Source organism: Leguminivora glycinivorella, chromosome 1, assembly GCF_023078275.1.
Source record: "Leguminivora glycinivorella isolate SPB_JAAS2020 chromosome 1, LegGlyc_1.1, whole genome shotgun sequence".
Lineage (NCBI taxonomy): Eukaryota > Metazoa > Arthropoda > Insecta > Lepidoptera > Tortricidae > Leguminivora > Leguminivora glycinivorella.
In genome coordinates this window covers 7,397,893-7,469,981 of record NC_062971.1, presented here as the reverse complement: position 1 = coordinate 7,469,981, position 72,089 = coordinate 7,397,893, and the positions used below count along the sequence as shown (strand labels likewise).

General features: G+C 38.0%; 3 protein-coding genes across 3 annotated transcripts in view; all 3 read left to right on the top strand.

Annotated features, from left to right (window-relative positions):
• The window catches only part of LOC125230001 (mannose-1-phosphate guanyltransferase beta), a 12,511-nt gene extending 8,867 nt beyond the window's left edge, over positions 1-3,644 (top strand). The window contains exons 5-6 of the mRNA XM_048134911.1: positions 935-1,099; positions 1,861-3,644. Coding sequence (XP_047990868.1) covers positions 935-1,099; positions 1,861-2,096 — 401 coding nt within the window. The 3' untranslated portion in view covers positions 2,097-3,644. The remainder of the gene's footprint in view (positions 1-934; positions 1,100-1,860) is intronic.
• Positions 3,645-6,852: 3,208 nt separating this feature from the next.
• Positions 6,853-39,953, top strand: LOC125230301 (probable DNA mismatch repair protein Msh6). The gene is made up of 20 exons (XM_048135434.1): positions 6,853-7,095; positions 7,263-7,409; positions 8,935-9,067; positions 9,821-10,010; positions 11,151-11,285; positions 12,609-12,744; positions 13,076-13,215; positions 16,253-16,387; positions 17,029-17,218; positions 17,803-17,910; positions 27,675-27,873; positions 28,541-28,696; positions 29,951-30,197; positions 30,933-31,088; positions 32,354-32,488; positions 36,440-36,661; positions 37,582-37,755; positions 38,203-38,380; positions 39,091-39,242; positions 39,399-39,953. The coding sequence occupies exons 1-20, from the start codon at positions 6,942-6,944 to the stop codon at positions 39,675-39,677; spliced, it is 3,366 nt and encodes a 1,121-aa protein (XP_047991391.1). The 5' UTR covers positions 6,853-6,941; the 3' UTR covers positions 39,678-39,953.
• A 7,299-nt stretch (positions 39,954-47,252) lies between these two features.
• LOC125233553 lies at positions 47,253-71,473 on the top strand. Its single transcript, XM_048139611.1, has 19 exons — positions 47,253-47,274; positions 50,539-50,696; positions 52,799-52,892; positions 53,624-53,816; positions 54,607-54,804; positions 55,011-55,230; positions 55,460-55,679; positions 55,995-56,214; positions 56,434-56,699; positions 57,771-57,840; positions 62,636-62,721; positions 66,606-66,766; positions 67,077-67,170; positions 67,517-67,709; positions 68,331-68,528; positions 68,942-69,161; positions 69,412-69,631; positions 70,370-70,589; positions 70,837-71,473. Exons 1-19 carry the CDS (start codon positions 47,268-47,270, stop codon positions 71,108-71,110), a joined length of 3,312 nt encoding a protein of 1,103 aa, XP_047995568.1. The 5' UTR covers positions 47,253-47,267; the 3' UTR covers positions 71,111-71,473.
• The last annotated feature ends 616 nt before the right edge of the window (positions 71,474-72,089 follow it).

Genomic DNA, 72,089 nt, shown 5'->3' with positions numbered 1-72,089 from the left:
TCAGTCAATTGTGTCACTAGGTACAATAGGTACTTATAGTGAAAGTTAAAAAGTGAAAAAAAAATGTTTTGTTAGGGTACCCCCCCTACATATAAAGTGGGGACAGATTTTTTTTTTCATTACAACCCCAACGTGTGATATATTGTTGGATAGGTATTTAAAAATGAATACTTACTAAAATCGTTTTTTGATAATATTAATATTTTTGGAAATAATCGCTCCTAAAGGAAAAAAAAGTGTCCTCCCCCCCTCTAACTTTTGAACCATATGTTTAAAAAAAAAACCGGCCAAGAGCGTGTCGGGCCACGCTCAGTGTAGGATTCCGTAATTTCCGTAGTTTTCCGTATTTTTCTCAAAAACTACTGAACCTATCAAGTTCAAAACAATTTTCCTAGAAAGTCTTTTATTTTTTAAACATATGGTTCAAAAGTTAGAGGGGGGGACGCACTTTTTTTTCCTTTAGGAGCGATTATTTCCGAAAATATTAATATTATCAAAAAACGATCTTAGTAAACCCTTATTCATTTTTAAATACCTATCCAACAATATATCACACGTTGGGGTTGGAATGAAAAAAATATCAGCTCCCACTTTACATTATTGCACTTTGTTGGCGTGATTGATACACATATTGGTACCAAATTTCAGCTTTCTAGTGCTAACGGTTACTGAGATTATCCGCGGACGGACGGACGGACAGACAGACATGGCGAAACTATAAGGGTTCCTAGTTGACTACGGAACCCTAAAAATGAAAAAAATCACAAAAGTAGAACTTTATAAAGACTTTCTAGGAAAATTGTTTTGAACTTGATAGGTTCAGTAGTTTTTGAGAAAACTACGGAACCCTACACTGAGCGTGGTCCGACACGCTCTTGGCCGGTTTTTTCACTGTCATGTTGGATATGTCTCAGTATACTTATATTTTTTCCAGGAATGTGCCTTTACCTAAACAGCTTGCGTCAAAAGGAATCAAACAAGTTGTACGACGGTCCGGGTGTGGTGGGTAACGTGCTGATCGACCCGACGGCGACTATCGGCAAGGGCTGCCGGATTGGACCCAACGTGACTATCGGGCCTGGAGTTGTCATTGAAGATGGTGAGTCTTAATCTTAACCTAATATTGGTGGATTGGTGGGCTAGTGGGTCGATGGACCCAACGGCGACCGTTGGTGAGCGCTGTAGAATTGGACCTGGAATCGTCATTGACGGTGATCAGGATTCGTATACTATCCTCCTGAGTCCCGGGCCAATTTTTCCGATTTTGAATTTGGAACTTTCTTTTATTGATTTAAGAGTTCAAAACTCGAATTTAATTTGTACTTGTACAAGTACGCGGGGACTCAGGAGGCTATATTAACCAATTATTTCCGGAATGGTGGGTCGATCGACCCGACTGCTCGGCTACCGTCGGCAAATGAAAGAAAGAAAAATATTTTTTTTATTTGCAAACACATCAAACAATTCGAAACAAACAATAAAAGAAAATAAAAAACCGACCATGTTTTTTGTCAGCAAAAAGGCTCAATGCTGCCGAATCGGGCTCAATGCCATCATCGAGCCTGGAGACGAATCGGGCTCAATGCCATCATCGAGCCTAGAGACGTTAATGAGGATCAGGCAGGAAGTGTTTAATCATTTTATCATAGGGGTTTCTCAAATAGTGTACCTTTTTTAATAGTAGTAAAATTCTTAACAAGTTGTTTGTGATGTGGTAGGCTGATCAACCCGACAGCAAGCATAGGCCTTTCGGCAATCTCAACGACACCATCGGTCTTTCGTATTAGTCATATTGGCGTGTGCCCAACGTTCCGAGTACCTATTGACAATTGATACCTAAAAGAACCATTTTGTTTCCAGGTGCATGCATAAAGCGCAGCACAATCCTCCGCAGCGCCTGCGTCAGACAGCACGCGTGGCTCGACAGCTGCATCATCGGCTGGCGCTCCGTCGTGGGCCGCTGGGTCCGCATGGAGAACTGCACCGTACTCGGCGAAGACGTCATCGTGAAGGACGAGCTTTACGTCAACGGCGGGCAAGTGTTGCCACATAAAAGCATCGCGTTGTCTGTGCCCGAACCACAGATTATAATGTAACGAGCGTTTGTAAAGGCCGGTACAGACGGGATGCAATTTGTTTGGGAAGTGTAATAATTTCAAATGCGATTTATATTGCTTGTGAATTTAATAAATGAAATGAAATGTACGGTTTCCATGTAAATTGCCTGCAGATTATAGTCCGTTTGTACCGACTGTAAGAGCTGCGAAGTTTTAAGTTTTTTTTTGTTGGCTTCTGAATTCGCATGAAATCAGCGTCATACTTCACGAAGACGTTCGGTGAATTAACTTTCTCTTGCCACTCGTTGGCATATTATAACGTCTTTGTAACTAATAACTTCCATGGTGACAAGTGAGAAATCGTCTCAATTGCGTGAAACTTGCCTTAAAAGCTCTTAAAGCCTAACCAGAAATGTATGATTATTGTCAGGAGGGCGCTGTTATTCTGATGTATGGGGTATTGGGGTGACAGTTCAGTTAGTATGAAGAAAATAGTTCTCATGAAATTCCGCAAGATGGCGCGTAGTCATATATTTCTGGTCAGGGTTTACACGGTTATTTGATTTCACTAGTAGGTACTTACTGTTGTTGCATATTAGTGCATATAGAGGTCCAAATACAATACATACATTTTTTTTCGCAGTTCTTACATAAGTTCATAAGAATCATAAGAGAGATACTAATTTAGTCTCAAAATGTGAATCGATATTTGTATAATATGCTTTTACAATTATTTAAAGACAATACTATTTTTATTTTTTCATTAGATATTATATAACTTTCACAGTAAGAAAGTTGACTGCGAGAGAGAATTATAATTATATTATTTTTAGCTTTATTGTAGTTTTAATAATTTGTACCTAGAACTTGTTTCTTAAAAAGATGCATTGTCATATATTTACAATAGTAATTTAATTTGTATTTTTATAGTATAAATATCATATTTTTTGTTTTGTTTTTACTATAATTACGTTTTGTTCCAATGTAATGATAAACTGAATAGCTAGCTTTTTAGATTGCCCTAATAAATTGAGATATGGTCTTTGATAAATGATATTTTAACTTTTTAAGTATAGGTACGATTATCTCTTAAATAAGAGCAATGGCAGTACCATTTTTAAAAGAAACTGTTATCTAATTTTGATCTTACATTTTACCCTACTCGGATGCTAGTAGGATTAAATTCCATACATTTTAATTTATATTATTTTAACAAACTTGTAACATTCCGTTGTAAGTTTTTGCGCTGGTATGTTGTTCTTGCATATTGCTATTAAATGTGGAAAAGATGTACAGGTTTTCAAATAATCTTACCCCTAATAATAATGTATGGAGCCTTGAAGACCCATCTACATCAACTCTGCCAAATAGCAGTTTTTTACAGTACATCTTGTCTACAATTAAAACTCTTATTTCTAAAGTACAAACGAAATTATGAATAAATAATCCTGAATTGTAGGATTTTTCTTGTAACTACAATAATGGCAATAAACTGCCGTTTTACACCAAAATTAGATGTAATTACTCCTAAGTAAAATAATAAAAAGTAAATAAATATATCATTTGAACTGAAAAAGTTAGTACGTATTTGTTTTTAGGGTTCCGTAGTCAACTAGGAACCCTTATAGTTTTTTTTTTCCGACATTGCCTTTATTTTACTATCTATGACAAAAGTACTTTTGACTTTCTAGGAAAATTATTTTGAACTTGATAGGTTCAGTAGTTTTTGAAACACGAACGCTCTTGGCCGTTTTTTTTTTTTTGACTTTGGACCTTTATTTTACTATCTGATACTTGTGAAACGAAGTCCTTGGACCTTCTCAAGTATAGGTATATGAGGTATATCTCTTACTTTGTGGAAAAGTTTGTCCAATAAATGCAGTAATATACCTACTGGAAATTCGGAGGACAACAAAATGTTAATGAGTATGTGATTGGGTTGAGCTTGGGCTATATCCGCATATGGCCCATCCAGACGACAATGTGTCGCTTAACTTCAAAACTGGGTAAATCCATTCTGCATGCATTCTGCTATAAGGTTGATTATCTTTCAGACCTTATTATATTTGTTATATATTCAACCTTAAAGCGTGACATGTATCTTACTCACACTACACTATTACCTTTTTTATATGAGCGAATGAGACAATATTCCACAACTTCTTTCGTTTTCTCGAAGGTTGTCCCTAAATGCTGATGTCAAAACGGACCTGGGGTCCATTTATTATACGGCAAAATTAAATATACGTTTGTCATTTCACACTCGGTCTCCATCTTTGACAACTGTACATAGTCGTATTATATTGGTTCGAGTTTTTAGCGCGACTTCAATGGTCGTCTTGACGATATTTATTTATTTTGTGAGGATTTCTGATAGATCGTGGAAAAAATAGCTCAGTGTATATTTGTGATAGTTCCAAGTTTCATTTCTGACTATGGCTTGTGTGATCAAGTGTTGCAAATCACATTCAGGAAGAAAAGAAAACACGCAAAAGGTTATATCATTTCATCGGTAAGTTTCTTGAGTTTTTGATAATATTTATTGATACGACCTGGCAGAAATATAAATGTACATATTAGTAGTTTATACAATTCAAATCTTATTCAATTCTGTATAGATTTTTGCATATTTTTTGCAAGTTTTCTCAAACTCGGAAAGGTTATGTTTTTTAGCATAGTGATGTGATGTGTTTTATCGACCTTGCAATAATAACCTGTCAATATTCACACCTTAAAAACGCCATCAATGATTATTGTTCTTTGTTATGATTCTCTTGTTATTTAGCTATTTTACAAATTCAACTTTATATATTTCTTAGATTTCCGAAGAAGAAGACCGGAAACACGAAGTTCAAGGTGCGATGCTCGCGGTTCCTTTACTCCCAAGACTCCACCAAAAAGAAGGCCAAGAAACTGAAATGGAGCAGGCCCCCAGATGTCTCCCCAGGTGTCTACCTTTGACAATTGTACATAATCGTATTATATTAGATCAAATATCTCGGCGGTCGTCTGGCCGATTTTTAATTTTATTGTGTTTATTCCTGATAGATAGTTGATGATCCTGCTAAATTCTTATTTGTGATGTGTTCAAGTTCCTTGTGTGATTATGGCTTGTGTGATTAAGGACTGTAATTCACGTACATGGAGAAAAGAAAACTACCAAGAACCTGCTGTGTTTCATTAGTGAATTTCGGTCAGTTATTGATACTATTATTTGTAGGATCTAAACAAAGCATAAAATACGATCTCATAGTTTATATAATAACTACTACCATGTTAAATTCTGTTCTGAAGTTTCTCCAAATTGTTTTTAGGTTATGTTTTTGTACTAGTGATGTGTCATTTTTATCGACGTCCCGACATTAACTCTATTGACATTCTTGTATTGAAAAGGACATAAAAATGATTAATGATGATCAGGTATCACAGACTAGGTAAATGGTAATGTAACATTTCTAGTGAATTAAACTTATAGTATTTTATAGTTTTCCAGAAATTCTCAAACATTATTAAAAAGAAACTAAAAATAGGTGAAACTATTGAAATAATAAATTTTGGTACCTACACTGCCGTTTTGTTTTATTTTCTATTTGATAGAGAAAATATTATTGAGGTAAGTATAAGTAGATTCTTGAGTGGTGGACTAGAAATTAATAGAGGGATGCTACACGAATTAAATTACTTAGGTCTTTGCGTAAGGAGAAGAGAAGAATGTATTTATTTGTTTTATACTCGTATCTCCCATCTTCTATTTTTTACAAACTATTTAGGCCGATATTACACTATCATAGAAATATAGTCATAGACAACATGCCGTCCTTTTTATTCACGTTACAGAAAAAGGGAGGCATACAGACCTATGATCAGAGATATAGGTATGATAATGTAATATTAGGACTTGGTAAGAGAAGAGAAGTGACCGTTTATGTAGGTAAGTACATAAACAAACCATTTATTTGCAATAAGTAGGTACGGTTAGCCAAGACGACAAGAATGTATGAATATATGACTTTCATAGCCAAAAAGCCACATAATAATCCAAATGAAATGTTTATATCAATATTGTATGTTTTCGTTACTTTTATATATATAACGTTTATATTATTTTTAAGGTGAGAATGTAAGTAAGTGCATATTTTATCGATAATTGAATCGACAAAGTAACATCCCTAGCTAACACAAAACCAGGGACCACCTACCAAAAAGAGAAATAACTAGCATATATCCATCCTTTTTCAATACATTATCTAAGTCATAAGGAAGTCAAGGATGAGTATATGCATTTTACACGAATTTTTATTAGGGGGGCTTGCACGGAACAAAAGATCCAGCGAGCCAGATTTCGATCGGACGTCCGTGCGCTCAAGGCCACGTCCGCGTCCGTCGACCGATAGTTTGCACGGTTATGTGTAATGTCATTGTCCAGATTCCCGTCCGCGGTCGATTCACGACGGACGTCCGCGTAGTGTGTTCCTAGCTTGAAGCGGAATGGATTTACCACAGACCTATAATTTCGCTTACGCTTATCATATGATTTCTATGGGATTTACCCAGGATTGAAAGGAGCGGTATGGATTATTTTTTTTACGAGATATCGGGACATCTCTCGCAGTTCTCACTATGGTTCTCGTTCAAAATATTTAAATTTGCCGCATTTTTTCTAATGAATGTCAAATAAAAAACTGTAGGACATTGATGTTTTATAACGTTCTAAACCGAGTGCCGAACATTTCTGCACGGACATTGACAGCTGACATTTGACATTCAAATTTGGCCCGGTTCCCGGTTAGTTTTGCGCCAAAATATACGCACTAGGATTTACTCAAGAATATTTTATAAAGTGTGAGTTGCTAAACACAAACAGGAGTTATTAGATACCAAACAATGTCTAAACGCAACAGCGTCGGGCCTTCAAATACCCTATTCAACTATTTTACTAAAACACCGCCTGCCAACAAGAAAGCGAAACCCGCAGAAAATGGTGACAAAAACCAAGACCTCGACGTATTAAAAAAAGAGATTGAAGTGAAAATTGAGAGTAAGTATGCATTTTAGTGAATGCTGCTACCTATTGAAATATATTTAAAGGTATTCTTTTCCTTAAAAATCTTGATCTATTCTTAGTTAATGGTTTTTAAGAAGCCCTTCTTTGTTCCATATTGTGATTCAAAATGGAACCGACTGTAAAAATATGATTTTTTTTAGGTAAGAAACGTGACAGACAAATAACGCCCTCACCTGAAGTGAAGCAGGAAGCACGTAGTGACGATGATGAACCTATCGCTCCTAAGAAACGAAAGAGGATCAGACTCAATCCACTGGATTCTGACGATTCTGATACAGAGAATAAAGGTCGTTTTTTGTAATCCATCCCACTTATGCAACAAAACAATGTCATAGATATATACACCATGTTTTTTTCCCGTTAAATTCATTATTTATTAAGTTCATTATCAGGAACCACCCTGTATATCATTTTTAGTTGAATTCAAAATTTCATCATTTTCATACCTACATAATAAATAAATTTATTAATGTGAGAGACCCTTAAGAATAACATTCAAGTTAGTGTCAAGTAATTGACGGCACATGTCAAAACAAATAACATTAGGAATTGGTAAAGGCTGTCACACACATGTTCAGTAATTATCATTATTTTTTTAATAACTTGATAACCATATAAAGACTTGAGATGCTAATTTCTTAGCGAAATTAATTGTATTTGATCTAAAGAACCTTCCCTTAAAGTTAACGGAATTCAATAAAAACAGGGTGTACACTGTACAATAAAAACAAATGCCAGACTATGATTCATGCTGGGATAACATATGATTTAAATGACTGTCTCTGCTCAGTTGGTAATGATAATGACTATGAATCCAAACATCTTGGTCCTGGGTTCAAATCCCAATAAGTAATTATTTGTGTAATTGGTGTGAGTATTTATTTCATCGTGAGTCATAGATTTACAGTCTAGTTCATAAATATGTGTACATTTTTTCACCTTATTGCAACACATTAAAGTGAAGAAATGTACACATATTTATGAACTCGACTGTACAAAAAGAAAATTATTCACTAGAGGTTCATAAAGGTTTTGGAGGCCAAATCCTCTTTGAATCACAGAGCCATACTAGTTAGAGGTTCTTAAAGGGTGAATAAAGTGGTTCTAACTAATTGCATTTGCACTAGATTAAAAAAATGGGATATGTCCTTTATAAATCACATTGGGCAGGACGAGGATAATTCAGATACATCTTTAAAATACATCTTTGATGGCTGGGATGTGAATAATAACTTTGTAATTAATCATTTAGACAAATTTTGAATTCCATTGTTTTTAACCCCAACGCAAAAAGGACGGGGTGTTATATGTTTGACTTGTCTGTATGTTTGTCTGTCTGTCTGTCTGTGGCATCGTAGCTTCCGAACGGATGAACCGATTTAGATTTAGTTTTTTTTGTTTGAAAGCTGAGTTAGTCGGAAGTGTTCTTAGCCATGTTTTATGAAAATCGGTCCACTAAGTCAAAGGTTTTTTTCAAAATTTTAATCTTGTGGTTAGTTTATGTCTACAAAGGTTTACTAAAGAAAAAAATATTACATAAAATCACAGAATATATAATAGTACAAGTACAGAAGGCTCACTCCTTTGAAGTTCACAAAACGCCGCCATTCTAAATTATTACCTACATTAACAAACGGACCGCACGCGTGCAGACGACATTGAATTCTATTGCGCCGCGCGAAGGTCGTCGCCACTGAATGGGCCGCGAACTCGCGGCCGCCGGCATGTACTTGTAGCGCGGTGAAAGGATCGCGGAGTGAGCCGCCCCTGATAAAATTTAACTAATGTTATTTACAATATTGTGTTGTTTAGTAGATAACATAATCGAGACACCGAAAGAGAAGACAGCATTGGGGAAGAAGTTGAATGATAGCTTCAAGTATGAAGCCAACCAGTCACCAAAGCCCACCAGCAAGAGCACTAAGAAACCGGCTGCAACTAATGGGTAATAAGAATTTATTATTTTTTAATATAAAATAATAATTCTGTTTCTTTTTTTTTAACACTCAATAATTGTAATGGCTTTACTGGAACTGACTACAACCTTAATTTAAAAAAAAAAAACCACTATTTTTAGGGTATATCTTAAACGGTAAAATAGAACCCTCCTAGAAACACTTTGTTGTTACCCATTTGTCTGTCTGTCAAGGCCTTTTTTCTCAGAAACATGAGGGGATATCAATTATCAAGTTGAGATTAAAACCTGAGTTGTGGTAGACTTTTAGTTGTATATTCTTTCAATATATATATTTTTTAATTATAAATGGGCTTACTCTTGGCCACTAACTAGCCAAAGGCAATGACGTGGCCTACGATGGAGTGAGCTCGCCCAGATGCTTGTGCACCCTAGATTTGAAGGTTGTTATTGTAGAATCCAATTTTTATGAAAGTATGATGTTTATTATGACGCTCTCAGTCATCTCTAAAAGTCCCCTACCCTTGCGGTGGGGACGGGGACGGGGGGGTCATCCCCGGGGCCTGGCCCTTTACCACGTGACTCCCCCCTGGGCACGAAGCTGGATCTGCGCCATCACGTGGTAAAGGCCCAGGCCCCAGAGGTGGTCACGTGGTCTATTTGTATGACCCTAGATCCGCGCTTGACAGTCACAAGTCCTATTATCTTATCTCTGCAAGGCCTCCTATAAATTTCGATGCTGTGTATGAGCTCAACCTTATGCTGCCTCATTTTTTCATGCAGGCTAGGCCCTATAAAGACTGAGACGGCAGACGAGTTACCAGTCAGCGACGATGGCAACTGGGTGCACTGCAAACTGGACTGGCTCCGGCCGGACAAGATCCGCGACGCTAATAAGAGGAAACCGGATCATCCGGACTATGATCCGTCCACCCTCTTTGTGCCAACGGATTTCATGAATAATCAGACCCCTGTAAGTTATTTTTATGTTTATGTTTATTTATTGAGAAAACCAACAGCAATACAGAGTAATTTTATCTTATGCTAGTATATATTAGTATGGCCAATTACAGGATTTCCTTTGTAACTTGTATTGTATTTGGTCAATACTTTTCATGGTTTTATATTGCCTATGGTTGTAATTTGAAAGCTCCTAAAAGAATAGGTACTTACTCAAAATTTGTATGTATTAGTTGAACATTAGCAAAGCAAGATATTTATTAGCGTTATATTTTACAATGGAGTCATTTACAAATACTTAACATCAAACGCATGATGTGAAAGTAAAATTTAATTTGGGTATTGGTTTATCAAAATTTTTGGTGTGGGACTTGGTACAGTGAGCTGCAACAGTGCATGAAGAATTTATCAATGAATTCATTCATAATTAAGACAGGTCCGCACTGACACTGGTCCGCGCAAAGCGTCCGTGCACGTTTGCCTCGTCTGAGCAAATTTGCTCGGCAAGATTCCTTCGGTTAGCTGTTCAAAATAGTTCTGCGTGCGGTCAATGTGGACCTGGCTATTTCTCCATGCAATGGTGACTATCGTTATTTTGCTCACCAGTTGGCGCCACTGTTGAGTAAGGTCCAGAGATATAGCTGTCATAGTTAAAGTAGACTTATAAGATCGGCGCCGAAACAAAGTTTTGAATCTCATTAATTAATTATAAATAATATCCAGATTATTAATTGTAAATAACTTACCATAATATTTTTGCGCCTTTTTTCTTAATTTCGCTTCCAAAGCGTTCATATTCATCGCCAAATAATCCACATTTGCGATAATTTCACGAAGGAGATCACTTTTCAACAGGTAAATTAAAGAAATTATATTTTCTTCTCACGAAGCCCGCCACAACCAGTATAGTAGTAGTAGTTTTTTGGACCTCAGGCGACAGCAGCGCCCCTAGCGGCAAATTCAGACGCGATAGTCCCATTATTACGCATTATTGTTGGATGGAATGTACTATCAGCTGCAAAAGTGCATTCTATCCAACAATAATTATTGTGGCGTTTATTTTATACAAAAAACTACCTTTAGCCTTATACGACGTATTTACCATATAATCCATCATACGCAACCTGTACTCCATCTCCATTCAATTCTCCAGGCTCATCGTCAATGGTGGCAGATGAAGTCGTCACATTACGACTGCGTCCTCTTCTTCAAAGTCGGCAAGTTCTACGAACTGTACCACATGGACGCCGCGGTCGGCGTCAACGAACTCGGATTCTCTTACATGAAGGTACATTAAGGCCTGATTTAAGAGGGCTTTCGTGTGAAAAACATTGAAATCGCAACGGAGCGCTTGATCATACCGTGTGTGGTATCAAATTAAAGGGCTTTGCGAGTAGTTTACAAATATATATCACATTATACGACTTTTTCTACTTGGTCAAACAAAATATAAGAAAATGTCCAAAAGTGGTAATAATTGTACCGGTGAAGGCTCGTTTTCAAAAAATTGCCAAAAATAATTAATAGCAATTTATAATCACTAAGGCATATCAGCAATTTAAGTAAACGTTGAAGATTCATTAAATACAAACATTATTTCGATGTGATCTAGATTTTCAAAGAAATTGTCACTTAATTTTAGGTAATTTCTGAAAAAAATTGATTTCGACTAAGCCTCGTTTACTCTTTTTTAAAACCTTATAATAAAAATGTAGTCTGAGAAGATTGTAGTACAGGGTATACGAATTATAAATTTACCAGTTTTAGTTATCAAAATTGTCCAAATTTTACAAATAAGATCGACTAATTCAGCTCTATGCGTGAATTTTTCTAAACGTGCTTTAGAGAAAAAATCATAATTAATTTAGTGACTTGGTTTTCAAAAATCCAGTCTTATAAAAATCAAGACAATAAGATGCTCTAACTGAAATTTGAATTAAATAAATCTATTGGATAACGGAAAGTGTAGTATTTCACCGACTAAAACTACCAATTTTACATTATTTTGACGTTTTTTTTGAAAGCAGCCTTAAACGGCGTGCGAACCCGCGTGCCATTTTACTTAGATTGCGGGCTGTTGAGGCAGGCCTCGGATACCGGTTAAATTTTCAAACCGTTATCATGTACTTGCGGCGAAACCTTTAAATATCATTTATGCTCGAAAAACCGCTATTTATAAACCGGTTTTAGGGGAACGCTTCCATAAAGGTTTCGTTCGATTAACCGGTTTAGAACAAAATAAACCGGTTTATTAAGCAGTATGATAGGTAAGACTGTTCTAACCAAAAAAAAATTACTATGTGAACGTAGGTATATACGCGGCGTCGAATTAACCGGTTTGTTTCGGTTTAAGTAAAGTTCTCATAACGTTCGCGTTTTTTAGAAAGTTCGGAGTAAAATCGAAATAAACCGGTTTTAACCGGTAAAAATAAACCGGTTCCGAGCCTTGTGTTGAGGTTACATATAATTTTCACAGCCATCAAATACCGCAATGTAATAAAACTCATATGCGAGTTCTGGTACCGTCTAAATGGGCCCATAATCTAGGTACATTTGTTCCATATTTAAATATTTTTTTTTAAGGTTATTTTATAAGTTGCCATTGTTTCAGGGTGATTTCGCTCACTCCGGTTTCCCGGAAAGCGCGTACGCTCGAATGGCCAATACGTTGGTCTCTAAAGGGTACAAAGTGGCCCGAGTTGAGCAAACGGAAACGCCTGATATGATGCAGGACAGGTGCAAGAAACGTAAGTTTAAAAAAGAAAAGTTATGAAAATAATATTGTAATAAACCTGTTTAATTAAAAATAACATTGTATTTCGATACCTCTTACATTTAGGTGAAATCGTATATTTCAGTAATTCAACCTCGTGTAGAAGATCTATCTGCATATTAAAGCGATCATGGTACGAGTTTTAGTGCTAAAGCCAAACAACTATACAGGGTTGATTTACACACCAATCGGTTTGCCGTTTCTTATCATTTTCATATTTTCCCGTGCTAGTTAGCAGTCTTTATCTAACCACTTATTTAGGCATTAGAATTCAATACAAAAGTATTTTTACTGTTTTATTTCAGTGGGTCAAACGTCAAAGTTCGACAAAGTAGTGCGTCGTGAAATATGCCAAGTGACGCTCCGTGGGGCGCACGCCGCCGGTCTGCAAGACCCGGGTCCGGCCGAGCCTGGCGCCGACTACATGTTATGTGTAGCCGAGGAGGTATGTATTCAGTCTACTAGTCTTAGTATACCAGTGGGTGAAACCTCAAAGTTTGATAAAGTAGTGCGTCGTGAAATATGCCAAGTGACGCTCCGTGGGGCGCACGCCGCCGGTCTGCAAGACCCGGGTCCGGCCGAGCCTGGCGCCGATTACATGTTATGTGTAGCCGAAGAGGTAGGTATTCAGTCTACTAGTCGTAGTATACCAGTGGGTGAAACCTCAATGTTTGATAAAGTAGTGCGTCGAGAAATATGCCAAGTGACGCTACGTGGGGCGCACGCCTCCGGTCTGCAAGACCCGGGTCCGGCCGAGCCTGGCGCCGATTACATGTTATGTGTAGCCGAGGAGTTATGTATTCAGTCTACTAGTCTTAGTGACGACCGGTCTGGCGCAGTCGGTAGTGACCCTGCCTGCTACGCCGCGGTCCCGGGTTCGAATCCCGGTAAGGGCATTTATTTGTGTGATGAGCACAGATATTTGTTCCTGAGTCATGGATGTTTTCTATGTATATAAGTATTTGTATATTATATATATCGTTGTCTGAGTACCCACAACACAAGCCTTCTTGAGCTTACCGTGGGCCTCAGTCAATCTGTGTAAGAATGTCCTATAATATTTATTTATTTATTTATTTATTTTATACCAGTGAGTGAAACCTCAAAGTTTGATTAAGTAGTGCTTCTATAAATATGCCAAGTGACGCTCCGTGGGGCGCACGCCGCCGGTCTGCAAGACCCGGGTCCGGCCGAGCCTGGCGCCGACTACATGTTATGTGTAGCCGAGGAGGTATGTATTCAGTCTACTAGTCTTAGTATACCAGTGAGTGAAACCTCAATGTTTGATAAAGTAGTGCTTCGATAAATATGCCAAGTGACGCTCCGTGGGGCGCACGCCGCCGGTCTGCAAGACCCGGGTCCGGCCGAGCCTGGCGCCGACTACATGTCCTGTGTAGCCGAGGAGGCATGTATTCAGTCTACTAGTCTTAGTATACCAGTGGGTCAAACCTCAATGTTTGATAAAGTAGTGCTTCGGTAAATATGCCAAGTGACGCTCCGTGGGGCGCACGCCGCCGGTCTGCAAGACCCGGGTCCGGCCGAGCCTGGCGCCGACTACATGTTATGTGTAGCCGAGGAGGTATGTATTCAGTCTACTAGTCTTAGTATACCAGTGGGTGAAACCTCAAAGTTTGATAAAGTAGTGCGTCGTGAAATATGCCAAGTGACGCTCCGTGGGGCGCACGCCGCCGGTCTGCAAGACCCGGGTCCGGCCGAGCCTGGCGCCGATTACATGTTATGTGTAGCCGAGGAGGTAGGTATTCAGTCTACTAGTCGTAGTATACCAGTGGGTGAAACCTCAATGTTTGATAAAGTAGTGCGTCGAGAAATATGCCAAGTGACGCTACGTGGGGCGCACGCCTCCGGTCTGCAAGACCCGGGTCCGGCCGAGCCTGGCGCCGATTACATGTTATGTGTAGCCGAGGAGGTATGTATTCAGTCTACTAGTCTTAGTGACGACCGGTCTGGCGCAGTCGGTAGTGACCCTGCCTGCTACGCCGCGGTCCCGGGTTCGAATCCCGGTAAGGGCATTTATTTGTGTGATGAGCACAGATATTTGTTCCTGAGTCATGGATGTTTTCTATGTATATAAGTATTTGTATATTATATATATCGTTGTCTGAGTACCCACAACACAAGCCTTCTTGAGCTTACCGTGGGCCTCAGTCAATCTGTGTAAGAATGTCCTATAATATTTATTTATTTATTTATTTTATACCAGTGAGTGAAACCTCAAAGTTTGATTAAGTAGTGCTTCTATAAATATGCCAAGTGACGCTCCGTGGGGCGCACGCCGCCGGTCTGCAAGACCCGGGTCCGGCCGAGCCTGGCGCCGACTACATGTTATGTGTAGCCGAGGAGGTATGTATTCAGTCTACTAGTCTTAGTATACCAGTGAGTGAAACCTCAATGTTTGATAAAGTAGTGCTTCGATAAATATGCCAAGTGACGCTCCGTGGGGCGCACGCCGCCGGTCTGCAAGACCCGGGTCCGGCCGAGCCTGGCGCCGACTACATGTCCTGTGTAGCCGAGGAGGCATGTATTCAGTCTACTAGTCTTAGTATACCAGTGGGTCAAACCTCAATGTTTGATAAAGTAGTGCTTCGGTAAATATGCCAAGTGACGCTCCGTGGGGCGCACGCCGCCGGTCTGCAAGACCCGGGTCCGGCCGAGCCTGGCGCCGACTACATTTTATGTGTAGCCGAGGAGGTAGGTATTCAGTCTACTAGTTTTAGTATACCAGTGGGTGAAACCTAAAAGTTTGATAAAGTAGTGCGTCGTGGAATATGCCAAGTGACGCTCCGTGGGGCGCACGCCGCCGGTCTGCAAGACCCGGGCCCGGCCGAGCCTGGCGCCGATTACATGTTATGTGTAGCCGAGGAGGTATGTATTCAGTCTACTAGTCTTAGTATACCAGTGGGTGAAACCTCAATGTTTGATAAAGTAGTGCGTCGTGAAATATGCCAAGTGACGCTCCGTGGGGCGTGGGACTACATGTTATGTGTAGCTGAGGAGGTAGGTAGTTTAGACCTCAGCAACTCTATGGATAACCAAAATATCATTTAAAGCTTGATTCATTGTTGTCTATTTTCACTTATATTTTGAATGCAACACACACACAACTAACAACTATTTGCTTTGGTAGTGGAAATAAGATACTAAGAATTAATTATTCATTCTTGGGACTATTAATTATTATAATCCCACTAGAACATAATCAGTATCAACACACAGACACTATTATCCGACTCAACAGCAAGGAAACTAAGGAAAGCAACTGTGCGCGTAGAAGGGTCTGCCATCTTGTGGCCTGAATGAGAAGCACAAATAATATATGACATTAATATATGTTCTCCACAGTTCTCGTACGTTTTCTTGCGCAGTTCCTACACCATAGTCTACTATATCGTGGGCTACATTGAAAGCATAATTTTTCTCCAGTTCTATGTATACTCATAACTAAAATAACATCTTTTTTGCAGGAAAGCAACGGGATCAGTACATACGGCGTGTGCTTCGTCGACGCTTCAATAGGTTTATTCCATCTGGGTCAGTTCAAGGATGACAAACATTCCTCAAGACTTCTCACTACTCTGGCGCATTTCCCGCCTGCGTTAGTAAGTGTATTGTTTTATACTTCAGATTAATAGGGACGTTGAGGGTGAATTCGAAAGTTTTATAGCGATATCATACCAATCTGCCCATATACAAAGATAAAGAAATATAGATGGAACGTTTTAAGCAGGATTTAAATTTAATATCCATACATCCTCTACGCATACACTCATGAAGCATTCCATACACTGAAAGAGACAGATATAGCTATTCAATTCGATCTTCAATAATTACCGTGGTACCGCTTTTTCTAGCCAGCTTTATGAAAACTATGATTTTTTGGTGGCCAACTGGCTATCAGTCATGACGGAGTTGATAGGCACATCAACGTCACGTAGCAGAAGTTCATGGAACTTCCAATACAATGAAATTCAGCAAACGTTTGATCAGCGATAGACGATTTGGTGCAACCTCAGGGTGCAACCAATCCTTAGTCAGCCAACTATTCTACTGTAGATCAGGGGTATTGTATAAATTAATATTATTACCCCCTTATTCATAAACGTTCACTAAAGTTATCAAGCCGATAAAGTTCGTTTGTCCCTTTCTATCACACCAATACATCGGAAAGCGACTAACGAAATTTATCGGCTTGATAACTTTAGTGAACGTTTATGAATAAGGGGGTTATATTATATTTCAGATCGTATACGACCGTAGAACTACCACAGCGCGGACGTCAAAGTTGCTCGGTACGCATTGCCACCGCGCGCGGCGCGAACCTCAAGTGCTATGGCAACCGGAGAAAACACTCAAAACGCTTGCCGAGAACTACTATAAGACTAACGCCGATGGGGATTGGCCGGAGGGGTTAAAGCCGTTCTTGCACGAAGGTACATAAATGAAATAAAGCTATTAAAACGGATTATATATCGCGTATAATGCATCCCGAGGTTTCGAACAAGCGTTCGTGGTCAACGGGTGACTGTTTATATGGGTGGGGTAATCATTTTTAACTTAAACTTAGTGTAATGTTGTGGAAATTAAAACTTTAAAAATCATTCTACGGATTGTATTCGTTAAAAAAATCTCAGTTTTTTGAGTTCGTATGTAGCGTGTGCCTTTTAGTACAAATGAAAGTCTATTAGTAAAATATAGAACCAAAATGTGCTTCGCACGATCGCAGACCCGCCGTCACCCTCGTCTATACCTAGAATGACAATAAGTATGATTTTATCATAAATATCATAATTCGTAATAAAACTAATAAGTACTTATACCTATATCAATTAATTCATTTGAAAGAAGTGGGGAATCAAATAAGTTATTTTGGATGAAAAACATTGCTCATCATATATTATTTTAATATCATGTCGGTCAAACATGCATAGGTACCGGCGCGCCTGATGGTAAGCAGTCACCGTAGCCCATGAACGCATGATACTCCAGTGTCCTAAAATCGTAATATTTCTTCCAGGTGACGCCTTAGGTTTAACTCCAGCCCCAAACTGTTACCTGGCCATCAAAGCACTAGGCGGCTGCATCGCCTACCTCTCGCAATGCCTCCTCGACATACAAGTACTAGGTAACTACAACATACACTTATTCTTTCTCTATGTTTGACATGTAATAATAGTAAGGCGGCGGAATTGAAAAAGTCGTCTAGTTTTGAAGTTGATGTGACTGGAGAGTATACTGCTGACAAGTGGTATCGTTGTGATCGGTAGACTTTACTGAGTACGAAATAATGACTTGTCACTTTCTCAGACTGTGGGGGGGTTAACTATGACGTCACAAAGATCGCGGTCCCAGGTTTCAATTTTTTGCCAATTTGTCTAGAACCCCTTTTTTTTTGGGCGGTAGACATAAAAAAGTAACATAGCACTCTTGAATTATTTATTGTAAAATATAAAAATACTTACATTTTTAAAGTCTTTTTCACTGATAAGTGCTAATTAACTTGCAAATACACTGCAGTATTATTTGTAACACTGTACATGTGTTAATTCTCACAATTCAACTACTTGCTATCCTGCTGGTTGCATAACTGCCAAGTACTTAACCTGCACGGCAACGCAAAAGCAATGGCTAGTTACACACATATCGCCGAATCACAGAAGTCACTGGAGACGAGGGTGCTGAAGACGATTGAAGAGTTCGAAGCAAAGCTACACAGGTCGCCGGCAGCAAAGCTAACTGTCACCAGTCTCAGTGAAGAATTCTCAGTTTTCAAGGAGCAAACACTAAGCTTGATGAAACTTCTCGGGGACCAGATCAAAACCCTTAGCCATGCACATGATATTATGGAAATGAGGCATCGGAGGAAGTATCTTCTCTTCAATGGGGTTCTGGAGGATGTAGGTGAAACCGTCAGTTCTCGCATCACGAACATTATTACTGAACAGTTAAAAATCCCTGGTGTCTCTGCCGCTTCCTTCAAAGCATGTCACCGGCTTGGCATGCCGTCCGAGGGTCGCAACAGGCCTATTCTAGTGAGATTCGCTGATCTGCACCTAAAATCTGAAGTGTGGCAGAAGAAGACCTCTTGCAAGGGAACCACATATTCCATCTCTGAGTTCCTTACGCCTCAGCGGCAGGCATTGTTTGTGCAGGCGCGTAAAGCTTTTGGGATGAGAAGCTGCTGGTCCATTGATGGCAACATCTTTGTAAAGTTGGCCTCGGGAAAACGTGAGCGCATTGAAACAAAAGAAGATGTTGAGCGCCTGAAGTCTCTTGGTGACGACCAGCAACCTGGAGCGACGTCGACGCCCGAACCCAGCGCTGCGGGTGGGAACAAAGCCATCGCAAATGCCCCCAACAGCCAGGCCGGCCGATCCCGGCGTGCCGGGAAATCATAGTTCATAGTGTTTGTATTGTATTCTTGTTATCTCCTGTTTCGTATCTCTTATCTTTGGCAGTAAGTAGTTAACTTAGTCCTTTTGCTTAAATTTTGTTCTACCCATTTTCTCAAATTATAAATCAATTGTTTTTGCACTCATTTCACACTGGCTGGTTTGACGTCTTACAGTGACATTGACGTTTGATTTGACAGTGACACATCGCATTTTGACGTCCGCCCGGTCGAGAGTGTTTGAGCCAATGTTCAAACTGTTCTTTTTTTTTTTCACACTTGTATTCTGTATTAGATTATCACTAATTATTTCTGCCAGTAACATGTAACATTTTTCGTTTGTTTCTATTTTCGTTATTTTCTCATATTGTAATCTCTAAAGCTAACCAGCAGGATAAGCAGAGTTGTTTTCGTTAAATCTTGTAATTTTATTTCTTGCAGTTATATTTATATTGATATAATTTTATTTATATTTATTTACGTATTTTATTATTTATGTCCGACGATGAAACTTTCTATTCTGCTAGTATTGACAGTATTTCTTTTCATTCCGTAGATTCTTTTGATACTTCTCAAACTTTAGGCAACCTCATTTCTCGCGAATTTTTAAACTCCGATAACTTTAATGTATGCCATATTAATGCCCAAAGTATACCATCTCACTATAGCGAACTTATTGATACCTTTCAGTCCGATTTTGTCCATGCCATTTTGGTGTCAGAAAGCTAAAGCCCTGTCTCCGAATTTGACATTAAGGTCGTAATTAAAGCCATCAAGTCGAAAGCCGTAGGTTGTGATGATGTCAGTCGTCACATGATCGTGTCTGTCCTTGACTGCGTGCTTCCTGTGATAACTGACATTATCAACTCCTCACTGGCCAACGGTGAATTCCCCTCTCTCTGGCGTAAAGCATATGTGATACCGCTGCCCAAAATTAGTAATCCCACTGCTCTCAGTAACTTTAGGCCCATTTCAATTCTCCCTTTTCTTTCGAAAATCGCGGAAGCGGTTGTTCACAAACAACTTTCGGTTTTCGTTTACTCGCATAACCTTTTAAGCCCTTTGCAGTCCGGTTTTCGCCCAAGCCATAGCACCAGCACTGCGCTTCTAAAGGTCACTGAGGATGTCAGGCGGGGGATGGAGAGTCAAATGGTCACGGTTCTTATCCTAATTGATTTCTCTAACGCGTTTAACACCGTTGACCATGACATTCTCCTTGCCTTGCTGAAACATGTTAGTGTTTCTGAGATAGCGCTGAACTGGTTTGCTGCCTACTTGCGGGGCCGTCAACAGGCAGTCCGAGTTGAGCGGTCTTTATCTGATTGGTGTGATCTAGAGACTGGCGTGCCTCAAGGAGGCATATTATCGCCTCTTCTTTTCTCGACTTTTATAAATTTCATCACTCCTGACCTTGGCTGTTCGTACCATCTGTATGCTGATGACCTGCAACTCTACGACCAGTGTCTAGTGTCTGACCTTCCAGCTTGCATTGCTAAACTTAATCTGGACCTTCTACATATCCAGCAGTGGTCTGAGAGGTTTGGCCTCTTTGTGAATCCGTTAAAGTGCCAGGCAATAGTTATAGGTAGTTCCAAACAGCTTGCTAAATTAGACTTGAACACACTTGTTCCTGTAAACTTTAATGGATCCCCTATACCATTTAACGAAAATGTTAAAGACCTTGGTGTTCTTCTAGATAATACTTTGAGTTGGAGGGCACAGGTTACTGAAATCAGCCGTAAGGTCATGGGATCACTCCATTCTCTTAATAAACTGAAGCACTTCCTACCAATCAAAACGAAAATTGCATTAATTAACTCTCTCATACTGCCCATTATTGATTATGGTGATGTGTGTTATCCGGATTTAAATGGGGAACTTCTCGATAAGTTGGATCGCCTGCTTAACAACTGCATCCGCTTCATATTTTGCCTCCGCAAATATGATCACGTTTCCTCTTTTCGTTCTCAGCTTGGCTGGCTTCCCATTCGACAACGACGCAATAGTCGCTTGCTTTCCACTCTTTATTCTGTGCTCAACGACCCACATTCTCCGGTCTACCTCAAATCCTTTTTCCAATATTATGGAGTTTCTCGCGACCGTCAACTTCGCTCCACTGGCAACATGTCTCTGTCCATCCCTCCTCACCGTACTGGGTTCATGTCACATTCGTTCACCGTGCAAGCGGCTCGTCTCTGGAACGTACTTCCTTATAAAATTAAAAGCGCCCCAACTAAGTTCGCTTTCAAAAAATCCTTACGAGCTCTCTTTGCTAGCAGAATGAAAAACTCTTAGTTTCACATGTTTCGTATATATATATATATATATATATATATTATTTATTTGGTATGTATAGTTATATGTATGTATATGTATTTGTAAATTATATGTGTACTTATGTTTAGTTTATTTAGTATGCTTTCTTTTATTTCCTTTGTTTTGATTCTACTGTTGAAATTGTAGCACCGCTCACAGTCTCTCTGCTTAGCCTTGAGGTTGACTGGTAGAGAATGCCTTAAAGCATTAAGTCCGCCTTTTGTACTACAAGATTTTCTTTTGTGCAATAAAGATTAAATAAATAAATAAATAAATAAATAAACCCCTTATCCAATTTTGAAAAATGAGGTGTCGATTGAAAGCGTATAACATGCTGATTAAGATTTATTATATGTGAAGAGTATAGTTTTGTTAGTTATTTTTTAATTAATAATAATGCAAAAAATACTTTTTTTTTACTCTCTTTTTTGATTTTTGTGACTCAAAAAGGCAATGAAAACGGCCACTTAGCTAAAAAATATGTTATATAAATCATTTAACTACATGATTAAGCTATCTGTTGCTTTTTAAATTTCTACGATCGGATAATAAATAAGCAAACTACAACCACATACCTGTAGGCGGGGAGTACCGCTTGACACGCGTTCCCATACATTCGGCGTCTACCAAATTACACCTCGCGCAAAATTCGTTTCAAGCAGATATACCTCTAATCTTATTCATCGTAACCTATCAATATTGGTATCATTTGAAAGTACAATTAAAGTACTTTAAGAAACAATGTCAATCATTTTCATAAAATCAATAATCGCCAGTCTGTGGTGGTTACAAAGGAAAAAAGTGGGTATGCAATTTGACTGGTTTCCTAGGTTTGATACCCTAGACGAGTTTAAAAGGGGAGGTAAAGGTGACATATGGGTTGTTCTCTGGCCTAAAAGCTATACAGAGGGTCAGGGGAGAAAAAAACTAGGGTTTAAGTTTAGTTTTAAGTTATTTTTTCTTTTATTTGTTGATTTTATTGTGTTTAATTTTTTTGTAATTTTATCAAGGATACACATTGGTTTCTTTTGCTGAAAATTCCCTTTTTTATAAATGTTATGAATTTCATGGCATTTTCCGATAGAGACTAAAATTAACTTTCAAATAAGGCCACATAGTCATACTGATACATAGTCATACCCTTAATATTATATAAGTAAAAGTATGACTATGTGGCCTACTGATACATAGTCATACCCTTAATATTATATAAGTAAAAGTATGACTATGTGGCCTTATTTGAAAGTTAATTTTAGTCTCTATCGGAAAAAGCCATAAAATTCATAACATTTCTCATAAAAAAGGCAACTTTTAGCAAAAGAAACCAACGTGTATCCTTGATAAAATTACAAAAAATTTAACACAATAAAATCAACAAATAAAGGAAAAATAACTTAAAACTAAACTTAAACCCTAGTTTTTTTTCTCCCTGACCCTCTGTGTAGCTTTTAGGCCAGAGAAAAACCCATATGTCACCTTTACCTCCCCTTTTAAACTCGTCTAGGTATCAAACCTAGGAAACCAGTCAAATTGCATACCCACTTTTTTCCTTTGTAACCACCACAGACTGGCGATTATTGATTTTAAAAAAATGATTGACATTGTTTTTTAAAGTACTTTAATTGTGCTTTCAAATGATATCAATATTGATAGGTTACGATGAATAAGATTAGAGGTATATCTGCTTGAAACGAATTTTGCGCGAGGTGTAATTTGGTAGACGCCGAATGTATGGGAACGCGTGTCAAGCGGTACTCCCCGCCTACAGGTATGTGGTTGTAGTTTGCTCATTTATTATCCGATCGTAGAAATTCAAAAAGCAACAGATAGCTTAATAATGTAGTTAAATGATTTATATAACATATTTTTTAGCTAAGTGGCCGTTTTCATTGCCTTTTGAGTCACAAAAATCAAAAAAGAGAGTAAAAAAAAACGTATTTTTTGCATTATTGTTAATTAAAAAATAACTAACAAAACTATACTTTTCACATATAATAAATCTTAATCAGCATGTTATACGCTTTCAATCGACACCTCATTTTTCAAAATTGGATAAGGGGTTCTAGACAAATTGGCAAAAAAATTAAACCCGGGACCGCGATCTTTGTGACGTCATAGTTAACCCCCCCACAGTCTGAGAAAGTGACAAGTCATTATTTCGTACTCAGTAAAGTGTACCGATCACAACGATACCACTTGTCAGCAGTATACTCTCCAGTCACATCAACTTTTCCCGAGACCCTCTCGCCGCTCTACTATAATATATTATGCAAAACTTTGATCAGTGGCCCATTTCGCCACAAGCGAAAGTCTTTTTTCAACTTGTCATATTAGACATTGATTACCACTTGTAAATTGCAGCTTCGAGAAATGGGCCCCAGAGGGCGGCACTCCATAGAAAATTTGAATTTCGCGCCTTTTTTAGGGTTCCGTAGTCAACTAGGAACCCTTATAGTTTCGCTATGTCTGTCTGTCCGTCCGTCCGCGGATAATCTCAGTTTGCAGAAATTTGGTACCAATATATACATATCAATCACGCCAAGAAAGTGCAAAAATAAAAAATGGAAAAAAATGTTTTATTAGGGTACCCCCCCTACATGTAAAGTGGGGGCTGATATTTTTTTCATTCCAACCCCAACGTGTGATATATTGTTGGATAGGTATTAAAAAATGAATAAGGGTTTCCTAAAATCGTTTTTTGATAATATTAATATTTTCGGAAATAATTGCTCCTAAAGGAAAAAAAAGGTGTGTGTGTGGATTGAGTGAGCACCTTCCGAAAATAAAAAAAAATATGCTGATCATTTAGTAAAAGTTCTAAAACAATTGTAAAACGAATCTCTGAATTTGTAAAAAGATAAATCAAAAGATACAGCCATTAACATGTGCTCACTCAGTTCTCACAAACTACCAACGAAAACAGTGAATATATTCATTTAACATATAATATTTATATACTAACATTTAGTAAAAAATAGGCCAACCTACCTCTATAAATATTAGATCACCTAGTGACGTATTAAATTTTTTACAAATAGTTTCTTATGCTCACTCAATCCACACACTTTTGAAAAGCCGAATTTTGATGAAAAACATAAGATTTAGACCGCTATTATATGTGTATAGTTTAGTAAAAGTGAAATGGGAATTTGTAAAATACAAAACGAACCACTAACGTGTCAGGTTTTTTTATAATAAATTTTTGTAAGTGCTCACTCAGTCCACACGTTTTGAGAAAGTTAAAAATGTAAATATCTTACGATTTGTAGCACCTAAGACACTCGAAAGTACTTCAACATTTAGTAAAAATTTTTACTAAATATCCACCATCTAATATTTTATATTCGTTGTCTGGTTTTAAAGATAATCAGACATAACTTTTCTCATACAAATGTATCAAGTACGGTGACCACACTATGTCGGCTCCTGATTTTCCCCACCTTCCCATTGTCATATTGAGATTAGGGAGTTTCGTTCAATTTTGATAATAGTTTACCGGATTTGTAAGTGGGAGCGAGAAAAGAATAACTATTTCTCGCTCCCACTTACAAATCCGGTACGCTCATCTGTTAGCGCGATTAGATTACCAGGTTCTGGTTTCTTACTAGTGAAGTATTATATTCTTTGTTTCTTACCAATTATTATTCATGTCCTTTTTAATGCATGCATGTCGATATGGTTATTATCCTGACGTCGATAAAAATTACACAATACACATCATCACTAGGCCAAGAACATAACCTAAAAACAGTTTGCAGATGGAGAATTAATATGGTATTAGTTTAATATTATCAAAATTGAACGAACGAAACTCCCCAATCTCAATATGACAATGGGAAGGTGGGGAAAATCAGGAGCCGACATAGTGTGGTCACCGTACTTGATACATTTGTATGAGAAAAGTTATGTCTGATTATCTTTAAAACCAGACAACGAATATAAAATATTAGATGGTGGATATTTAGTAAAAATTTTTACTAAATGTTGAAGTACTTTCGAGTGTCTTAGGTGCTACAAATCGTAAGATATTTACATTTTTAACTTTCTCAAAACGTGTGGACTGAGTGAGCACTTACAAAAATTTATTATAAAAAACCTGACACGTTAGTGGTTCGTTTTGTATTTTACAAATTCCCATTTCACTTTTACTAAACTATACACATATAATAGCGGTCTAAATCTTATGTTTTTCATCAAAATTCGGCTTTTCAAAAGTGTGTGGATTGAGTGAGCATAAGAAACTATTTGTAAAAAATTTAATACGTCACTAGGTGATCTAATATTTATAGAGGTAGGTTGGCCTATTTTTTACTAAATGTTAGTATATAAATATTATATGTTAAATGAATATATTCACTGTTTTCGTTGGTAGTTTGTGAGAACTGAGTGAGCACATGTTAATGGCTGTATCTTTTGATTTATCTTTTTACAAATTCAGAGATTCGTTTTACAATTGTTTTAGAACTTTTACTAAATGATCAGCATATTTTTTTTTATTTTCGGAAGGTGCTCACTCAATCCACACACACACAAAAAAAGTGCGTCCCCCCCTCTAACTTTTGAACCATATGTTTAAAAAATATGAAAAATATCACAAAAGTAGAACTTTATAAAAACTTTTAAGGAAAATTGTTTTGAACTTAATAGGTTCAGTAGTTTTTGAGAAAAATACGGAAAACTACGGAACCCTACACTGAGCGTGGCCCGACACGCTCTTGGCAGGTTTTTAGTAACAAGATTTGCTTGACCATCTATCATGTCTAACACAGAACTATATCAAGATAGAAGGAAAATGCTCGGCGATTAACAGCGAAACCGAGCGTGTAACGTTTTGTGTCGAGCCTATGACGTCACGAGTGTACTTTAGTGATGGGAACGTTGTCGCCGCGTAACCCATTCGATCGATTGTGGCCCACCGAAGTTAAAAATATCGGATGTTCATCTTCGTTGTGAAATGAAGTAAGTATATACCTGTATTCGTGTGATGACAAACAATTCACTAGTAGGTATATAATTTGCCTAAGGCCAGGAACAAAGATTTTAGTAGGTAGGTATTAATACTAGTTAATATTTCGTAATATTTTTAAGAAAATCAACCTTGTACTCACTTCATTATCCTCATGTTATTTGTTACAACTTTTAGTAATATATAAATATAATTAACCATTAACACATTTTTAGAGTTATTTTTATTCATAATAAATATAGAGCGTATTATGTTTGTATTTGTTTTTCTGCCGACCACAAATTCAACGTTAATACCGTAACTGTAACCTATTTTAAAGTTAAATTTACTTTTCACTCGTACTTTATATGTATAGGTTCATAACAATATAAAAACATAATTATAATTTCCACTGCTTCGCAAAATCGATTTAAATCGAATAAGGAAATCGCAGCATACATGACGATTTAGTTCCGTGGTGCACCACTATTCTTAGGTTCGACGTGAGTTCGACGGACAAAATAACAAATCTACCTTCACTTTGTCTCGACAGTTTGAATAGCCTATTTTTATATCGCTTGTTTTAAACGCACGCCAAGTCGGACTCGTCAAATTAAAGCCGCAATGGAAAACTAGTTTGACGGCCGTACGTCAGCTAATGTTTTGATGATAAAAATAGGAAAATCGTGTTTTTTATTTAATAAAAAATATTTTAGGACAAATGGTACTTACCGATGATAGGAAACACTTTGTTTAACACTCTTGCTTTTATTGGTGGTGTTTGAACAGTTAATTATCGAATACCGACCCATTTTGTATTTTTCACTGTATGTCACTCGCGGGCAGCGGTCGAGAGCAGACTGACTTGCGCGGCGAACAATGTCGCTCGCTATTTAACTTTTCCGCACGCGAAGTAGATACACTTTTTCCTTCTATCTTGATTTAGTTCTGTGATGTCTAATGTGCATCTTATTTTTATAAGTAAAAAAACCGGTGTACCACTTTGTCGGGGTGATTGATATACATATTGGTACCAAATTTCAGCTTTCTAGTGCTAACGGTTACTGAGATTATCCGCGGACGGACGGACGGACGGATGGACAGACAGACATGGCGAAACTATAAGGGTTCCTAGTTGACTACGGAACCCTAAAAAAGTTATTAAGGGAATCATTTGTATGACTATTTTAAATCTTTTTGACTGGCATTTAAAGCAAATAAATACAACTATTACCAGGCATGTCACAGTTCGAATCCTTCGCGCCGCCCGATGTCCTGAACAAGACCTTATCGCAAGAGCTCAAGGTGGAGAATAAGTGGGAGGGCGGCAGTACCATGGTGCTAGATGCTATCACGCTGAGAAATTTGAGGATAGTGCAGGATGAGGGCTGTCTGTATGACAAGTTGAATTTCTGTGCCACGGCTATGGGGAAAAGGTCAGTAAATATTTATAAATTTCTAATTACAGTGATATGAAAACTCTTCGTCTCTTTTCCGGAATTTAAATAAAATACTTGACGAATATACGCTCTTTGGTGAAGAAAAGCATTGTCAGAAAACCAACGAGGATTAGTTTTCTCTGTGTATTTAAAGCTTAAACGCCAATTATTGACTCGAAGCACTTGCGGTCGTGAAGTAAATAAAAATACTTGTCTATTTAATACTCTGCGTATTTTTTTTACATCAATTCAGAAAATTCAGAGATATTTAATACGGTCGATTCTACGGCTCGTTTAAAATGTTCATACCATGAACTTCAGTCCAATTCCATGAATTTCCCATAAGGATTAATTGAAAATGTGATTCATTGCATGTATTTATTATGGTCATTAGACGCAAACTTCACAAAATTAGCAATAAAATAAATAAATAAAATAAATAAATATTATAGGACATTCTTACACAGATTGACTGAGTCCCACGGTAAGCTCAAGAAAGCTTGTGTTATGGGTACTCAGACAACGATATATATAATATACAAATACTTAAATACATAGAAAACATCCATGACTCAGGAACAAATATCTGTGCTCATCACACAAATAAATGCCCTTACCGGGATTCGAACCCGGGACCGCGGCGTAGCTAAATTTTCACTTTCAGACTGCTATACCAGTGGGTATGCGCGCCAAGCTGCAACCTGGCTGTTATAAAGGAACGGCAGGCGGCCGTCAAGGAGTTATTCGAGAACCAGGAGCTAAGTCAGGACGCGAAGAACATTCTCACCACGCTGCCGGACTTGGAACGGCTTTTAGCGAAGTAAGTAATACTAAGACTACTACTTGTGTCGCTTAACTTCAAAACTGGGTAAATCCATTCTGCTTGATTATCTTTTGATCATCTTTCAGATCATATTATATTTTTTATATATTCAACCTTAAAGCAGAATGGATTTACCCAGGTTTGAAGTTAAGCGACACACTTATAGGCGCAGTGGCCCTAAATGAGTCTCAGGCACTGCACTGGTGGGACCAGTGCAAAAAGCTAGTGAGCTATCGACGATAGAAACGAAACAAAAGATAGTCACTCCCGTGTAAATAAAAGAGATAGCGAGTGATTTATAGTTCATCAATTGACAAGGGACACATACCATAGCGCAAGCGCACTAACAAATTTGAAACTAGGCTTGTGCCATTTCGTTCGTTGATCGGAGCGCTCCGATCTCGTTCAATCTCTCCCACGAACTAGTTCGCTCTTTTACGTCTTTTGCTCATTTAGTTCAGCCAGACCAGCGACCACTACGATCGAAAAGATCGGAAGGAATGTTCCGATCCGAAAGGTTTTAAGTACTCGAAGTCGAAGCTCAATACGAAAAACTTAACGTTTTTGTATTGCTCTGCTAAGTAGCGCTCGTTCGTTCTAGTTCCGAACCGCTCGCGCTCGCTGATCCGATACTGATCTAAATGAGCAAAGACCGATTCACAGAGCACGGAAAGATTCAGTTCCTTTCGGTCACTGATGGGATTTTATTCCTAACAGTTCATAGTTCGTGAACGACACAAGCCTATTTGAAACATAGGTACGTGACCTTGTGCCTTACATTGGCGGTGTCTGCGTAGGATGCTATTTTTCAAATGACCAGAAAACCGTTGACAGAATGCGCTCGCTCAGCGTATGTGGTTCAAATATATTTTGATCAGAGCCCAACTGGGGAAGTTTATCCACCTTACAGGATACCAGAGCCAAATAATCCTAGACCCTGCATAGTGAGTTTAAGTAAGGCTGTTAAAGGCTCAAAACTCAACGAAGGTGTTGGGGTCGGCAACGCGCACCTCTGTAGTTGCAGTCGTCTATAGGAAACGGAGACGTGTACAATCAACCAATTGGCACCCTAGGCCACTCTACAACCATGTCAAAATGACAAGCAGTAAGAGATTTCTTATAATCTGATTTATATCGTCACTATGACATAGTTGTACAGTGGCCTAGGGTTCCAATTGGTTGACTGTACCATCAGGCAGGCCATATATTTTCTTGCTGCCGACGTATTATAAACGTAATGTTTGTTTGCAGAGTGCACACCCTCGGCAACCTGAAGCGCTCGACATCACACCCCGACTCCCGCGCGATCTTCTACGAAGAGAAGACCTACTCCAAACGAAAAGTCCTCGACTTTATCGCGGTCCTCAACGGGTTCCAGTCAGCTCTCAAACTAGTTGAGCTTTTCGACGACGCAGAGAGCGGACTATTGAAGAAATTGACCAAGTTTAGTCCGCATGGAAAGTTCCCGGATTATAGAGATACGTTGAAGTTTTTCAAGGTTGGTAATTTTCTTGTGTTTGGCAGAAAGTCTTCGCCGACTTTATTGACCGGACATCGACTGACTATTTACACTGTATTTTAGAACGACGATTGTAATTACAAAAAGTAAATAACCTAACCACAAAATTAAAATTTTGAGAAAACCCCCGACACAGTGGACCGATTTTCATGAAACATGGCTGAGAACACTCCCTTACTAATTCAGCTTTCAAACAAAAAAATCTGAATCTAAATCGGTTCATCCGTTCGGGAGCTATGATGCCACCGAAACACACACAAACAGGCAATGAGACAGACACGTCAAACTTATAACAAAAACGACGGGGTTTTTTGCGTCGGGGGTTAAAAAAGCGACGGAACAATTGATAGGACATGACTGAATAAAAACTGAATAGTGCAAGACTGTTGTTATTATGAAATGCTGTTCTTGTTCTATTGATTTGTGCTGCTAAAATGGTGGTATTTTATCAGTAAAATTGTTAATATGTCTGATGACCATGCGTTCTTCGTAAACGCTTCATAATGTGATGTCTCTTTTGTTTTGTCACCGAACGGTTTATTGTTCGAAAATTGGTACAGCCACCGGCATACATAAGTGATGATTTCGGTACCTTGTCGCTTCTACTCATTTGACAACTTCGTATGACATTTCAAACAAGATGTTAATGTGACATGGTACAGAAATCATCACTAATATGCCGGTGACTGTACATTAATACGGTGTTACTTTCAGGAAGGGTTCAACCAAGCCGAAGCCGAGAAGGAAGGTCGCATTTTACCCGGCGCGGGCGTTGACCCCGAGTATGATAACACTCTTCAACTTATTGAAGATATTCAGAAGGAGCTCAACGAGTATCTGGCTGAACAAGAGAAGTACTTTAAGTGTCGGGTAAGACTGAACCTCTTAAGAAAGAAATAAAGTACCTAGACCATTTTTATACAAATAAAAATAAAAAATAGTATCGATTATTCCAAATTTGTATCATCATCATAGTACTTTATCGCCCACTGCTGAGCAATGAGCATAGGCGTCTCTTCTAGTACGCCATTTGTCCCGGTCCTGAGCAAGTCTCATCCACTTGTGACCCGTAATTTTACAAGCTTTTATTCAACTTGCCTTGTTAGTATGTTAGTGTGCGTCAAAACGTAAAAGCTAAATTTGACCTACTTCCCGGTTTCCCATTGAGTTTGCACACATATGTCAATCACGTGACAATGTAATATAATGGTATCATGGAGTTGGTCTGATAATGGAGCAGAAAGGTGGTCATAGGAACTCTGTTACGAAATTTCGTATCCCCGTCGAGTAAAGGGTTTTCAGAAACGTCTCGGAGAGCAGTAGATGATTGTTGAAAGAAAGGTACAGTCGGCGATAAAAGCTAGTGCCAAAAATAAAATTTTTGCAAAAAAGCTTCCGGATGTCGTCCATCCAAAGAGCTAACGGATGCCAAACGCTTCTTACATCTGTGAGCGGCCACCATTCCGTTACCATTTTAGCCCATCTGCCATCACTCTGCCTACGAGTAACTACTCTATTTATATTTGCTCTTCACCTAAGGGGTTCCTGTTTATAAAAAAAAAAAAAAATATTTAATTGTAAACTTACTTAAAATATAAATGTAATCACTAACAAAAAACTAAATTAGAACTAGAGAAAAAAAAAACTAACAATTACTAACAAATAGCAAAGATTTCATTGTACATAATAACAGGAAATAAAAGGCTTTTTATTTTTATTTTATTTTATTTTATTATATTTGCTCTGCATATTTGTATATTTATTTCTTAGAATTCTTCTTTAATGGCTTCATTAATGAGAACTTTTTTCTCGTATTCGATTTTGTAAGCTGGATATGTATGTGCTCTCATGATGAGCCGACTATTTTTTATTTTATTTTTATTTATTTGGCTCACAAAACAAGTTACAGACATTAATAGAAAAATACATTACAATTTTACTAAAGTACTGAGCTGGCCTATAACTCTAAACATGTGTGCACAGATAGTATTTAATTTAAGTAAACAATATGCGCTACGGTGAGATGTCTTCTTTTATATTAGGTATACATATTACATATAATAGAGATTATTATAGAGATTCTTTTCAAGGAATGGAAATAACACTTGAATTCCTAATGTGTGTGATGTTTTCAGTTGAAATATGTGGGGACAGACAAGAAGCGTTATCAGATAGAAGTACCAGAGAGCGCTACGAAAAGGGCAACTTCTGACTACCATATGGAAGGTGCCCGAAAAGGGTTCAAGAGGTTTTCTACTAGTGAAACTAAGGTAAAAGCAAATCATCATCCTCCTTGCGTTATCCCGGCATTTGCCACGGCTCATGGGAGCCTGGGGCCCGCTTTGACAACTAATCCCAAGATTTGGCGTAGGCACTAGTTTTACGAAAGCGACTGCCATCTGACCTTCCAACCTAGAGTTAACTAGACCTTATTGGAATTAGTCCGGTTTCCTCACGATGTTTTTAAGGTAAAAGCTAATTATTCACTTATAATTCTTTTTTTTTAATTTGCCTTTATAATATAGGTTTGACCTCTGCTTCGCTCGCGTTTAATTCGAAAATTGCGGAACGCTCCATACATACTCCCACCTCCGATTTTAGGGGGTTATAAAGAGACAAGAAGTAGTCTATATGTCACTTTCCATCTCTTCCAACTATCTCCATTTATCACGTCAATTCGTCGCTCCTATTTGCCGTGAAAGACGGACAAACAAATAGACACACACCTTGCCATTTGTAATATACACCGTGTTTTTTTTGCTTTCCGTTAATTTCGGCTCGCAATTAGGTTTATCATCAGAAACCACGATGTATATCGCTTTTAACTAAATTCGAAATTTTTTTTTCGTTTCCATCATACATAATAAATGAATTAATTAGTGTGAGAGAACCTTAATCATAACATTAAAGTTAGTGTCAAGTGTCTGGCGGCAAATGTCAAAACAAATAACATAATGAGGTGTTAAAGGATGCCACACACGTGTTCACTTGTTCAGTGATTAAATTTATTTTTTTATTAATTCGAAAACCCTAAGAGTTAGGACTAGAGTTTGCATTATCCGACGGATTTTTAATATTCGAATAATTCGGATAATACAATTTTTATTATTCGAATATTCGAATAATTCGGATAATTTCGGATAATTTATTAAAGGGAACAAAATTAATGTTACAGGTGCGTATAAGCGTGGAATTGATAACGGCTGAGATAGATGAGCGCCATAATGCGAAATTTACCTACATTTTTATTTATTTTTTGCGTAAATCAGCAAACTGTAGAAATTAAAACACGCCTAGCTCTCTATCTTTAGTTCTATGACTAGAATCTTGCAATCAGATAGTGAGCTATTGATATAAGACAGTTAGTAGTAGTGATTAGTTAGGTGTTAGGTACTGATGTGCCGACGGAAAGTTTCAAAAATTCTGAAATTTTCAAATAGGAAAACTTCGGAAACTTTCCATACTTTCTATGGACAATTGTATGGATGGAAACTTTCCATTTCATAAATTTAAATTCTCTTTTTCGTGAAAGTTTCGTGAATTTTTCAAGAAATTTAAGATTTTTTTGGAAAGTTTCCGCAACTTGCACATCACTAGTGTTAGGTATAACGAGAAGTTTTTCTGACAACACCTTTACCTTGGAAATGGATGGTAGAGAGGATGGCTTCTGTAGAGTGGAACGTGGGACAACATCATTGGATATGATGATGGTTATAGGGTTGTCATATTATCCGATCCGATATCGGATATAGGAAGGATGTCAAAGGCAAAAATCAAAGATGGCGCCTTGAATGATTTCGAGAATGTATAGGAGTCGGTCCTTCGCTCGATCGGATCGGATACTCATCTTATCTTAAATCTGCGGGGGCCCTTCCGGATACACTTCGACCCATCGGGATCTTTTGTGCAATTACCCCCTTCGATCCTTCAGCTATTCAGATGGCTTCTGTAGAGTGGAACGTGGGACAACATCATTGGATATGATGATGGTTATAGGGTTGTCATATTATCCGATCCGATATCGGATATAGGAAGGATGTCAAAGGCAAAAATCAAAGATGGCGCCTTGAATGATTTCGAGAATGTATAGGAGTCGGTCCTTCGCTCGATCGGATCGGATACTCATCTTATCTTAAATCTGCGGGGGCCCTTCCGGATACACTTCGACCCATCGGGATCTTTTGTGCAATTACCCCCTTCGATCCTTCAGCTATTCAGGACCTACTCGACCATCTCCACGTATCGGATGATGAGGCTCATGGGTAGTTGTCTTTTGCCTAGCTTTCCTAGCTTTTTGCTGCATCCAGATTCTACCCTCCGCATAAAGAGCTTTGAATGCTTCAGACCTACCAGGGCATCCCACTCTTTTTGGTGATTAGCCTTTGTATGGTCTTTCATAGCCGTTTTAATGGTTCCTTGTGACGTTGTCTTCAGACCTGGCCTTGGCAAGTTCATCAGCATTTTCATTGCCAATGAAGCCTTCGTGCCCCGGTATCCATACCAGTTGCACCTTGTTTTGCCTTCCAAGCTTGTTAAGAGCTTGGATGCCGTTTAATATCAGTCTAGAGTCAACTCTGGGCGATGTGAAGGCTTTCTGAAGGCTTTAAGAAGACTGTCGCTGAGTATATAGATATTCTTTTCTTGGGTTTGTCTAACTATATTCTTATGTACACAGGTAATTATTGCGTATGTCTCGGCTTGAAAGACAGTGGCATAATTGCCCATGCTGATACTACCACTGTAGTCACTAGTCATTTGCATAAATGCCTACGCCCGTACCAGATGCCATCTTGGACCGGATCGGATACTTAATATAAAAAGTTGAAAACTCTTTTCGTAGGCTCTAAACAAAAGCGTCCTAGTTAGGGTCTTAGAACAGGAATGAGGAAAGATATAGGTACTCGTTCAAAACAGAATAACCAAAAAAAGAGAAGACCAATTAGTCGAAGACACTTCCTATCCAGGTGTGGATCATTTTAGACCTTAGTTGCACAGTGGCTGGTACCAAAGTACCAATGGAAGGGGAGAGGTGATAAATAAGTAAGTAAGTAAATTCTTTATTGTACCACCAACATAAAATATACAAGACATAAAATTTTAAATAATGAAGAAGGAGGAGGTACAAAGGCGAACTTATTTAAATATTCAAATCCAAAACGCCTCAAATTGCTCGGCAGCGATTTTATGGGTTTTAGTTTCCAAGCTGATCAGTAGATCGACTAAGATTTCAAAGTATAAGTAGTAATTAGACCGATTTTTGTGTATTCATGTAACTAAGGACTTAAAAGAAAAATGCCTTATATTTATTAGTGAAGTGGAGGGAATTCTGGCGTACTAAATTGCCATGGAACTGATAACAGCTAAATTCGGAGTGAGGCACTAAATTTCAATTTCAAAAAAACAAGGGACCAGGAAATCTAGGTATAAATCTCCCTTATTAAGTACGGTTTTACAGATAACTTCACGTTAGCTATTAGCAGTAATGAAAGTAGGTTGGGGTAACGTTTTCATATTAAAAAATAATACTTGAACGTTTTTCTGTTTTTTTTTAATCATCCAATTAATTGAATATTTGATAAGAACTGAGTGCGTGGGGTGAGGCATTCTGCTTACTTCTTGTCCACGAATGCTTTCTTTGTTTTGTAAATATTAGTTTGATTTTGAAGATAAATAGGTGTTAACTTGTTAGCAATAACATTGTCCGTATTAAGAATTGATCAAAATTGGTTTCAGTAACGTCTATCTATTAAATATATTACTTATAAATAAAAAATAATGTTTATAGAAATTATCCGTTTATCCGGATAATTTCACTTGGATTATTCGAATATTTTCGGATAAAAATATTGGCGGATATTCGAATAATTCGGATATTCGAATATCCGGATTGCAAACCCTAGTTAGGACGTTAGTTTCTTAGAGAAATTAATTGTATTTGACGTAAAGAACCTTCCCTTAAAGTTAACGGAATTCAAAAAACACGGTGTAGTATGGATTATGTATGTCGGCGGCCGAACGAAGAATCCGCCAGATCACGAGATTCCTAGGCATATCGTGAAACGGCGCCAAATCATGATTTGGCTTAGTAACATTCGCCATATCGTTCAACACTCACCGTTTAACGATTTGCCCAGTGACGTTTAAGCAGATCATGAAATTCCTAGGCATATCATGAAACGCCGCTATTTCGTGATTTCACCCATTGTATATTATAATTTCAGGATCTCTTAGCCCGTATGACGGCAGCCGAAGAGCAAAAGCGCGACGTTTTAAAAGATCTGAGTCGTCGAATGTTCGAGAAGTTTTCCAGTAACCACGCGTATTGGGACGCCGCTGTGCAGTGTGTGGCGGTTTTAGACATACTACTGGCTTTAGCAGAGTTTGCGAGGCAGCAGAGCGGAGATGTGTGTCTGCCGAGTGTAACGTTCGATCCGGAGCAAAAGGTGAGACAACATTAAATAAGTTCTTTAAGACCTGAGCAAAGACATATACAGATAAAGTCTAAGAAAGAAACGTACCTCGGTACCATACAGAAAAAGGTACGGTGGCCTAGATGGCATTACACCTTTGGGTACGCTCAGCTAGATGGCGCTAATATTAATATTTGCCATTTTAACACATACCAAGGTAAGAATATGGGCCAAATTGTCAAAACTGAGGTTCAAAAGTTTTAAGCCTGTGTCAAGAGATGGCAGTCTATGCACTGTGATTACACATTTCACTTCGACAGTAACTCTCTATAATACTCAATCCTCTTTGGACCTGAGCAATCACGCCTATAGGTACGCCGCCGTGCAGTGTAGTGACTTCTGACTTGAAATGAATTTATCGTGCAGTGTGTGGTAGTCTAAGAAATACTACTGGACTACTGCCATTGGACATGAAGCAAATGAGACATTTTCACGCGTGACCCTGACATCCTTAAGTTTTGAGCTCTCAACCTTCAAATTTTGTAGCAAAGAGGATTGAGTATTATAGAGAGTTACTGTCAAATGTGTAATCACAGTGCATAGACTGCCATCTCTTGACACAGGCTTAAAACTTTTGAACCTCAGTTTTGACAATTTGGTCCTTATTCTTAGCTTGATATGTGTTAAAATGTCAAATATTAATATTAGCGCCATCTAGCTTAGCGTACCCACAAAGTGTAATGCCATCTAGGCCACCGTACCTTTTTCTGTACGGTACTACTGAGGTACGTTTTTTTCTTAGACTTTATCTGTCTATACGGAGTTATATATGTCTTTGTTTGTAGCAACTGTTGTAGGATCAACGCCCGCTAATGAGTGCACTGTCGTAGCATGTACTTGTTCTTTTTCCTTATAAAATTCTATTCTCGTATTAACAATAGTTTTTATTGCAGCCCTTCATAACCATAGTAGACGGGCGGCACCCGTGCATACCCGTCGCGGAGTTCATCCCGAACGACACGACTCTAGGCGGAGATGCGGCACTTCTTCTACTGACGGGGCCGAATATGGGCGGCAAGTCTACACTCATGAGGCAGTTAGGACTGCTCACTGTATTAGCGCACTTGGTAAGAGGTTCCTAGTTTCAAGGTTTTTAAAAAGTTCCAAGATACAGCTAATTTTGTAATCATCTAAGCTGTTAAGGAACCGTCTAAGTCATCGAAAAAGGTGCTTCTCGAATTTACACCATAAATCGTCGGCAATAGACGTTAAGGTAAGCGTCTAGTAAGACGTTCGATTCGACATTTTATTTCGCTTGACATTAAACGTCAAATAACAAAACAAAAAGGTTATAAATATTTCGTCACTACTTTTGCTTGTGCTCCTGTCAATGAAAAGAGGAGAACGCACCGTTTTAACTTTGAGAACAGCGTGAGATATGTATTTGTTATAAATATTTGCATATTTCGTGCTGCAGTGCGCCCGAGAGGAAATAAGACCGCACAAAATATTCTGAAACTATTTGATACGTCATAAAATGATCGAGCTTTACTATAATTAAACGTCAATTCCAGGGCTCATACGTCCCGGCATCAGAATGCAGCCTAAGCCTAGTGGACCGCGTGTTCACGCGTCTCGGCGCGGCCGATGACATCCTATCGGGACAATCCACTTTCCTTGTGGAAATGAACGAGACAGCTGCCATAGTGAAACATGCTACAGTTCACTCTTTGGTGCTGTTGGATGAACTTGGTAAGTTTTACTATCAGTTCCATTCTTTGTTACCGAAAATGTAAAGCAATCTGGTAACAAAAAAAGGAAGGTTTCATACAAACTATCTGGGACATTTTGGGAAACCTAGTGGATCTTGCTCAGCATCATGGACTCTATCAGCCTACCAATTTTTATCAAAATCTGAGACGTGATCCAAATGTACATACTTTTCAGGAATTACTCTATTGATCCTTGAGATATATATTGAGCGAAACCGAAAACTAAATCCCGACCAGAAATATATGACTATTGTCAGGAGGGCGCTGTTTCTGATGTATGGAGTGACAGTTCAGTTTAGTATGAGGAAAATAGTTCTAATGAAATTCCGCAACATGGCGCGTAGTCATATCGTCACTACTTTTAAAACAACTTGTATCTTCGTCTGTCAATGAAAAGAAAATTGTAGTAAGTATGTATGGAATGCATATAGACTTACTGCGTTTTAACTTTGAGGAGCAGCGTGTGATACGAGATTTTTTTCAAAGTAGTGACGATATATTTCTGGTCAGGCCTTAACTGTAAGTATTTCCAAACCGGCGACTGCTACAGGTTACTTTTGACCCCTACCATATAGTAAATGTGCTTTAAGTATAGAACAATCGAAAATTGGGAGCCATGTTTATTTGGCTCGTTGTTAAGCTACGAGTAAACCATAACGCTACAATACAATAAAATGCTTTTTTCTCTAGGTCGCGGCACATCAACCTATGACGGAACCGCCATAGCGTCGGGTGTGTGCGTGGAGCTAGCCGAGCGCGGGTGCCGCGTGGTGTTCTCTACGCACTACCACTCTCTCGTGCACCACCTGGCGTCGCACCCGGGAGTTGTGTTGGGACACATGGTGAGTACAGACTGGGACCGCCATAACGACGGGCGTGTGAGGCAAACTAGCTGAGTACAAATTACTTTCTCGCCTCAAAAAGTGGTTTCACATCAACATTTTTTTAAATATCTACATTTTATATACCAAATAACGAGTTTTTCCATTACCAACCAGGCGTGCATGGTGGAAACCGACGAGTCCACAGCGGACAGCGACGATATCCCCGAGGAGACCATCACCTTCCTCTACAAGCTGTCTCCCGGCGCGTGTCCGAAGTCCTACGGCTTCAACGCGGCGCGTCTCGCCGGCATACCGAAGGATATAACGCGCAGGGCGCACCAGATATCGAAGAATCTAGAAAAGGAGGCGACTTGCGTGCGGGCCTTTAGGGATATTGTCAAAATGGAGGATGCGAAACAGATTAGGGAACTACTAGCGGCCTTGAGCATTTAAAAAATGATTTTGTTTTGATAAAATGTGTTTTTATGATTTTTTGAGATTCATTAAGTCAATTTTAAGCCCTCGAATGGAATTTTCTGTTTTACAAATATACATGTTTTGCTGTAGAATAAAGATAAATCTAGACTCGTACCTAATAAGCCGGGTGTACACAGAGCGAGGCATGTCGCGAGGCAATGTGCTCACACGGCAACGTCCAATTTAGACGTAGCTCGGCGGAAGCACGTCTAAATAGCACGCTTGCCTCGCGAGGAAATTGCCTCACGACGGGCCTCGAGGAAGCCTTGGCCATACAAATAGACCACGTGACGTGACCCCCCTGGGCACGAAGCTGCGCTTGCCTCGCTCTGTGTGGACCGGGCAATTTATGATAAAAAATGTTGCATCATAAACAAACAACATGTTTATCGATAAACCTTGATTTGGTGATAAGGTACGATAGAACCTCAATTAATACGAACTGTTTCTAGATCAAAACTAAATCTGATTATCTTTAACTAACTATATGTTATCTGTTTTATTTTTTACTGCGATAATGTGGAGTTTTTGGAACTATGTGATACTAAAATCGTCTATACATCTGTTTATATGAAACCAGAATTCAAATTTGAAACATAAATTAACTTGAATAATATAACTCCTTAAAAAAGATCTGATAACATGCTAAACCCCTTATTGTAAACGTACCTACACTAAAGTTATCAAGCTGATAAAGTTTGTTTGTCCCTTTCCGACGTATTGGTGTGATAGAAAAGGACAAACGAACTTTATCGGCTTGATAACTTTAGAGTACGTTTATGAATAAGGCGGTAAGACTTTAAACTATTAAGATCACAGAGAACCTCCTATAGAGTAGCAATTTTGTATATTTTGTTCGCGATACGAGTCACCAGTGCCAGGGGTGCGAGGAGCGGGCGGGGAATGTGTTAAGCGCGCTGTGATTGGCCGTTTCAAGGACGGCGGGCAGTCGCGCCAGATGAAAGGGACTGTCCCTCTACTGACGCGTAAGTGGCCAATGTAAGTTGACCTATGCCGGCTCTGAATAAATTATAAATATGACTTTTATGTGGAATGTAATGACGTCTGTTTTTAAATTTGAGCTTCTTGTTACCTTTCCACACCATTTCACACTACAGGTGGACATCTTAAAGACATCAAAATACCCTTTTTCAATTTTTTTACTGCGAAAAACACGCGCTGCTTTCGGGTCTGTTACTTGGTCGCTACTGATCGGGCACGGCGAGCGCCCGCGCTTATATCAGTGCAAATACTAGGAAGGCTGGCGACCGCGAGTCGTCTTGTAATGGATGTCTATAGGGGTTGGTCTGTGATTAAGATTAACGCATTATGGCTAAATCTGTTAGTTTCATGCGTTGACTTGTTCGATAAATGATTGAATTGGATGTCGGGAGAGTATAATATTGTTCAGTTGATCTGACATTATCTTTCAAATGATTATTGATATGTATTCAGTATTAGATAGAGTACCTAGTTATTTTAGAGTTGAAAGGTATGCTTAATAACTAGACACACTAATTGTCGAAGCATAGCCTTTTTTTTGCATTCAGTATGATGAGATTTTTGATTTGAACTTTGTTAATGTTTAAGCAGTAGATATGTTAATGTGATATGTAAGGTCTCTTAATCTTATATAATTGTGGGCCCAGTGTATGTCTTTTGCCATGTCATTATAGTTGTTCGTAGAATAAAATTAAAATTGGGTTAATTTTGTTGATGTTATTTTGTCTGTATTCTTAACTATAACTATAGCAAAATCTGTGATTCATGATTATCCCTAATCAAGAAACTGTTATAATACACCACCGATTTTTAAATACATACATTTTTTACAATTATTTTTTTATTTACAATACCTATTTTTTACTTATCATCAAGGCTCAGGAACCGCCCGCCTTTTTAAAATGAAAACCATAATTTCTTTAATATATACGGAAGCATATTTATAACTGTATTACTTAATAACTTTATTGTCTTCGGTTACGGTTCGGATTGTAAATTCATTATACTCGATATAATTCGTTTCCATAATTTTGATTAGGTACTTTTAAGTCTTGTTTATCAACTGACGCGTTGAGTTGAGTCATTTTCGTACGCTTATTAAAAACGTGTCAGATACTCGAATTATATGAATCGGTCACGCTGACGCCGCTGATTCGATTAAGGATACCTACATATCTACACCTGTCCTTCTGTGTGACAAGACAACGCCCGAAATAGAACCGATTTTTTTTAAATAGCCTATATTATGATGCTGCCACTGCTGGGCAAAGGCCTCTCCTGTTTTCCGCCACTGATCACGGCTTTCTGCATGCTCCCCTGCCAGTCGCCACAAAATGAGTCCAGGTCTTTCCACCATCTCATTTTTGGCCTACCCCGGCCTTGGGATAATTTAATCAATTGAAAAAAAAATGGTTATCTCATTAAATCTGCGTTAAATATGTCAGTTGGCATGTTTAGAGGTCAAAGTTATTGTTAATAATAAATAGTACCTACGGTGTAAATAGTTGATTACCCATCTAAATTGTCCTCACCTTGAACTTAAACCTGATTGTAATCAAGATAACTGGTTCTAAATAATTATACCTTGTCTCCAGCGCGGTAGGTATAATTTACTGAGTAGGTACTTAATGAAATATTTTAATAAAAAGATTTGTCTGTGTAAAAATGTACCGAGTCTAAAAACCTTACGAGTAGGTATATTATTTCGTACACACCACATAGGTATAGGTCATACTGATCAACTTTTACTATGGGACCAATCTCGAAATCCCGAAAATTTCAAGATCGTACAACCAAAATGTAAGAAACAGTTTTTTTTTGTAATTTCGAGGTTGGTTCCATAGTAAATATTGCTCAGTATGACTCATACATATGGGCTGTTGAGGTTTTCAGTGGCATTTTTTACGTTTTGGTTGACTTCAACTTACAAAAATTGACGCCCGAAAGCTGCAAGCTGCGATCAGTGGATTTCACTGAGTTCATTTGACACGCTAAGTAGATACGTTTGCTTGATCTATGGTATATATGACATCTGTGCTGGGCACCGTTAATCAAATAGTTAACTTCGATAATCGTTAATCCGTTACTTAAGAAGTTAACTTCGTTAATCGTTAAAGCGATACATTTCGGTAGATTTAACGGAAGTTAAAGTTAATCGATAATCCGTTAACATGTCATAAAAATAGGACTTCACTGTAGGTATTATGTATTTCTATTTACTAAGTATCCACCAAAAACCATTAAAACCAGTGACACCAATCGGTAAAAAACCGAAATGTAATAATTACGGTCTCTTCGGGCTTTTACCGCCGTTGGTTGGCTAAATCCTAGGTTTTACTTCGGATTGGTACCTAATTATTGGGTCATTCATGCGGTCGCGATTAGAGATGGGTCGTGGGTAAATACCCAATCTACCCACCCAGGTATTTACCCGGTAAATACCTATCTACCCGGTATTTACCCGTATCTACTCAAATTGACGGGTAGATTCATTTCATGTTGGACATGCTGATTTGTGTTAAATTGGAGATAAATACTAAGTTAGTGGTTGTAATTTTTATACACAATTTAAAACAAAACTGTTCAGTCAAATAGACAATTAAGTTTACAGAAGTTTTAATGTATATTTTTAAAAATAATTAAAAAAATATGTTTTATGTGTGCTTTTTAGATTGTATTAATTAGTCGTATTTATACGATAAAGATAAACTTCCTAGTACTGGTTGGAGGGTGTTATGGTGGGGTTAGGGGGGGGTAAAATGTATTTTTTTCATATTTCATGGAAACTATCATTAATATCGAAAAGTATTGTATGTACGAACTAAAGTAGACACAATTTCCTACAAAAAAGTTTACATGTATTTTTGTCATAAAATATACTATGTATGAGTTATGAGCTTGAAAAAGATTTTTTTTTTTAATATTTTTATTCACATATTTTTATTTACAGTTTTAATTTATCAAACTTATAATTTATACTAAAAGCATTTGAAATTATTTCCGTATGTCAGAGAATGATATTACACGATTTTTATAGTTAGAGTGATACACTAAAATCACATTTTATCTCATAGCAACCTATTCGTTCCCAATTTGAATAAACATTATGTGTACAATTACAAAGACTGACTTAAATTAATCTATTTTAGCCCAAACACCATTTAAAAACGTCAAATTTGGAAGAAAAATGAAAATACCCGCGTATTTACCCGCGGGTAGGTAAATATCGGGTATTTACCCGGTAAATACCCACCGTCGGGTATTTACCTGGGTAGTTACTCATCTCTAGTCGCGATCGTGGTGCGTCGGTTCTTCAAATTGAGATTTGAGATGTCAACTCAATGTTGTGGGCCACGATAACTTGGTAGAGTAATCTAAGGCCCGCGCCGGACTCTAACTCGATGCGTCGGTTGCGCGATTTGTCTGTCATACCTGATGATTGCACTCATTCCCAGGTTAGTGATCGATCTAGCACGCCTAATAAGATTCTCGAATAAGTGATCCAAAGTCGCCAATTGGTCTTTAGACTGTTTATAACCGACGGATCTGCTTTTACCGATAAATCCTAGGTTTTGCCGTACTACGGGCTTTTAAAGTAGCAGTAAGAACGTGGTTTTCGCGGCGCAGCGAGCCGCTTGGGGTACTGGATGCTGATGGACACGTTGTTTCAGTGGCTGATAAGTTGATAACTACGTAGTCGTAGTAGCTCGCCCCGAACTTAGAACTCGCATTCGCCGAAAGCTACCTCGCACCGTCATGATTCAACAAAAATACGTCTATCCATAATCCATATACGTATGTAATTATATGGATAAACGTACGTACGTTTTATTATGATTTCTAATTACAATTAGAAAACATTTAGCTAAGCAGTAAAGTTCTCGAGTTCAGTTTAAAAAAATCCGAATGTAAAAAGTTGAATGTACTATAAATAACATCTCTTCGCTCGTTTGATAACTGCCAAATAAAGTATGAATTTGGCCTCCAAACTGTAGTTCTTCTATTAACTGCGTAGCAGCCAGACATGGTGAGATAAATCCGCGTGTGTAAACAAAACTTAGTAAATAACCTAGACGGACGATCAAAGTGCTAATAATTTGTATATTATCTTTACAACTATTACCTACATAGTGTGTGCGAAGTGCAAAGGTATGTTTGATATTTGTTTGAATTCTCTAGTAAACTCTTCTAGTAAACCAACTATGTTATGTCAGTAGAATCGAACATTTGTACTTATGGGCTGCCTACTAAACTTGAACCTATCGATCAATCGTTTCATGATGTTAATCTGCATCTTTGAACCTCGCTAATTTTTTAGGTTTATTATACAGGGTGCCCGGTAATTAATGGACAACCTTTTATTCACCAAGAGGGCACCTTATACTGGTCCAGAAAATCGACTTTAAGGTTTAGTAAAAGTCGCCTGGTTTTCGAGATTTTCACACTTTTTAAAATTTCAATGGATATTAATGGACAACCTTTTAACCACCAAGAGGGCACCTTATAGTGGTCCAGAAAACCGACATTAAGGTTTAGTAAAAGTCGCCTGGTTTTTGAGATTTTCACACTTTTTAAAATTTTAGGTAGTATTAAAATTTTAAAAAGTGTGAAAATCTCGAAAACCAGGTGACAGGCCTTTTAACCACCAAGAGGGCACCTTATACTGGTCAAAAAAAGGTTTAGTAGAAGTCGCCTGGTTTTCGAGATTTTCACAATTTTTTAAATTTTAATACTACCTAAAATTTTAAAAAGTGTAAAAATCTCGAAAACCAGGCGTCTTTTACTAAACCTAAAAGTCGATTTTCTGGACCAGTATAAGGTGCCCTCTTGGTGGTTAAAAGGTTGTCCATTAATTACCGGGCACCCTGTATAGTGACAGCCGACATGTCAGAGATGCTTTTTCTAATTGTGTATTTATAGCTATTGGCTCTACTACAAAGGTATAGAGACGGACACGGAAAGATGTATCGAACGATCGAGCGAAGTAGGTAAAGCCTTACCAGAAATAGATGCGGAATTTTATTACAACTATTTTCTTACATACATCAAAATAGCAGCATTCATACATCAAAATAACAGCGCCCTCTTGACAATAGTCATATATGACGACCGGTCTGGCGCAGTCGGTAGTGAGTGTAGTGACCCTGCCTGCTGCGCCGCGGTCCCGGGTTCGAATCCCGGCATTTATTTGTGTGATGAGCACAGATATTTGTTCCTCAGTCATGGATGTTTTCTATGTATATAAGTATTTATATATTATATATATCGTTGTCTGAGTATCCACAACACAAGCCTTCTTGAGCTTACCGTGGGCCTCAGTCTATCTGTGTAAGAATGTCCTATAATATTTATTTATTTTATTTTTATTTATTACCTGTAGGTACCTATACTATACCTTATGTCATCGAGTACATCCTTATGTACTCTAGTTTTTGTCTAACCGCGAGTTCTCAGTTTGAAATGAAGTACTGGCAGGCAAGTATGGTCGCGCGATAAATGATAAAACATCTGGCCGTCCCTATCGCACTTACTAATAGTGCGATAGTGCCTGATATTTTATCGTCTATCGCGCGACCATGCTACTCGTGCTGGTTTACGAATTACGAGTAAAAATTGGGTACCTATTTACTCTATTGTATTCTTTAATGCCCGGGCTACACGAGGCGAGTTTTTCAAGCTAGGATGGCAAGCTAGTTTGTTACTAAACTGCCCTGGATTGTTGACCTAGCTTGGAGCATGCTAGTTCTGTTTACATGAGGCTTCTCTTCTGTTTGTTTTACATGAGGCTTCTATTTATTTATTGGAGTGACCACTCGTCCATGTAACTGTACTAGCCAACTGCAAACTATTAGCTTCGCCGCTCACATGGAAGTTAACAAGCCAAGGAACATAGCTAACTGCGCAAACTATCTCTGTCGCTCTTCCGTATTGGCATGACTAAGTCAGACTGCGTTGCGATCGGCGTCTGGCGTCTACAATTGTCATTTCGGCTAGGCCGGCAGGATAGTAAACTCAGCGGTGGGGGAACGCTACTAGCCTGCAAACAGGCAGGCAATTATGGTCGCGCGATAAATGATAAAACATGTGGCCGTCCCTATCGCACTTATTAATAGTGCGATAGGGACGGCCTGATATTTTATCGTCTATCGCGCGACCATGCTACCCGTGCAGAACTGTCCTGGCAGGCAAGCATGGTCGCGCGATAAATAATAAAGCATCAGGCCGTCCTTACCGAACTTACAAATAGAGCGATAGGGACGACCTGATGTTTTATCATTTATCGCGCAAGCATACTTCTGACCTGTAAACTAGCTTACTTACTAGCTTAGAAATTAAGATGGTTTTGTCTACACGAAGCCAGAAAAACTAGCTTGCTGACTTACTAACATTAGCTTGCTATTTTAGCTTGAAAAACTCACCTCGTGTAGCCCGGGCATTGTAATGGCAATAATGGCATGTCAGGGCAGTATACTGTGAAATTGTGATTGAATTCTCAGTTCGGGATGAAATGGTTTATCATAAATGGATAACGTTATTGTCCGAAAACATTTTGATCGCAAAAAAATGCACGGTAAGTATGAGTTGAGTATGACTTGGTATGTCGTAATATCTCACTTGAGTCGTCTGATATCAACCTACGGTGATATTGAAAAATGTCGTACCTGAAATTTATTTTTTACAAGGTCTGTGAGGACTGAATAAAGAATAGTAATAGTTACATAACCTGGGGGGTTACCATGACGTGCTAAAGCCGTTCAGTTTAGGTTGAGAGAGAGGGACGGAGCTATGTAACTGCTATAGCTGTGTCCCTTTCTCTCAACCTAAACTGAACGTCTTTAGTACGTCATGGTAACCCCCCTGTCCTCCTCGCGTGATAACACGTGGTCTGCATTAGTACCTATCAGTGGCGACGCGTGAAAATTTTTGTTGGTAAAGCCGGAGGGGTTTTTGGGATCTGTTTTGTATGGACTTCTAAGTACAGATACTGCAGAATTTTAGGGAACCCGTTGGGAATCGAGTTGTATCGACGCTACGCCACTGGTACCTATATATCTAAACGACTCTTGGTATAATCTTCAAGACATGTCCGGTGTCCTACCCATGCATGCACCTACCTGAGATTAAATAGTTATTTGTTTCACTCGGTGGCAAAGCTTGTTTAACCTTCGTGCCTGAAACCCTCGCAACGCTCAAGATTCCACTTTTTGAACCACTCGCTACGCTCGCGGTTCAATATTGGAATCTTTCGCTTGCTCGGGTACCAATATTGGCACGTGCGGTTAAACAGCAACTTTGCCCCCTTGTAAAACAAATAACTATTAACGACGTGATTCGTGTTGACGAATAGTTGGATGATTCTTGAAGTTTTGCCGCTCGATTTCGTGTAGGTATATCATTTAATAGTACCTAATAATATCTCTGGTAATAACTATTAAAAATGATTTTATTTGAATTAAAAATGAATAGCTACCACTAGATTCCTAATTACCTACTACAGCGACAGAAATTCGTCTGGCGAAATAAACCATTCTGAAATCACAAATCCCTACCCTGGTAAGTAGGTACTTTAATTACCTATAACGACGAGGTAGGTAAATGCAGCGCCGCTTACGATAAAAAAAATCCTACCTATATACTGTAAATTAAATTATTATTTGTGACTTTAATGCATGGGAATATTTGAACTTACTCACTGTGATAAAAAAAATCACGTGCGGTCGTTTTCACGTAGAGCCACTACCTTAGTTTCTTCATAAAATAAAAGGCCGATTATATTTAGTTTAGTACTGATTAATGTTGTATACTATGGAAAGGTTATTTCACTAGTTGATTATTTTTTTAAATAGGTTATTAATTAGTTAAATAAATAAAAGTTAGGGTTCCGAAAACGAGGTAAGCATAATTTTAAACAGTCATCAGTAAAATTCATGTTATATTCCTACATAGGTACTTAGTATAAAAACAGACGCTTCCCGCTGTCTGTCTGTCTGTCCCTATGTATGATTTTGTATAGATAATACTTTTTAACGAGCAATTCTTGTATATTTACTTATTTATGTATGTGAGTATGTTTAGTAAAACGTCCCACTTTGTCGGTTACCATTTAGGCGAGATTTACCTGTATCTTCATATGAATAAACTGACAAAGCGACTTTATAGCAATCGACAAAGTGGACGTTTTCCGTGCACGCTCACATATACCGGCGATCTCGGTAACAGCTCTAACGATTTCTCTGCAATTTGTTATTCGGGGTTCATACACGAATTTTAGAGTTTTCATGCGGTTTTCTTTAGCGTTATTAAATGTAAAATACGGTATATCATTGTATGGTATCTATATTTATCATCGATAACCTAACCACAAAATTAAAATTTTGATAAAACCCCCGACCGCGACCTAGTGGACCGATTTTAATGAAACATGGCTAAGAAAACTCCCGACTAACTCAGCTTTCAGACAAAAAAAACTAAATCAAAATCGGTTCATCCGTTCGAGAGCTACGATGCCACAGACAGACACACACACACAGACAGACAGACAGACAGACAAACAGACAGACAGACAGACAGACAGACAGACAGACAGGCAGACAGACAAAACGAAGGGGTCGTTTTTGCGTCGGGGGTTAAAAACAAGATTTAATAAAATAGAACTCCGAAGGGATCTCGTTCGCCCAGGTCACAGAGAACCTCCTATAGAGTAGCAGTCTTGTATATTTTGTTCGCGATACGAGTCACCAGTGCCAGGGGTGCGAGGAGCGGGCGGGGAATGTGTTAAGCGCGCTGTGATTGGCCGTTTCAAGGACGGCGGGCAGTCGCGCCAGATGAAAGGGACTGTCCCTTTACTGACCATTGAGTAATTATTACTTCGTATAGAGGAGCTATAGCAAACAACGAACGTGTCACAGCCTGTAAGCTGAAGGCGGGGTGAGGGGGCGGGGTGTGAACCAATGGCCTGCTTCCGTAACGTCGCAAGCGCTACGATTTAACTCGGCGCTTACGACCTTTCGGTCGCGATGATGAGCTCTGCATAGAGTGCATAGATTAGAAGTCGTAGTATAGAAGTGACATGGGTTTACATGGTCATTTTTTTAATTTATGACTCTCAATTAGCGATTCAACGAAACATGGCCGCCGCAACATGGCGCTTCGGCATGAGTTTATATTGATACATTTTTAAAAAAGTAAGCGTGTTTAAACAAAAATGCAGTAAACCTACGTATGAAAAGTCACTCCTTGGCTTTTGTTAGATTTTCCTGAGCAGTTTGTACAGTACCTCACTACACATGACGGCATTATTTAGACGAAATATTTTTCATTGCGATACGTCAATCTACCACAGCCGTTCGGCACAGACTAAGCGCGGTTGTGCCGATCGGCTCTAAGTGTTGTTACACAAAATCAAGTTGACGTGCCCTCTCTAGTTAACATAATTACTCAAAGTTACTGACGCGTAAGTGGCCAATGTAAGTTGACCTATGCCGGCTCTGAATAAATTATAAATATGACTTTTATGTGGAATGTAATGACGTCTGTTTTTAAATTTGAGCTTCTTGTTACCTTTCCACACCATTTCACACTACAGGTGGACATCTTTAAGACATCAAAATACCCTTTTTCAATTTTTTTACTGCGAAAAACACGCGCTGCTTTCGGGTCTGTTACTTGGCCGCTACTGATCGGGCACGGCGAGCGCCCGCGCTTATATCAGTGCAAATACTAGGAAGGCTGGCGACCGCGAGTCGTCTTGTAATGGATGTCTATAGGGGTTGGTCTGTGGCCCAGGTACAAGGTATTGGAACGCTTATTAAAACAGCTTATTAATTGTTTTCAGTTAACATCATGACGAAAATATTATCTTCTCTATTGCTAGTAGCTTTATTACACCTATGTGGCGGGTACAAGATTTTGGTTGTCTTCCCGTTTGCTGGAAGAAGCCATGGCATACTTGGGTCCGGCTATGTAAGACACCTGTTGGAAGCTGGACATGAGGTAAATGCAATCATAATATACTGCTATAGCATTTTGTGCGACAGTTACAGTTAAGACAATGACAACACCCAATGGCCTTGACGCTAGCTTACACCGTCTATTCGTATGGGAGTGAGTGAGAGCGCGATGTCACTAAAAGAGGGCGGCTAGGTACGAAAAGTACGGAAAAATATTAAAATAAAATAGAAATATGTTTCGTTAGTGTTTTAGATATGTATATTTTTGTTATTGTAATATTAATTAAAGACAACTAAGTGAATAATTGAACGAGAACCGTTTAATGACGAACTCAATACCAATCTTTGTAATTTTTTTCTATCAAGCCGATTTCATTAAATCGTGTATCGAGTACGGCTATGTTCGTTGAAATATAATTAATATATAATTTACTTGCCTTACTAAAACTAATAGTTTGTCTTAAAAAACTGCGCAAGTAAGGTAAAATACCCCATAATGGACGGTGATGCCATTATGGACAAAAAAACACAAATCCTTAAAAATAAGTATCTAAAATAAGTTTCTAAAACCTGACGGCTATGTACCATAAACTAGAGTTGTAGAGCTGTTTCATTTTGAAGTTTCAATTAATTCGGTTATTTCTGAAGGATTTGGAGACAAGATAAAATTCACCAGTTTACTGAAAAAAATATCAAGACGAATTCTTAGTAATGTTGCTAAGAGAGATGAGTTTACGTATAAAATAATAAAAAAATAACGCACGGTGTAATCTTGAATGCGTTTTATTTACTGCATTAAGCATGAGATAAGGTATAAAACATAATAGTTTGTTGCTCCAAAGATATAAAGAAATGACGTTATTTTGCGAGTGTCCATTACTGGACCCGAAAAACTGCCTACCTCCTATGATGGACAAGGAACAATTTACAAAACCAAAATTTACAAGAAACAATCCTATGTTAAAATAACCCAAACTAATTGTATTTATGGTGTATAAAATTGACTAATTGCGTATCAGTTGGCTTTAAAAGTAAAATTTTAAACTTATTTCACTGTCCATAATGGGGGATCCATTAATGGAGAACTGCCGTCCATAATTGGAGAAAAAACACCTAGTTTTAATTTGTTAACTATGAAGAAACCAATAGGAGTATATATTCTGCAATACGCTTGAAATGTAGAAGAAGGATAGGACATTCAAGATTTAACACGCTTGGCGGTAGAATTTTTATCAGTGAAATATCAAAAACAGGCGAATTTTTTTCTTAAACTGTCCATGATTGGGTCCGTCACCTTAACATCAATTTTGCGCATTTGGGTGTTGTCAGCCCTAAAACTATATTCTATAAAATCTCTAAGAACGCGGCCGTTAATGTATGAATGAAGTTATCTTCTTCTTCTTCATTAGGTACATCCTGTTACCCTCTGCTGGGGTGTAGGGCTCGAATCATATTTCTCCATTTATGAAGTTATGTTATAAACTTATTTCCAATATCACTGACATTGAGAGTTATTTAATTTAAAAATAAAAGTCTTGGGGTACAAGAAGCCATTAAAATTATAAAGTTTTAATTTATTTTTCATAATTATCTATAAAACTTCTTAAGGTTTATCAATGTGAGTTAAAATTTCACTGAACGTTTGGTGATATGTATTCAAAAAATTTAACCGTATTAGGCACTGGTCCCACCGCAAGCTATAGTAAACTATGAGCTATCGACTACAAAAACGAACAAAAAAGAATCACTCCCGTGTAAATAAAAGAGACACGGTGATGTTTTATAGTTACATTAGCTACTCGCCCAGCGGTGAGCTATTTAATATCGCCGTGTCTCTTTTATTTGCACGAGACTGCTTATTCTTTGTTCGTTTTTAAAACCGATATAGCTTACTAGCTCATAGCTTACTAGCTCGCGGTGGGACTAGTGCCTTATACTTATGATTTATAATTTTAATTCCATATGCCTTTTCACATTCACCGACACAAACTGTGATCATGTGTCATAGGCCAAAAGGAACAAATGACTACGCTACGGCTGTTGTTAATATATTTCCCACCAGATTTTGATCCCTATTTCATAGTTTTTTTTGTATAAGTAATTTTGCATAATTCCTGTAATGCTTATTAAGGGTTAATCTTCCAGGTTACCTACGCTACCCCGTTCCCAACGCACAAAACTACGGATAAGTATCATGAAGTGGACCTTAGCCAAAATAACGAGATTATGGAAAAAGAAGGTAACTTTCTATGATCGTCGAATCACTTTTTTATAGTCAGAGAGCATTAGCTGCCTGCTAAGTAATATAAACCTTGAAATGAAGATTTTGAATCATACCTAAATGTTTATTAAACAGTATGTATAGTTATTAGTTACTACTTATTTTCCTCGTGTTGACTTGGCATTTTCATACAAATTTTAATTTGATGTCTTCAGCGGGCTGGTAGATTTTACTTATAAATGATGATTTTGAATCATACATATTGAATAAATTGATGAATTTGATTTAGTTTGATGTTTTATAGTCAGTACCTATTTTGTTCGTGTTGGTGTGTTTCACTGGGACGGCAAAGTTTGTTTAACCTTCGTGCCTTGAAACCCTCCCAACGCTCAACATTCCACTTGTTGAACCTCTCGCTACGCTCGCGGTTCAATATTGGAATCTTTCGCTTGCTCGGGTATCAATATTGGCACGTGCGGTTACCTGTTACTTTGCCACTCGCCCCTTGTAAAACAAATAACTATTTACGCCAACCTGTACAGTCAAGTGCAAAAATATGTATCGAAAAAATCATCTCATAAATTTAATATGGTAGGTACAACGCTCTTATTACACCGGACTAAGATGCTATGGGACATATCTTTAAGTAAGATGTGTAGGTACACCCATATTTTACACTTGACTGTACCGTTGTTTGCTACAAGGTTTATAATTTATAATTTTATATAAATTTTAAATTTTCATTGCAGCTAGTAAAATAATGAATTTGAAGTCCATCCTCAACAAGGAAGCGAATATGGATGTTTTATCCGTAGTACCTCAGTTCACTAAAATGGTTAGGACCTTGTTTGATACGAAAGACCTCGTGGATTTCCTGAGCGACACTACACAGGAGTTTGATGCTGTCATTGTGGAGTGGCTTTTCAGCGATGTCTTTGCTGGGTAAGACTGGTATCGGTACTGCGTGTGCGTAGCCGAATGCACAAACGCTCACGAAACGAAACTCTCGTAGATATCTATCTCTATCGCTCTTGCGTATTGGCGCGACAGAGCCAGACTACCTTTCGCGGCGTTTCGTTTTCGTTTCGTGTCGCAGAAATGCAATTCGGCTACGGGGCCTGGCCAGGCCAATACGCAAGAGCGATAGAGATAGATATGTACAGTCAAATAATTGGAACCCACACAATTGGAGGCCACTGTAGAACTATGTCATAGTCACGTTATAAATAAGATTGTAAGAAATCTCTTCCTGCTTGTCATTTTGACATGGTTGTAGAGTGGCCTAGGTTTGGCCAATTGGGTGATCAAATTTCACTTAGTGAAAAGTTTATTTAGCAAACGTTTTTAATAGCGTTCTATACCTATTCCAAAAATATGTCCTTGGTGAAATGAAACTTGAAAATATAATTATTTGGTAAACAATCCTTGCAAAAAAATAATTTTACTAAATGATAAATATATCGATTTAAAGTTGTTTGCCAAACGTTTGTTTGGGAAATGATATTTGCGAATGTTTGGTTTGGGATACACTGGGAATTTTTTGGACATTTATCCATGAAAATTATTTTCCGTTACGCTATCGAGTAACGAATTCTAAAAACTCAAAATACGATTCCCGCTTAATGGCGCCACTGAAAATGTGCAGTTGCGGGAGATAGATTCGAGATGGCGTTAATTGTCACATCCAAGTCATATTCAAACGAAATGTCTAATAATGATTGTGTACTTACAGGATAGCGCCTCTATTTAACTGTCCACTGATCTGGTCATCTTCCATGGAGCCTCACTGGATAGTGCTGCAGCTGGTGCACGAGATTCCTAACCCCGCGTTCAACCCGAACATTATGGCTTCCTCAATTCCACCTTTCTCCTTCTCCGAACGACTTGTCAATCTACTGACCGTGTTTGGGTTTAAGGCTGCAAAATATTTGTAAGTTCTAGAAATATTTAAAGGTATTCAATTATATGTATAGTATAAGTTTACTGTTAACGACTGTTGTCTTTCCGTACAGACTTTTTCTACTTAAAACAAATTATTCTCGTAGAGGGTGCATTAAGTAAGACATGCAGGTCTTGAGATTATGAATTTCGTCTTTAAGGCGTCACTGTAAAATAAACTATAACCTGCTATTTCAGATACATAGAGGGTAAAGAGAAAGAATTATACGAAGAATTCTTCACACCTCTGTACGAAAAACGGGGTAGGCAGCTGCCTCCATACGAGGAAGTATTGTATAACGGCACCTTTATGCTCACAAACTCCCACACTGCGTTGAGCCAGCCCATCAGTGTACCGCCGAATGTCAGAGAAATTGGAGGATATCACATCAATCCTAATACCAAACCCCTTCCAGCAGTAAGTAACGTCTAGTTGTCACTTTTTGACTTAAGGCATATGCTTTTGTGTGACCAGATTAAACCGGATTTTTCTCCGGACCAAGTTCCGTTCGGTGCTCGAAGTCACTAACTTGGATTCATTTATTCATTAGTCCAACACCATTAGTCTGCAAAAGTGTGATGTACTTATAAGTAAAGACTTGATTAAATGTACAGTACTTACCTAAACCTGAACTTTAAACTTACAGAATCTTCAAAAGATAATGGACGAGGCAAAACACGGAGTAATATACTTCAGTATGGGAACTAATGCCAAGAGCAAAGACTGGCCAGAATCATCGAAAAAAGATTTCTTGGAATTGTTTGGTGGATTGAAGCAAACTGTGCTATGGAAATTTGAAGAACAATTACCAAATTTACCTAAAAATGTTCATATTTTGAATTGGGCGCCACAACAAAGCATTCTTGGTGAGATATTACTTGTTTTAATAACATTGACATTCAGATTATGTAAAAGGGTTTCTTAAAGTTACTTATTTTACTATGGAATTAGAGAAACTTAATTTCTCATTAAATCTCTCTCCGCAAATGGGTTCTGCGTAGATGGCGTGCTTCTTACACAATCTTACCTTGATCTGGGTGCCAATTGATTCGCTCCTAAGCTTATTGTCTTCCATATTAGCGCGACAGAGAGCTGTCGATTATCACATTAGCTACTCAGTCTGGTATCAATTAGGTACTTGTAGCTGTTGCAAACTTTTAAAATTGCGAATAACGTTTCAGCTCACCCTAACATCCGCCTTTTCATCACTCACGGCGGCCTGTTGTCCACCACTGAGACCGTCTTCTTCGGAGTCCCCACGATCGTCATGCCCTACGGGGCTGACCAGCGCCTCAACGCGATGAGAGCTGTAAAGAAAGGCTACGCGAAGTTGGTCGACCTGTCCTACGAAATGGCTGCTGACATGAAGGCTGCCATAGAAGAAATGATAAATAATCCTAAGTGAATAAAGCAAGGCTTTTGAAGAGCTCCGTAGTCAATTAAGATCCCTTGTAGATTTGCCATTCGTCAAACCGCAGTTTTGCACCGTGGTCAGTGCTATCAATCAGAAATTTTGCAATAAAACAGTTACGCCGAAAAATGTTTCATGCAAAAGTGAAAATTGGGGATGATTTTATTTTTACTCATAACGTAGTTGAGCCTTCTCATTATTTGTTTCAGGTACTCAAAGAAAGCCAAAGAACTTTCTCAGATCTATCACGACCGGCCGGTGGCGCCGGGCGCGGAGCTGGTGCACTGGGTGGAGCACGTGGTGCGCACGCGCGGAGCGCCGCATCTGCGCTCCCCCGCGCTCATGTTGCCCTGGTACCAGAAGATGTATTTAGATCTATTAGCAATCATTTTAGTAACTCTATATGTTATTAAAGTAGTACTGAAATTATTATTTAGAAAAGTATTCGGAAAAGTGCCTATTAATAAAAAGAAAACGAATTGATTAGGATGCGAAATCCGAATCATTTGTTTGTAAATATAGATTTAAGGTTTATCAAATAAACATTTTTATTAAATTGTTTACTTGTTTATTATTTAATGTGTGAAGATGTATAGTCTGGGTTTTAGTACTGCCCATACAAAAGACTGACATACCCGTACAAAAACACCAGATTCGATAGTTGATCGACAGTGTAAGTACATACATGAACGAGTAAAGAATAATCTGGAACCTTCTAGACATTTGTAGAAGAGATCACATCCTTCGAGAATGTTTCGGGATGGTCTGGACAATTTTAACGACAGACATTAATTACAGGTATGAGGGTCCGTCCGTATGAGGTTGCTAACGATCCATAAGATTCCAAAATATTCTATAAAATCCGAGTGTTCTTGGATGATATTGATAAGGGATATTATCAAACATGGAGCGGAACTTGGATACTTCCGAATATTCTGGATAGTCTAAAAATGTCTTCTACGAGAATGTGTAGCTTTTGAGACACCACTAGAAATGTATGAAAACAATATTAACATTACATAACTTGTACCTAAGTTAGTACTATCGTATAACTACAAATACTTATATCAAAAATACCTATAACCTAGATATTAAGTCTAACAACTTAGATATTAGTTAACCCCTTTATTCATAAACGTACACTAAAGTTACCTATCAAGCCGATAAAATTCGTTTGTCCCTTTCCGACGTATTGGTGTGATAGAAAGGGACAAATGAACTTTATCGGCTTGATAACTTTAGTGAACGTTTATGAATAAGGGGGTAAGTCTATACTAACAAGTTCTATGGATTTGTAATTGGTCCGAAATATTTTTTTTTAATTCGGAACTACTTATAAATACCTAATTTGATGCAAAGCGACACCTCTTTATTTGTACGATGTACACGTGTCAGAGGTTTCTCGTGAGCGATTTGATGTTATTATTCTTACGTAACTGTAACTGCCAAATAAAGGATGTCGGCCTTCAAACTCTAGTATCTCTATAAGCTGCGTGTCAGCCAGACACGGTGTGAGATAAATCAGTGTTGTGTGAATAAAATTAAGTAAACCATTTACCAAATTGTGTGCGAAATGCAAAGATATTTTTGTCTGAGGTGTACCTGATAATCTTCTGGTAAGCCAACGCCATAGGTACATAGCTAAACAAAAAGCTAGCGTAGCTAAAAATAAAAATAAAACGGCTTCTTTCGGCGAGGCTGTGAATCAATTGTTTGATTGGTAGAAAATCCTAAGTTTCATGTGTAGTAAACAAATATCGAGATTTTATTTAGGTATTTATCCTATAATTGAATATGATTTTATAGCACTACAGTTGAGCTAATGCGCTGTAAAATTAATTAAAAGTTGAAAGTAAAGCAGGTAAGTTGTGCGTATCAGGATCCGGTACCAGGTCTGGGTTCAGGTCCTGGTTTAAGCTAGTCGGGTAATTTGCTTAGCAATCATATACAAAAGTTGTTAGGTTTGTGTATTGTTTAGTTTAATAAAACAATTATTTAAGATCACATAGTGTATTATCGAGACGGTTACAAGTTCGTGTCGTTGACAGATGGGACGCGTCGGTTACGTGATATCTTGGTGCGTTCTAAACATCGACTTATAAAACTAAGAGCATGATACATCTTCCCCCTTTATGGTAAATCTGTTTCATAGTCTTTAAGATAAGCTGGAGGGTTAACAACACGTTTAGGTCTTCCTTCACAAGTAGGTCCAGGTTCTATAATGTTTTCTGAATCCACAGGCAACCCTGAGTTCCCATTCTCTATAGGTATAACAACAGATCGTCTTGGCACCACATCAGAAACATCTGATGGGATGTCGGAAGTTGCTGATGGCTTCAACTGCGAAGAGTTTCTTCTTAGAATAGTACCCTTTTCATCCTGAATAAAATATGACCTGGGCGAACTGTGAAGGCCCACTATTTTTGCTGGCAACCATACATTCTCCCTGCGATACACAACATCTTGCCCTTTTTCTAGAGTATAATTATAATGTCTAGCAGTTTTATCATAATTGGTTTTATTTATAATGTTTCTTTTTTCTTGATATTTATGAAAATCAGTGACAACTTTTGGTGCAAGCAATTTGTCGTGTATTGGCAGTGTAGACTTAGTAAAACGACTAAATAACAATTGAGAGGGAGAATATGGTGAACCTATAACTGGGCTATTCCTATATTCTAAAATAACAAGGTGTATATCTAAATTCTCATCTTTACATTTTTTTAACATAGTTTTGGCTATACCAACATATTTCTCAACAAAACCATTCGACTTAGGATACAGAGGGCTAGATGTAACAACAGAAAATTTATACAGTTTTGCAAAGTTTTTAAATTCAATAGAGTTGAATGGCATGTTGTCAGCTCTGAGAATGCTCGGTATACCATGAGTAGCAAATAAGACTTTTAAAATGTTTATAACTGATGCAGCAGTCATTGAATTAACTTTTATTAGATCAAACCACTTAGTGTAATAGTCAGCTACTACTAGATAGTTTTCATTCCCATAACTTAGAAAGTCACATCCCACTTTATTATATGGAAGTGATGGTGTGGTTTCATCTAATAATAATGTTTCCTTTACTTTCTTAGCACTATATTTCTCACATAAGCGACATTTACTTATAGTATCAATAATATCATTTTTCATGTTTAGCCAAAAGAAAAGTGACTTGGCTCTACCTATGGTTTTAGTAATACCAAAATGTGAAGAGTGTACTCTTTCCATAACAGTTTTAATAAGAGATGAGGGAACTATAATCTTATGATCTAAATATACCATATTATTTTCAACTGCAATGTTATTTTTAATTTTCCAATAAGGTTTGACAAGGTCTGTGACTTTATCAATGTTTGTAGGCCAACCATTATTATAATAGTCAATCAATTGAGATAGTACTGCATCTTTACATGTGGCTTCTATGATCTCTGTCAAAAATTTGTCACCTACATTTACTGTATGAACAACATGGTCCAGTGATTGTTCAAGAGTGCTGGCATCAGCTTTTGATGATGCTCTACTTATGGCATCTGCAATCAACATCTGTGAACCCTTAACATACTGAACATCAATATCATATATATTTAGTTTTAATCTAATTTTCCGTAATCTTTGAGATGCAATAGAATGCAGTTCTTTTTTCATTAATGCAACTAATGGTAGGTGATCAGTTTGGACTACAGTATGTCTGCCATATATATAATAATGAAATTTTTTACAGGCATATAGAATGGCTAAAAATTCTTTGTCTATTTGACCATACTCACATTCAGTCTTACTTAAACTTTTAGATGCAAATGCAACTGGTTGTTTAAATTGCATTAAAACACAACCAATAGCATTTTTTGAGCTGTCTGTCTGGATAGTCAATGGCTGCTTGGGATCAAAGTTTCTTAAAACGGGTGGACTAACAAGAATATTTTTTATTTGTTCAATGCATTTTTCATGACTCTCTCCCCACTGAAACATTACATCTTTTTTTAAAAGATCTCTTAATGGACTTGTTAATTCCGACAATCTTGGAATATAATCTCTCATATAATTTATCATGCCCAAAAACCTTTGTAAGCTTTGTTTATCAGAGGGTGAGTCATAATCCATAATAGCTTTAACCTTATTTTTATCAGGCATCAAACAACCATTAATTATCTCATGACCAAAATACTTTACTATTTCAGGGAGATACTGAAATTTTTTAAGATTAAATTTAATATTTAATTCTTTTGCCCTTAGTAAGACTTTTTGTAAAGCCACATCATGTTCCTCTTTTGTTTTGCCATATATTAAAAAATCATCAATATAAATAAATGTATTGTCAATATTTTTGAAACAATTTTCACAGTTTTCTTGAAAAATTTCAGCTGAAATATCTAATCCAAAAGGTAAAACATTAAAATTATATGTACCAAAAACAGTTGAAAATGTACAAAGCTTTTTACTAGACTCAGAAAGACCAATTTGCCAAAAAGACTCTTTCAGGTCTAGGACCGAGAAATATTTTGCTCCAGATATTTTAGACTTTAAATCATTAATAGTTGGAATTTCGTAATATTTCTTGAGAATACACTTATTTAAATCCCTTGGATCTAAACACACACGGATGGCATTTTCATCTTTTTCCACTATAACAATTCTGTTTATCCATTCTGTGGCTTCGTCCATCTTTGAAATCACACCTTTTTGGCACAACCGTTCAAGTTTTGATTTAAGCTTTTCTTTTAATTTTAGAGGAACACGATGAGGTGGTTTTGAAATTGGTACAGATCCTTCTTTCAGTAGTATTTGGCATTCAACTGGAAATCTCCCTGTCCCAGTAAAAACATCATGATATTTTTCCATTAATTCGTTTTTTCGTGGATCACCTGTAACAATGTCATTTTCCAATGAGTCAATTTTATTGATATATTTTCTTTCAACCAAACCTAGCATTGTACAAGAATCTCTGCCAAGGGTTGGTTCAAACTGTGACTCCGTGACAATGAAATCTATAAAATAGCATTTATTTACTAATTTCACTTCCAACAATACAGAGCCATATACCTTTATTCCTGTATTGTTGAAAGCATAAAGATTACATTTAGGAGAATCCAACTGCAGCTTTTTTCTTTGTTTAAGTGTTTGATAAACACTGTATGGAATCAAGTCAACATCGGAACCAGTGTCTAGCTTGAACTTGACACTTGTGGTGTCTTGTAGTAATAATGTTTGTCTCCATTCTTTAGAACGTACCTTCTGAACACCTCCACAGTAAAATTCACTATCACTGTCTTCTTGATTTTTTAAATTATTGTCCGCAATAACTTTTACATATCTGCTGCGGCATACTGTTGCAAAGTGATTGTACCGATTGCATTTGGTACATAACTTGCCTCGAGCCGGACACACTTCAAGTTTTCTTTCATGTTGTTCTCCACACCATTTACATTTCAGGACCATATTATTAGGCATTGGTTTACTATTGAATTTTCTGTCAACCTTGTCAACCTTGACCTTTCCTTGTACTTCTGCAGCCTGCTGACGCCCCAACTCAGCAAGTCGTAACTTCGTGATAACGGTATCTAAATCAGCATCTCCTTCTATTACAATTTTCTTCTGTGTATTTAAGTCATTTGTGCCCAATACCAGTCTATCTCGAACAGCCTCATCTTCGGCTTGAAATTTACAACTCTTAACCAATTTCTTTATGTCAGTGAGAAATTGGTCGAAGGGTTCGTTCTCCTCTTGCTTCCTATTGTAAAATAGAAACCTTGAGTGTAAAACATTTTTCTTAGGCTCGCAGTAGTCTCGGAATTTTTTAAAGATATCTTCATATTTGCCCTTCTGGTCCTCCGTCAGCCCGAAATTATTAAAGATCTTTACACCATCTTCTCCAATGATATTTAGTAGAATTGCCACTTTTCTTGCATCTTCACTTTTATCCAAACCGGACGCTACTAAATATATAACCAAATTTTGTTCAAAGGTTTTCCAATTCTCAGACAGGTTACCTGATATGTTTAATTTTTCTGGCAAGTTAAACATCGACATCGTTGATGTATTCGACTGCGCCATGTATTGTTTAGTTTAATAAAACAATTATTTAAGATCACATAGTGTATTATCGAGACGGTTACAAGTTCGTGTCGTTGACAGATGGGACGCGTCGGTTACGTGATATCTTGGTGCGTTCTAAACATCGACTTATAAAACTAAGAGCATGATACAGTTTGACTCTGAATTCGAAACAAAACACGCGCGCACATCGGAAGAAAACAAGTGACGACGCTGCACGAACGACCGTCTTCAGCGTTCGATCGAGATTTTGAAATTCGAACGCGTATTTTAAAATGTTCGAAGAACCTTCCGGGGCTACTATCAAGCCGTTCCTAATGCGCTATATGTAGTAGTGTGTATGTAGTACCTTGCCCTTAGCAGCGGCGGCGACTACGGCGTGGTAGGCCCCGTGAGCAGCGGCCTGCGCCAGCATCAGGTCGCCTCTGAGCAGCGCCAGCTGATGAGTATACCCCTTTCTAACTCTATAGAGTAAAGCAGGATAAGAAGCTGATCTCATCACCTTCAGTAGTTCCACTTCATCAAATGCCAATGTTTTTAATGTAAATTCCTGATTATTTGATGACAATACGAAAGTCACTATAAGAATGCCGTTCCGATTTGAGGAGTTCCCATGATTCCTCACGATAATGGGATACCAGAATACGACTTTGACCAAAATACCAAATTACGGGAAACCCAACAATCCAACATCTATCATCTAAAAGAAAATGCTGACTAACAATGAGTATCAATAAATTATCACGTGGGTATCAGACTACGCCGGAATTGAAGAATAACCTATCTGAAATTTCAGCTCTACAAACACCCGGTGCAAATAATCTTTAATACTTACTTGAAAAAAACTGACTTCAGCGTGTCATTTAAATTATTAACCCATGATGACTTGAAAAACTTGCCAAGGATGTATTCCAACACTGGATCTGTTCTAGAAAACATTGTTGCACTAGGTATTTAAATGTTAAATGCTTATACAAATTAATAAACAGGTATAGAAGAATAGTCAGATATCTTTGTCGCTTACCAAGCAAGCATGTGGCAAACGACATAATATTGCAAATTTTTGCTTGTAATCACAACTTGTTTAGTTTGGGGTAGGGTAATCAAATCAACGATTACTTTTATCACAGATCAAATAATGCTTTTATCAAAGGAAAGAAAAGAGAACAATTTTATCAAAAGTTAGGATTACCAAAGAAATATCATTTATTTACCTTAGACGGAAAAGGGCAAGAACGGCGGTCTGGAAATAATAAAACAATTACAAAATTTATGTTTTTGCCAAGCTATAGCTGTATTGATAAATATCTAATCTAATTAATTATATTAAGCAATTTAAGTATACAGATTACAATGATTCTTACATGCAAATCAAATGAATATTTAAAGAGTAATCGTATAGTGAAGTTTTCTTTCCAGCCATACAACTTTTATGAAATGTCAAACACGCTTTCCACCGTTAGTTCATATTTTGACCACCAGATGCGCTAAGGCTATACTTGCCTCCCCCATGCACTTCGCATGAAGCCAGTAATAAGTAGTAATGCTTATTATATTATAATTGAGAAGTTCTTTTAATTCCTCATAGAATCAATCATCAGAACTCAGTGAAATCTAAATAGCGAAACCACCGAACGCAAGTGCGTTTTCATCCGATCCGATAGCGGATGAAGGAACGATACCCCATACATTACAGGCGCCATCTTGGATTTTTTCCATTGAAATCCTTCCGCTTCCGACATCTCATATCGGATCGGATAATGTGAAAACGGACTGTCACATGCTTGAAATGAAAACTCACGAACGGCCATTTTCACGTATAGCGACTATGCTGGTAACTGAATATAAAGAAAAGGACTGATTAGAAACGATTTAGTAGTGAAACTATAGTTTAAATATATTTTTGTAGCTATGGATAACTTGTTTTATTAGTTTTTTTATAACTATAGGATGCAATCAAACGATTCTGTTTAGTTAGCATTACACGAGGTAAGCTTTTATTAATACATATTATGCTTTTAGGTATTATACCTAAATACTTAATAATAATAATAAAATAAATTATGGACGATTTTTCTTAGACATTAATTATTTCCTATTATAATTTTAATATTGGCATTGATATGTACTAATTATAGTACTACAATTACATTTCCGTAATTTATTTTTTATTATTTCTCATTATTCATTATTCTATATTGTATTATTGACATTGGTTATTTTTGATTTGTACTATGTAGTACTAAACCTGTATTTATTTTTATTTTTACCAATATGAACTAAACTAACTAACTAGTATGGCACTGTCATCCAAAGAGGATCTTGGCCTCCAAAACGAGAGCACGCCCCTTATCCCGATCCTGCGCAGCTTCCTGCCAATTATCGGCTTGTAGCTGACACAGATCCGCCATCACGCTGTCTCCCCAGCGGTATCTGGGCCGATCCGCCGGGCGGCCACCAGTTGGTCTTCCCAGATACGCCCTCTTGGCAGCCCGATCCTCTCCCATTCTTAGTAGGTGACCGAAGCAGCGAAGTCTGTGGGATTTGGTTACGCCGATGATGTTCGCTTCGCCCACCAACTCCTCTATTTCGGCATTCCTCCTTATCCTCCACGTGCCGTCATCTCTCTTGGCAGGTCCCAGGATTTTCCGGTATATCTTTCTTTCCGCTACAAGGAGCTGACTTTCCTCTTTTTGTGTTAGTGTCCAGGCCTCACAGCCATACATTAGGATTGGTCGAATTACGGTGTTATATATTCTCAGCTTAGTATTTCTACTGAGAAGCCTGGGGGGTTACCATGACGTGCTAAAGCCGTTCAGTTTAGGTTGAGAGAGAGGGACGGAGCTATGTAACTGCTATAGCTGTGTCCTTTTCTCTCAACCTAAACTGAACGTCTTTAGTACGTCATGGTAACCGCCCTGGACACCAACACTTTATGGAGGGCTGCACTGCATCGCAGCGCACTCTGGATGCGAATTGTAATTTTCTCCTCCCTGGTGTTTGTGTCGGACCAATATGACATTTTAATATTTTTTTTGTTCGCACTGCTTGTTTCCATTTTTATTTGTAATTTTAAATTTAATTTTATTATTTATTTTGTAACGATCGCTATACGAATAGTAAAATAAGCTGAAATGTAAATTCTAATTGTGTGAAATTTGTATAAATGAGAGAAATAAACTAAACTAAACTAAACTTATGTTAATTCTCTTGACTTTTTTATTTTTTCCACCTTAACTAGAAATAATTACAAAAAGTAATCAGTCAATACGCACCGCTTCCGGTGCAAAAGTGCCCATAACTCTCGTTGCATTACCCCGTTGAATCGCTATGGCCAGCCTTTGCACCAGAATTTTTTCATAATTATATAAGTATGAATTAGCAGCGAAAAACAATTTCCATACAAATTATTGTAAACATTATAATTTAATGCTCCTAACTGTTAACATTCTACCAAATGATAACGCCGACTTTTTCAATGATTTTTTTTTATTTCAGTAGGTTAAGTATGACGTATTAAGTATATTTTAATTAAGAAGCCTACATAGCTACATAGTTTAATTTTTGCGTGGACGATCAGGGTAACTTAGCGTATTTTTTCTACTCCCGACCTGTTATTCGTCATTTACAGGGTCGTGCATAGATCTTTAAAACCCTACATAAAAGTCTATTCCCCAAAGCAAGCGTCCGCCAGCTTTCCGCGCATGCGCGCAGTATCGAAAAAACTGAAAACGCATTGTTTGGCTCTGTAACCATGGCAACGCATTGTTATAAAGATTGCGCGTAGCGCGGGAAGGCTTTGGGCAGCTGAGCTGACAGTGCAAACCTTTGCGTCAAAATATAAGAAACAGTGAATTTCACGAAAGTTATTCAAGAAAACTATTAAAAACTAAGTGCATGGTCGTAGAAAAAGATCTATTGTATGCAACGGTGTTTAACTGAGTCAAAAAATACTCATGGCGTCTTAATAACAATTGTCGGCTTCGCCTCAACTTGTTACCAACGCCACTCGTCTTTTTTGACCTCCTTTAAACGCCTGTTGCATAAAATACTATTTTACGCGCGTGTTCACTCGTTTTTCTGTGTGCGCGCGATCATTTTTGTTTACACTTGGTTTTGGCGAGTTCATACACGCGAGTTACTAATATCTTTACATCCTTAGTCCTTACCTAATCTATATTTGTGTGTAGGTACTAAGCAAGTAGGTATATACTCGTTTAGTCGCGTTAGATCCGTTAATGAGATTAAATCTAACTGTACTAAATATGGCGATGATTCTTTAATACCTATCATTCACACTGCAATGCATCAGTATTGTTTTTTTTTTCAGTTACGACCATGGCAAAACTATTTCTATCTTCTCTATTGCTGGTAGCTTTATTACACCTATGTGGCGGCTACAAGATTCTAGTGGTTTTCCCGCTACCTGTAAAAAGCCACAACATACTTGGCACCGGCTACGTCAAACACCTGCTGGAAGCTGGACATGAGGTAGATAAATAATGTAAAACAGATAACATAATTAAACACATTAAAAACTTATAAAATTTTGATCTAAGTCCTCGTCGTTAGCTAAGTTGCCCTGAAGGCTGGCCGCACTGCCATAGCAATGCTGATCCGGCCAGCCCTCTGGTCACCAGAAGCATCTAGGTAAGTACATATAAGGTGCTTAGATAGCTTCTCATAGAGGCGACTCAGGTCTCTACGGACCGAGGGATTCAATTCAACCCCAAACGCCGCAAATAATATACGTATGTACCTAGTAGTAGTGATGTTTTATTATTTTAATTTTAACTTCCAGGTTACCTACGCAACCCCGTTCCCAACGCACAAAACAACGGATAAGTATCATGAAGTTGATCTTAGCAAAAGTATAGAGTCTTTTCAAAAACAAAGTAAGTTTCTATTTTCACACACATACAATATTTTTTCTTGTTCTTTTTCAACATTTAAACGTCTAACGAAAGTTAATAACACTAAAAGAAAGGAAAAAAAAAACAAATGGCGGAGTTAATGCCAGAAAGCATTCTCTACCAATCAACCATAATATTAATAAATATATTTTGATTGTGTACTCCTATCATTGTTAAATATAGTTATACTTCTTCATATATCTTTTTAAGAGCACATATGATTTGAATTCAGGACCATAAAGGTCAGGACACAAAGCTAAGCTGCACCGTTATACGTATTATTTATTAGATTTACCTACATGTTATGTTTTAAATTGCCATTTTTCAGCTACTACCATGTTAGATTTAAAGGCAATATTGAACAAGGAAACATCATCGGATGTATTATCCATGGTACCCAAGTTTGTTGAGATGACAAAGACCGTGCTCTTGAACGAAAATCTCGCGAAATTCCTCAGTGACACTACGCAGGTGTTTGATGTTGTCATAGCAGAGTGGCTTTTCACCGATGTTTTTGCCGGGTAAGAGTACCTTCGTAGAAAAAGAACACTTACCTAGGACTTAGCGAAAAGGATCCATCTCCTAAAATTGTTATTGAACTTTTGACAGGAAATTCAAATTATACTGACAGATTTTTGTGGATGGGATTCTTTTCCATAAACTACGTCCTTTATCGCACTAGGTACCTATGTCTTCCGAGGACGATATACTCTGATCTGTGCTTCAAAGAGTTTAAAGCAACAAGTAAGGTAAACTGCCTAGAGATGGACATAGCTTCAATACCAATAGCTTTCGCGGGGCTCCGTCGCCCCAGGAAACCATGTTTTACAATTTATGTTTGGGGATTTAACAATTTGCTGGATCTTACGATCAGCCGCCGTTATGAAAGATAGCACATATCTCATGAGTGTTAAAACCGTAACAGTAAAATTTCTCATAGTCGGATATAAAAATCAATTACGATTCGAACAGTAACTTTACTAACACAGACAAATGGTACATAAGACAATTTAATCCCATACATTAAAATACGACCGCCTAAACAATGATCGCTACTTTACGGCACCACTGAAAATATGCTGTTGCGGCAAACAGACTGGAGATGGCGTTATTCTAATAATGATTGTGTACTCACATTACAGGATAGCGCCTCTATATAACTGCCCACTGATCTGGTCGTCGTCTATGGAAGCTCATTGGATAGTGCTGCAGCTGGTGCACGAGCCTTCGAACCCCTCGTTCAACCCTAATATCCTCGCTTCCACAATTCCACCGTTCTCCTTCTTTGAGCGATTTGTCAATCTGTTCACCATGGTTGCGTTTACGGCTGCAAAATATTTGTAAGTTGTAGAAATAGTTAAAACACAGGTGTATTTTTTTCAAAGCTGTCCAGAGTACCCCACTTTTTTGTAACATGGGTATTTTTTACAGGATTCATACTCAAAATCGCGAGATCTTTCGATTCTGAGTGGAAATCGCATACGAAATTCCAAATCCAAAAAAAAGTGGGGTGGACAACTTTGAAAAAACAAATGCCCCATCTACATAAAAATAATATTTCGCAAGTACCTACCATGTTATTTGCTACTTCGTGTGTGGACTAAAAGTTGATTATGTGAAACTGAACCTAATATGCTTATCAACTTAAATGGTCGTGCGCAGCTTTTGAATTATGTAGATGTTGCAACTATAGAATAAAATAATATCTCTTCAAGTGTCACTGTAAAATAATGGACTGTAACCTGGGTTTCAGTTACATACAGCCAAATACGATCACAATATACGATGAATTCTTTAAGCCCTTGTACGAAAAACGGGGTAGGCAGCTGCCTGCATACGAGGAAGCAGTGTACAACGGTACCTTTATGCTGACAAACTCCCACACTGCGTTGAGTCAGCCCATCAGTTTACCGCCGAATGTCAGAGAAATTGGAGGATATCACATCAATCCTAACACTAAACCTCTTCCAGCAGTAAGTATGAGTATTTGAGTAGCCATAGTCTGAAATGTTAAGTACAAATTACTTATAACTTAAACCATGCGTTCTCTTAAAAATGCGTTCGGTGCCCGAGGTCTCTAACTTGGATTGTCTTATCATTGGTCCTGCATCATAAATAATTCTGCAAAAATGGTACTAACAAATTTAACGCAAACTGTGGTATTAATTTATATTTTATAGTTACTAGATTGATTGCACCTACACCTCATTCTTACACTTACAGAATCTTCAAAAAATAATGGATGAGGCAAAGCACGGAGTAATATATTTCAGTATGGGAACTAATGCCAAAAGCAAAGACTGGCCAGAATCATTAAAAAAAGAGTTCTTGGAAGTATTTGGTGGATTGAAGCAAACCGTGCTATGGAAATTCGAAGAACAATTACCAAATTTACCGAAAAATGTTCATATTTTGGATTGGGCGCCGCAACAAAGCATTCTTGGTGAGATATTACAGGTTTTATAGTTATTTGTTACACAAGGGTGCAAAGTCGTATTTTAAAGTAAGCGAGGAAAGTTCGCATAAAATGCGTTTATTGATCACTGCTTCCAGTAGTTGATCCACAGGTGGTAAAACATCTTCATTCGCTTTTATCAATTTTAAAGCAGAAAATTTGACAATATTCAAGGCCAAATTACTTTATCCACTAGTATAGATAAAATGCAAATTTACCCGCTGGCATTAAAGGATAAAACATGTGTTTCCGAGCTATAGTGAGGGGTAAAAATGACATTCAAATTCTGTGAAACGGTGCTTTAGATTTATCGTATTTTTAACCCCCGACGTAAAAACGAAGGGGTGTTATAAGTTTGACGTGTCTGTCTGTCTGTCTGTCTGTCTGTCTGTCTGTTTGTCTGTGTGTGTGTCTGTCTGTGGCATCGTAGCTCCCGAACGGATGAACGGATGAAAATTAGTTTTTTTTATTTGAAAGCTGTGTTAGTCGGGAGTGTTCTTAGCCATGTTTCATGAAAATCGGTCCACTAGGTCGCGGTCGGGGGTTTTTTCAAAATTTTAATTTTGTGGTTAGGTTATACCATTAAATCTCTCTCGCGCGACAAATACAAACCTTCCGATCGTTACGGAGCGTCAACGCTTGTCATTGTTGGCTACATTGCTTGAATGGTATCAAATATTAGTATTTACTTGTTGGAAACTTTTTAAATTTGGAATAACGTTTCAGCCCACCCCAACATCCGCCTCTTCATCACCCACGGCGGCCTGCTGTCCACCACCGAGACCGTCTTCTTCGGGGTCCCCACGATCGTCATGCCATACGGGGCTGACCAGCGCATCAACGCGTTGAGAGCTGTCAACAAAGGATATGCGAAGTTGGTCGACCTGTCTTACGAAATGGCTGCTGACGTGAAGGCTGCCATAGAAGAAATGCTAACTAATCCTCAGTGAGTAAAGCAGGTGGCTTTTCAAGAGATCCGTAAACAACTAGGACCCTTATAGATTCGACATGTCCGTCTGTCTGTCAGACCGCAGTTTTGCTCCGTGAACGTTAGTGCTATAAATTAGAAATTTGGCATAAAACAGTTACGCCGAAAACTGTTTTATGCCAAATTTCTGCAGAACTGAAAATTTGGGATGGTTTTCTTTTTATTGACATAAACCGTAGTTGAACCTTCTCATTCTTTGTTTCAGGTATTCCGAGAAAGTCAAAGAACTTTCTCAGATCTACCATGACCGGCCGGTGTCGCCGGGCGCGGAGCTGGTGCACTGGGTGGAGCACGTGGTGCGCACGCGCGGCGCGCCGCATCTGCGCTCCCCAGCGCTCATGCTGCCCTGGTACCAGAAGATGTATTTAGATCTATTAGCATTCATTTTAATAACTCTATATGTTATTAAAGTAGTAGTGAAATCATTATTTAGAAGAGTATTCGGAAAAGTGCCTATTAATAAAAAGAAAACGAATTGATTAGGATGCGAAGCATTTGTTTGTAAATATAAATTTAAAGTTTATCAAATAAATATTTTTATTTAATTGTTTAACCTGTCTGTAATTGTTTTTGAAGATATTGATAGAAACTTTATAGTCTGTAGTACTTACTGCCCATAGAAAAGACTGACATACCCGTACAAAAACACCAGATTCGATAGTTGATCGACAGTGAGTACTTTATACATGAACGAATAGAGGATAATCTGGAACTGGAACCTTCTAGACTACTGTAGAAGAGAACACATCTTTCAAGTATGTTTCGGGATGGTCTGGAAAATGTTAACGACAGACCTTATTTACAGGTATCAGGGCCGCCCCGTATGAACAGGTTGCGAACGATCCATATTGTTTCCAAAATATTTTTTCAGCTTTTGAGACACCAGTAAACATGTATGAAAAACATTTCAATATACCTCATTTATTTTCTTTTTGAACCTGTTTTAGAATATGAATATGATTATAAGACCTAGATATGGATGGGAGGATGCTAATATCTATAGACGCGGATGTGCAATTGTGCATGGCGCATGGGTGACAACAGGCGGGCAAGCACGGTCGGTCCGTCCCTTTGCAGTTGCACCCTCCCTCGGGTAAGAATGGCCCTGCCTGTATTTTACCTTTACACATTTACCTCAGGCCACAGGTGACATTAGTTTTGAGGTGTCAAACTTGTATTTGTTTCATCCGGCTCGAAGGACCAAAAATGAAGAGGATTATGTTCATTCCACTAAATAAAACACATTAATGCACTGGTTCATACTTATAATGTTTTATATATAACGATGTACAAAAAAGAGAGAATGACATTAGTTTTTCTGCATGTCATATTAAATTTAAAAGTAGAAATTATAAACTAAAAGAAATAGGTTTTAATACCGAACACCTCTAATACCTTAGAGGCTTTGTCATGTCATGAGGAATTGATTGTAATGATTTGATTCTGTTATTCTTACGT

Coding starts and splice junctions, on each gene's coding strand:
- LOC125230301 (XM_048135434.1), top strand. CDS start 6,942: ATGTCTAAACGCAACAGCGTCGGGCCTTCAAATACCCTATTCAACTAT. Junction 7,096..7,262: donor GATTGAAGTGAAAATTGAGA/GTAAGTATGCAT, acceptor GATTTTTTTTAG/GTAAGAAACGTGACAGACAA. Junction 7,410..8,934: donor TTCTGATACAGAGAATAAAG/GTCGTTTTTTGT, acceptor TGTGTTGTTTAG/TAGATAACATAATCGAGACA.
- LOC125233553 (XM_048139611.1), top strand. Junction 55,680..55,994: donor GCCACAACAAAGCATTCTTG/GTGAGATATTAC, acceptor ATAACGTTTCAG/CTCACCCTAACATCCGCCTT. Junction 57,841..62,635: donor GTGTACCTGATAATCTTCTG/GTAAGCCAACGC, acceptor CCTTGCCCTTAG/CAGCGGCGGCGACTACGGCG.